We start from the raw sequence: 72,089 nt of genomic DNA on the forward strand, positions 1-72,089 counted from the left end.
GTACAAATTTATGTTGATGATATTATTTTTGGAGCAACTCATGAGGATTTGTGTAATGAATTTGCTAAGTTTATGCAAAAAGAATTTGAGATGAGCATGATGGGACAGTTAAATTACTCTCTAGGGTTACAAATCAAACAAGCAAAAAATGGAACCTTCATAAATCAAACTAAGTATATTAAAGACACATTAAAGAAGTTTGATATGGAAGAAAGTAAACCTATAGGAACTCCCATGACCACATCAGCTAGTCTCGACAAAGATGAAAAAGGAAAACAAGTAGATACCAAGCACTACCGAGGCATGATAGGAAGCTTACTTTACTTAACAGCAAGTAGATAAGATATTACGTTTAGTATATGTATGTGTGCTAGGTTCCAATCGGCTCCTAAGGAATCACACCAAATAGCAGTTAAACGAATCTTTAGATATCTACTAGGCACACTTGAACTAGGCTTATGGTATCCAAAGGGAACTGAATTTGAAATGATAAGCTATTCCGATGCAGACTTTGTTGGATGCAAGATAGATAAAAAAAGCACTAGTGGAACTTCTCATTTTCTAGCACACTCTTTAGTCTCCTGGTCTTCAAAGAAACAAAACTCTGTGGCATTATCCATAAAAAAAGCAGAATACATAGCAACAGTGAGTTGCTATGCCCAAACATTATATATGAAACAACAACTAAAAGATTTCAAAATTCAATATCAAACTATTCCAATAAAATGTGACAACACAAGTGTCATAAATATTTCAAAAAATCTGGTATCTCACTCAAGAACAAAACATAATGACATAAGACTTACTTCTTGAGAGATCATAGGCAAAACGAAGACATAATGCTAGAATTTGTAAATACAAATGACCAATTAGCAGACATATTCACAAAACCACTCTCTGAAGAGTGGTTCATATTCATTAGATGAGAACTAGGAATGATGCATATACAAGAAGCAACCTAAATAGGTTTTTTGCTTGGTAAGCGACTGTCATGCTACTGACTTTATATTTTCTTGTTTGACAGACACCTGCCTTCTCCTAGCAGGTGACTGCCTCGTGACGAGTAGGGTTTTAAACCCTATTATATTTCTTTTTAACTTCCTTCAGGCACCTACCACTTCTCATCTCTCTTCAAAAATCCTCATTCCTACTCTTTTCCCAACCTATTTCTCTTCCAAATCAGCCTGAAACCTTGAATCAAACCTAACCTCTACATCATTTCGCGTAAAAACCTAAGGTTTATCAACTTCCCTCTTCAAAACAAACATGCCACGGATCAAATCGGTTGGTAACAAGGGTTCCTTCTCTTCCACAAGGATCAACAATGATGAAGTAGAGAAGTGGTTAATAACTCCTTATGCTAAAACTCTATATAGGAATCAAATAGCTTCAGCCGAACCAATCTTAGGTAACATACTTGATGTTACGTTCTTCAATTCTGATTTTCCTGAAATCATGGAATTTTTTAAGGAAATTGGGTGGGAATGGTTTATCACGTATCAAGAAAAAGGGTACTATCCAAACGTGGTTCGGATTTTCTAATATGGAGAATTTTGAAAATAGGATAAAAACAAATCTTCTAGGACAAAGTATTCATCTTACTCCCATATCTTTGGGAAAAATTCTTCGAGTCAAGCCAGGTGATTTTGAGGTTTAAATTGCTGAGAAAAAATGGATAATGACCCAAGGATTTACTCCAGATGAATTTTTACCCCTAGTCATAATTGATACACCTATCTCCTTTGGGCATCCACCACTTTACAAACATCTCAATCTCCAAGCTTTAATCTTGCACAAACTTATTAGATATAATATCCTACCACGCTCCGATTCTCATGATCATATTTCCCTCTTAGATTGTTTTTTTATGTGGTGTATTCTCAAAGGAAAAGCTAGATCTTCCAAGTTTACTTCTCAAATGGATCAATATGAAAGTTGATGCCCCTCGTGTCATTCTAGCATATGCTGGGATCTTAAATATGGTATTTTCCCATTTCAATGTTCTCACACCATCGTTCAACTTCACTAGCAAAACCCATTACAATATCTTTTCTAATACTATTCTTAAGCGTATGGGATATAAGCAAACTTCTCAAGGATGGTTTCACAAGGGACATTGTCACATCTCATATGCACCACCTCCTCAGCCTTCCATGTCAGCCCCTTCAGTCCAGCTTGACCCAGAAACTCCCTCTTGGTTCGTTCCAGTTTACAATCACTATATGACCTTCAGTGATGGAATGCAATCTGGACTTGGTACACTTCGAGAGAAGGTTTCCACTGTGGAAACTCATTGTTCAAGCCTTGTTCAGCATGTTGACAAGATTGAGAAACATTTGACTCTCTTCCAAAGGCAAATCTCATATTGATATTAGCTCTACTCCATCTAGTGATGATGAATCTACTGAAAAATCTAGTGAATAAGAAGAAAAGGAAGATGAAAGTGGGTCTATGGAAGCCTTCGATTGATTTGCTTCCTCTTTGTGATGTTTAAAACTTTTGCCTATGTATTAGTATTTCTGAGTACTTCACCGGATAGCATTTCCTTTGTGTTTGTAAGATCTACAAGTCCTATGTATTACAGCTTTTCACTATAGTTGTTTTGTATCACTCCCTTTTCCTTTTTGATTGATGTCCAAAGGGGAAGAGTGTTTGAGAGAAAGAAGTGCAAAAAGAAATATGCTATAAGCATATAAGAATATAAATGCATATGTAATGGAATGCTTGTTGTATGAATGCATTTTGAAAATGACATGGTTTGTATAAGTATATTTGGTATATGCTTATGTTTATCTCATGCTTGTTGAAAGGGGGAGCCATGAGCATTATTTCCTATTTTTTGCTCTAGATTTGTCATCATCAAAAAAGGGGAGATTGTTGGCCTAATAAGGCTTACAATTCTTATTTTGATGATAACAAATCATGATATGTTTAATATGGTTTGTTTCAAATGAAAGTTTTTAAGGAAGAAGGCAAAGCTTAGAGAGAGTTCAAAGCTCAAAAGGATGATAAAGCTTATGATGATAGTAATATTCAAAAAGATCAAGAAAGAAAGATGATCAGAAGCTCAAAGATGATAGAAGAACAAAGAGTCAATTGAAGTTCAAAAGAATATAGTTTTAAGAATGGTTGAATGTAAGTACTTCAAGTAAACTTCAAATATAAACTGAATTGAAGCTCTTATAAAACAAAAGAAATTTAGAAAAGTGGTGTTAGAAAATCCTAAAGAATGTTTAAAAAAAAAATCAAAGTGAATGAGGGTTCAAAAGAAGAAAATTTTTGAAATTTGATAGGCCAGGCGACTGCCAAAATAAGAAAAGCTTTTTTAAAGACACAATAGGGTGCCAGGCGACTGCCTAAGCACAGCCAGGTGCCTGGGTGGTCAAGCTAGGTGACTGTCGGTATTCTGAGTTTTGAATTTCCTATATGGCAAGCGACTGCTACTTGAACAATTTTTAAAATACTCGAACGGGAAGATTTTTTAAATGAATTTCTTGGGCACTATGACACAGTTCCTATAAGATGTGACAATACTAGTGCAATAAACATCTCAAAGAATCTTATATCACATTCACGAACTAAATGCATAGAAATTAAACATCATTTTCTTCGGGATCATGTGCAAAAAGGAGATGTGACACTTGAATTTGTATGCACAGATGAACAATGGGCAAACATATTCATGAAACCACTTACGGATGATAGGTTTATCCAAATTAGACGTGAACTAGGTCTGATGTATAGTCGAGAAGTTGCTTATAATTACATTAGACTACATAATTAAAGGGGAGCAACGTACATTAAAATTAATATTTGGTTAAATATTTCACATTTGGCAAAATTTTTCTTACATTTGATATTGAATTTAAAGCAAGGTTATTGCATGTTTAATTTTTTTTTTTTATACATTACAAATGTTGATGTCAAAATATACAATAGAAAGGGGGAGAACTAAATTACGTAACATGGGTAAATATATTTTTGATTGCAAAGATGAGATATATATTTATGTTAGAACATTTTTTTATATACCTTTTTGTTGATGTCAAAAAGGGGGAGAAATTAGTAAGCAAAAATGATAAAATGGTTTTTTGGGAGAAGTTAGTGATTTTATGGGAGTACAGTATAGACATATATACTACCAAAAATATTGCCTATTCTACGTTGTATATGAACTTTATTGTGTGTATTTTATATTGTTGAATTCTAAATTATGCATTAACTTAGGGGGAGCCTTGTTAGGCGTAACCCATTTTTGCTCGTGTATTTGTCATCATCAAAAAGGGGGAAATTGTTGACTCTATGAGTCCATGCCAGTTTTGATAATGAAAAATCACTTGGTATTTGACTTGTGCAATTGAGTTTGCGAATAGAGTCATGATTCAGAATGCACAAATGGTGAACTTGTATGGAAGCCAGGAGGAACCTAAAGTACATATTACTTGGCATAATCCATGGAACTAGAGGGATGAAAGGATGATGAAGCAAACTTCATATTCAAGATCTTTAACGGAATGGATATTTAGAATTGAATGTACTTACATATGTCATATGATATAACTCGAAACTCAAATATACCCTAGATAGACCTTAGGACTTATGCATTTCATGAAAAGTACATTTACATTAGCTCTAAGTTGAAAGAATTTTTTTGAGGCAAATTTTAGAGGCCTCATCGATGAACCCAATGGCCTCTTCGATGAATGTATGAAGGCCACTCGGCAATCAAGAGTGTTGTCTCATCGACGAAAAAATACCGAGAGCCCAAAAAGTTCAAACAATGCTCTCGTCAACAAACTCATGGCCTTGTCGACAAACAAGTGTTATACACTCGTTGACGAACTTACCCATTCACCGATGAAGGTCAGGATGCTGATTCATGTTTCAAAGCAGACACAGATTAAAACTCTTATTTTTAAATGATCCAACGTCCAGGATTTAATATAGGGCCGAGAACACTTATAAAAACAATTTCTAAACCCTAGAGCACCACTTTTTTGCATATCTCTTGAGAGCCTTGAACATATTGCATCAATCTTGGGCATATTTTTGAGAAGCCTTGAACATATTGAAAGACTCTTGCCTATACACCAAAGCATATTCATCAAGTTTGGGCATTGGTTACGTTAGTCAAAAGGCATTCACGCTAATATTTTGCAAGCATCGTTGGTATTGAGGTTTGAGTATTTTAAGCATTCAAATCTTATTTCTGTTTTCCCATACTCATTATGTTTAATATATTTCTTGGGAACAAAAATCATAATCTGTGTATTTTATATTCATTGATTGAATAAAATACTTGAGAAAAGTTTTCTAAAACCAAAATCTTTGAGATATTCAAAACTATGTTTTCATTTAAAGATTTGGTATTTAGTTATTGCAAAAATATTTGATTGAAAAAATCTAAAGATCTCCTAGATACATATTCTTGAGTAATAGTTTTCTAAAATATTATTTAAATCTTTATGATGTTCAAAGTCATATTTTTTATTCAAGGATTTAATCTTACAAGCTATTTATAAGAAATTATTTTTGAGAGAAATTCATTAAAGAGTAAATTTGTGATACCCTATGGATGAAAGACTTAAAAGGATTAGATGTTACTACCCATATCAATAAAGTGCACATTTCTTTTCGGGAGCTTTCCCATAAGAACTTCATAGTTAAGCGTGCTTGGCTTGAAGCAATCTTAGGATGGGTGACCTCTTGGGAAGTTTTCTCAGGAAGTGTGTGAGTGAAGATGAAACACACTGAAAAGAACACGTGTTGGTTTATGGGGCCAATCATTAGTCCGATAAGGTTCGCCACCCTTGTTGTCTAGTTCAGGTGGAGGAGGAGAGACACAGTGCTCCCTAACTGACCCAGATTGGGGCGTTACAAATGGTATTAGAGCCAACACCCAACCGGAAATGTGATGAGATTCACATTGCTTGGATTTAGAAATGTGAGTTCGCAATGAGGACGTTGCGTTCTATAAGTGGGGGAGAATGTGATACCCATATCAACAAGGTGCACCTTTCTTTTCAGGAGCTTTCTTATAAGAACTCCATAGTTAAGCGTGCTTGTTTTTGAGCAATCTTGGGATGGGTGACCTCTTGGGAAGTTTTCTTGAGTGAGGACAAAACACACTGAAAATAACACGTGTTGGTTTGTGGGGCCAGTCATTAGTCCGATAAGGCTCGCCCCCCTGTTGTCTGGTCCAGGTGGAGAAGGAGAGACACAGTACTCCCTAGCTGACCCAGGTTAGGGCGTTACAAAATTTGTCTGGTCCAGGTGGAGAAGGAGAGACGCAATGCTCCCTAGCTGACCCAGGTTAGGGCGTTACAAAATTTGTGACGCATATCATTATTCATATAACGATTTTTTTCGTTACATACATATTGAACTTCAAATTTTATCGTATGAGTATGTATTAGGTTTCTATTGTACTCACTAGCTTTGTGTACAAGCATTTGAGTTTTTGAAAAAATTGTAATTTTTTATGGTATTCATGGCTTGGGCTGTGAACCAGGGTTGAGGAGGAAGCTACACCTCTTGTAAGCAGAAGATTGTAAGGGAAGCTCTGTCCTAGTTAAAGGAGCGGATTTTAGTGGAATCCTTGAGTGGGTTGCCCAAGGCGAAGACATAGGCTAGGGTAGGCCGAACCTCATAAAATTTGTGTTTGTCTTCTCTTTTTCCTTAACTCCTTTTAATTCCGCTTGTATTTAAATTATCTGTTATTGTGTATGAATTAAGCATTTGATAAGGTTGTGAGTAATTAGGTAAAATTCTATGCTTGACAAAGACACACATTAAATTGATTAATCGTGAAACATTGAGTTAGTTATTAAATAGATTGCAAGTTTGAAATTGATAGTTTTCAAAATTAGAACTTGGAGGACTTAATTTTTTAAAATACCCAATTCATCCCCCCTCTTGGGATAACACCAGAATTCACAAGGCCTAAATTTGTTTTCCTAATGATTGTTTGACACAAAATATCGTTATGGAAGCATGCTAGTAGGAAGGTGAGGGAGCAACAGGGTAACAATCCTAGTCGCTTGCACTTCATTTGCCTTAAAAGTACTCTCCTAAGTATAACAAGGCAAATAATGCCACTATCTACATGAAGGAAAGTTATGAGTCGAATAAAGCCTAACACTTTGTGGCAATAAGAAACTAATGCAAAATAACACATTTTTCGCCTGAAACATAGGAAAAGTGCATAACCAAATTGCCCATAGGCTTAACCTTAAAAGTAATCCACTATGGCATTTATGAGAAGAAAAAAATGAGCTAAAGTCAACTAAAATAAAGTGCATGATTAAAGGAGGTCATGCTTATACTAAGAATGTCAATGAATTTAAAGAAAAAATAAAAATTGTCGTGTTTTGGGCATAATTTAGGGAACATTTTTAGCTCCTAGTTTGACTTAGAATAGGAGTAAATAGATGTGCAACCTTTGTTGTAAGGGCTTTCTATCCAATTTAACATTTCAACAATAGCCTAGTGCTTAACAGACCCAATGCTTCCTTATCCTTCTCTCTCTCACTCTCTCTTTCTTCTCTTTTTTATCTATGTTGATGCATCTTAAATGAGATTAGCCTGAACCACCTCAACTTAGATGGCGAACCAAAGGAGTGTCGATTGAGATTATAGGTTTTTATGTTCAATGAAGTCATCGCTAACATATTATTTCCTAGGTTTCATTAATTCACCTAGGTACTACAAATTCTTTGTCTCTAAGGTAAACTTAGGTCAAAGAAACTATAGTTTTGGTCTACTTAACCAGAATGGGGTTTAGGAGTATGATTTTATAAAAGAAAGGTATCAACAACCCCTACAAACATGTCCTAGTGAATGGTACTTGATTATCCTATGATTACGTCCTTTAGCACTTAATTTATCAAGACTTGTAATTTTTTCATGTTTATTTAAGTATTGACCATCTAATATTGAATAGTCTCTCCAAGGACCAATGTGATGGAGTGCCTAAACATTCTCCCCCTAGATAGTTAGGAAAAATGACATTTTCTCATCTCCAATCTGCATTTTCCAATCTGAGGGGTATTACATGCACGTATACACATGCACATGTAGGAAGAATAAGTCATGCAAGGCACACAAAATTCAAAAAGTTTAACCTCATACCCTTTTTTAATCTCTTTGCAAAGATGTTTTGAACATTTTTGTGGGATTTTTTTAACAAAAATGGTACATAGCGACAACAAATATTTATTTTTGGATTTTCAAAATAGTAATAGCGACAACAATATTTATAACAATTGTTCACACACTTAAAACACGTATGCTAACACCACAATGCACATATATATCTACACATATATACATGCATAATCATGTATATATATACATCTCATATGCATTCATGCAAACTCATAAATATACCTGCCAGCAAAATAATATATCCTCATATGCTTTTGCATATATTCCACACACATATACACAAAATCATGCATACATACATGTCTAGTCATGTCTAAAGGACACATGCACATTAGTTCATTATTTCATCTTCGCACATTAGTTCATTATTTCATCTTCGCATTTGCACATTTTATTCATACACTACTCATGCATACTCACATAATACATGCATACACATACATGCCCTTATTCTTATGACATTCCTATGTACACACAAATACCTATACACATGCTTTCCTTTATATGCATGGTCACATGTTTACATACTTCTATATAAACTCCTACAAATTATCTCACATGTATAACACATAAAAATTTATATTTATTTATTTTACTTATATCCATGCACCCAATATGTTTTCCATTTACACATACAAATGCACAACTCATTTGCATGTCCTACCATTACCATCTACTTATGCATGCATCAGATGAATACCCATGCACATGTATCTACTACCAAACACTCCCATTCATACCTCTATACCCATTGCCTCATGCATTAATACATTCATATTCATATGAATAAACTCACCTTCATGTTCACCATGCATTCATGGCCAAACATGCATATATATATATATATATATATATATATATATATATATATATATCCTTACATATGCATACGTCCACATACATGCACATCTATATTCTACATTCATGCACATGCATTTATATTCAGTAACCCATCAATCATGTATACACACATGTGCTAAACATCATGCTTATACTCATTTGTTATCGGCCTATTCATGTAAAGCAATATACATATGTTTATGCTCTCATATATCCATAGATACATCCACAACAATGCACATATTCACGACTCCATATATGCATGTAATCACTCATTGACATGCATACACACATATACTAAAAATCATGCTTATTATATGCCCATACATGTATACAAATACACATATGTCTATGCTCTCATATATGCAAAGATGCATCCACTTTAATACACATATTCACAACTCTATATATGCATGCACTCACCCATTGACATGCATACACACATTTACATCATGGACATGAAAAATATGGCATGCATACTCCTTCTTATGCACATACATACACCTTCATGCCTATCCATACATATCATGTTATTTTCTTTATGCATAGTTTCATGTTCATTAAATCCATGCCCACATGCACATACTATCACTACATTATATGCACACAAACTAGTACATAAGAACTCCTCATAAAGTCACTGCTATACATCAATAACATTGAACTTACATTGTGGTCACAAAATGCACTCATGCATATACATGTAGATAGATATATAGATAAAGACACACAACCACAGAGAGAGAGAGAGAGAGAGAGAGAGAGAGAGAGAGAGAGAGAGAGAGAGAGAGAGAGAGAGTGATTACAAAAATATTACAAAAATAAGGTTGACGGAGGTTTAGCTGGTTATTGGGGTTGCATGGATAGGATAGGGACTTCAAAGGGAAAGAAAGGAGTTGCTAGAGAGATTGAAAGGGAGAGAGGGTGACCAAAGAATACACAACAAAGGTGGGAGGAATTTTTTTTTTTTGTGTTCCTTTCGTGTGTTTTTACTCTCTCCATTCAAATAGGAAAAGAAGGGGCTTAAATATAGGGAATGGAGGTGGTTGTTGACTATATAGTACAATTAAGGGGAAGGATTTAGGCAATGGCCATGGTCATGGTCAACAGGCTAGAAATTTGCACAAGAATGGGGGCTTCTGAAGGGGAAGAGAGAAGAAAGAAAGGATCAGACATTATTTCTTATGCTTCTAGCATGGTAGAGGGGTGCAAAAAGGCTCAAATGGGGATTTTTCGCTAGTTTTCATGGCAATTGATGCCTTGTCCATCATCAAGTGCGTGCAGGAGTGAGCCCAAGAAAAAGAAGAAGAAGAATGGGGGCTTGAAATGATGTCATTTTGGCCCTCTTCCCTTTATATTTTTTTAATATACTCCTAACTAAAACGACACTGCTTTGTGTAGACATCCTAATTTTAACCGGGCCTTTTTTTAAAGAGGGGGCCTCACCAAAATACACCAACATTCGGAAAAAAAAAGTGATCAAAGAAAAAGAGAGAATTGCAAGGTAGTGTGTAGTATAGGAATTTTGAGAGGAGTTCACACAAAGGAGCATGGTTTAGAGGCAAGTTCCCCCATACCAACAAAGAGGAGCTACTTAGAAAGCAATTCAAACACACACAAGAAGATAGGCACCAGCATTCAAAAGTCACAACAATGATCTAGAAGGACAAGCCAAGACCGAATAGAAGAGGATTCAAAGTTGGCAGAGTTAAAGATCAAAGGTAAATTCTTGATCAGTTTCCATGTGCTTAAATCGATAAGCTGGATGCAGGATTTGATCCAAACCATCTAGTAACTCGACCTATTTTCTCCAACCTGTGACCAACCCATTGACCTAGACCTATTGACCAACCCGTGGATCTAACCTAGGACCTAAGGTCCACTCGGACCTAGGTTCATGAACCCAGTTTGCTTTTAAAACAAAGGGGGGCCTGGCCCGTTTTTAAAACAGAAAGCCTGGGCCACCAATGTTAAAACAACCTAGGCCCAAATCTTTTTAAAAACCCGAGGCCTTGATTTTCAAAAAACTATAGGCCCAAATATTAAAAAATAAAAAATATGAAATAAAAAAACCTGGGCCTTGATTTTCAAAACACTCTGGCCCTAATTTTTAAAACCCAAACCCAATTTTTTTTTTTTTTTCACTATTTATCCCCAAGCCCCATTTTTTTTAAATCACTAGGCCTAATTTTTTTTAACCCTAGGGCCCAATCATTTTTAAACTCAGTCCCAAATTTCAAAATAGGCCTAGGGCTTAAAATCTTTTATCCAATAAACTAAAAAGGGCCCAGACCCAAAATTTTTTCCCGGGGCCCAAAATTTTAAATTTCATTTTTTTTACCCAAAAAATACCTGGGCCTAACTCCCCAATTCAAGAAGCCTAAGCCCAACAGTATGCTAAATCCAACTCCTTAATCCAAGAAGCCTAAACCCAACAGTAGGCTGAGCCCAACTCCCCAATCCAAGAAGCCTAAGCCCAACCATAAGCTATGCCCAAACCCCCAAACCAACCAAGCTTAAGATCAAACAGCCCATGCACAAGTTGAGCCCAAGCCATGGCTTGGCGGGTTGGCTCACTCATGAGTCAACCAGGCCCTACTCAATGGTTTGACTCACCTCTGAGTCAAACCAAACTCCAACCCGGCAGGTGACTCACTCCGAGTCAGATAGAAATCCCAACCATGGTCAAGCTCGACCTCTCGTTTGGCTCCTGAGAAAATCTTGAGGAAAATCCCAAGAAAACCCCATTAGAAAAAGCAAAAACACGCATGGAATTGCCAAAAAACGAGAGCATGAACCACTACATTAAGGAAGATGGGGACTTATCTTTTATCGAAATCATTCATATCTCCAAAAAACTCCATTTTCATTGCTAACCTGCAAGAAAGAGAAAGGAGACGTCATATCCATAAAATAGAAAGAGAAATAGATAGTGAGAAAGGGAATCGGGAGAGAAGTAGAGGGAGAAGAGGAGAGAGAAAGGTTAGAGTAGATCACAGAAGAGAGCGAAGGAGAGAGGGAAAAAAATAAGGAGAAGAAGCATTAAAGATCTCCAAGGGAGATTGCAGATCTAAGAGTGAGGAAAGGAGAGAGAGAGAGAGAGAGAGAGAGAGAGAGAGAGAGAGAGAGAGAGAGAGAGAGAGACAGAGAGAGAGAGAGAGAAGAAGAAGAAGAAGAAGAAGAAGAAGAAGAAGAAGAAGAGTGAAAAATCAAAAAAAGGTAAAAAAAAAAAAAAAGTTGACTTTTATATGTTGGGATAGTGGGTCACATTTCACCACAGTTGGGTGACACATGGCATATTCTAGTCCGTGTAATTTAAGGGCAACGTGGCCATCTCTGGATCGTCCGATTTGTGTTTTCTCTAGGCAGTCTAGATCATGTCACGTAAGCGATCCTAGCTCATTAGTTAGGGCCACCCAAAGGGGGATACGTGGCTGATGTCACCCCTTTTGTCACAAAATAATATATATACGACCATGTGTCCTTATCCTAAGTTGAAACGTGGGCCTGCTACAACCCGCCCCCCTCCCTGAACTAGTTGATCAACCTGATTTAGACTGGTCAAACTGGTTAACTATTTTATTGTTTATTTATATTTATTTATGTTATTTATTTAATTTTTAAATTTAGAAAAATAAAAAAATAACAAAAAAAATCCAAAAAAAATTGGGGAAACTCAAGAAAATATTTTGAAGGTAAGGAAAAAATAAAAATTAAAAATTAAAAATTGGGTCATTTTCATCTAGAAATATAAGAAAAAATTATTTATAAATCCTAGGAAATTTTGGAAAATATTTAAAAATTCTAGAAAAATTTTTATAAAATATGGGAATATTTTTTATTAATATTTTGACGATTTTATTGATTTTGGGAGGGGGGGGGGTGTGTCACTATGATTTAAAAAAGAGCAATGGGGTATTTTTAGACCTCATCTGTATCGGCTTTGAGGGGGATTTTTCTAACAAGATAACATTTTTGGAGGTCTTATTAGACATTCTTAAGTTACACCCAATTTTTCTTATATCCTATTAATTTTGTACATTAATTCATTTATTTATTAGTTTTTTTAAAGGAGTAAATTAAAGGTTATTAAATTTAATTTGGGGATAACTCTTAATTAATTAGGTACCGTTCGTAAAACGGGTGTGTAGAGGAGTGTGAATACCTTCCCCTCGCATAACCAAACTCCCAATCTCAATCTTGGTATACGCAGACTGAGACTACAAGGCCCTTGACTTGAGTTTAGTTTACAGACAATTAAATGAGAAGTAATTAATTGTTCTAACCGCACCAAGGAAAAATAGGTTAGTGACGACTCCAAATTCAAAATTTTCAAAAATCAAATTTCATTCCCTTGCCTCCCAGGGCACCCCACTCTCGAGACGTCGCGATACTTTGGACACCCACGTTATTTTTTAAACTAGGCACTTAACAAAACAATGTCATTTTGGCTAGGCTTGTGGGCAGGCATGCACACCTGCGCATAAGAAGCCATGCGCGAGCACTTGAGCCAACTCACTAAGGATTTTTTTTTTTTTTTTAAATTTGTCATTTTTGGTTGAAATTTATTCTTTTTTCCTCTCTTGGACAAAATGGGGTGCCAACAATCATTCCTTCTCCATCCATTCCTCCTCCTAAATTTTATTTCCATTCAACTCCTTCTTGTCTCCCTCTTTCTACAATTTTTACAACTCTTCATTCCTTATCTCACAAGGTGCCCTTTGTAAGCTAGGCATTTATCCTAAAACTTTTTATGGAAGTTGGCAACAAGTCCACTTCACCCAATTCACCATTTCTTCTTCTCAATCTCTTTCATTTTACAAGGTGTTTGATCATTTATCAAATATCTTTTTGGCACACTCATGTGAGACCCTATTATGCCACTAGTTACTAGGGGTTCTTTATATTATTATTTGTATCACATGCAGTAAAAATTTCAAGCATCATTAACTTGTCAAATTCAAGATTTATTTGAATGAGCTACATCATTGAAGTGCTAGGCATAGGCTTGTAGTTGAATTCACATACAGAATTAGTAAAATAACAAACAATGGAAAAGATAAAGAAGGTGACTTCACGAGGCAAATATAATATTATTTTTACATACGGACGGATCTTTGGATATGAGTTTATCCCATTGCCAATATCTTATCCCATAAGTGGTAATATTAATACTATTAATCTCACAAGTGGTAAAATTTTTTGACATCATTTATCTAAGGGCAATGCATCGAATTGCATCTTACAATCACTACTTAGAGTAGGCTTATAGTTGTTCAAACAAAAAAAAAAAATTATAATAGTTAATAGCATAAAAGATGGGATGGAATTCTTGGCACAATCTTTTTTATGAATAGAAAATAGTTGATATCTCATATGGACTTATTTCAATTGGAAATTACAATAATGTTTATCTCAATTTTCATACTTTTTTCTTTAGATAGAGTAAGAAGTTGGGCCAATTTGAGGAAGCAAATGCTTTGATCAATTCACAAAGTGAAAAAAAAAAATGACAATACATTTATTTACACTTCTACTTTTTTGTTTCTACTAGTTTTTAGCTATTTTCAAAAGAAACTAAAAACTAAATGTATGGTTTTTATTTATTTTAGCACTTGTTAAAATATTTTAATATTCAAAATTAACTTTATAGATTAAATCATTCAATCTATACATAATTTTATTTAATTCAAATGAAATTAAATGACCTAGTCAATTTAAAATACAATTGAAATAAAAAATAGCCATAAATTTTCTAAAAATTTGAAAAAAAAAAATAATAATAATTTAAAATTTATTTTTAGTATTTTTTCAATTTTCATGTATAATAATATTTTTTTCTTGTAGAAATAAAAAGTGACTTATGAAATATTATGTTAATGTTATAATGAAAAAAAAAGAAAAAGAATATGTACAATCTCTATATATTTTACAAATAAGTAAAATGTCCTCTGATTGAATCTCCTTAAAAGTAAATCCGCTGATTTGAGGGCTCAAGATTATTCTTAAACGAGTTGATGGTAGAACTTCCGAGCAATCAATTTGATGATCTATGTAAATTGAGTTTATTTGATCTTTTTTTTTTATCTTTAATAGACTTGTCGATTGAGGACATGATGTGGATCTTCAGAATGATCAATTTAATGATATACAAAAGCCAGATTTGTTTAATCATCTATCTATTTGATGAGATCCGCCAATATAAGGGTTTAAAAGAGCATATTCTTCATCAAACTAATGATAGATCTCTCAGACGATGAAGCTGCTGATTCGTTGAAAAATGAAATCGTAACCAATTTCCATGAGTGTGGACTTAATCGCGAGCAGTCGATACTTGGAAGAAGATTCAATCAACCATATTGATTGTGTTGTGCCAAGCACCCCACTTGTGTCAAACACCAATATTACAATTGTTGATTAAGGTGTAATCCTAAGAGGGGGGGGGTTAATTGGATATTAAAAAAAAATAATCCACTTAATTTCCTTTTACACACTTCTTATAAGTTTACCAACTACTTCTAGTTGCTCAATTATGTGTAAGTGTGGCAATCCTATCTATACATGCAATATACTCAATTTAAATATAGCGCGGAGAGGTTCAGCCGACTTGGCCTACGTCTTCGCCTTGAGCAACCACTCAAGGATTCACTAAAAAACCCTGCTTCTTAAAGTGGGACGGAGCTTCCCTTACAAACCACTGCTTACAAAAGGTACAGCTCCCTCCTTATCCACTGCTCACAAGAGGTACATCTTCCTCCTCACACCCGGTTCATAACCCGAGCCGTGTTTACAATGAAATCTGAAAATAACACTCAAAACAATGCTTCTAACAAAAGCTTGTGAGTACAATTCAATTTCCTAGTACATTAACATATGATATAACTTGAAGCTCAAGAATGTATGAAAAACGATACAATCGTTTGATGTATGACATGTGTCAACACACAACTTCATATTTAATCAAAACTCCCAAGTGAAAATATATTTGGAATGTTTTGGAGTGCACTAGGGTTCTTGATTCACTTTGTAAAGATGCACAAGTATATTTGAAGTGAGCTATTTAACAAAAATTTGACTTGAATACTACTGAATAAAAAATCACAAAGTTTTCCTTCAAGTTCCAATATTTTAATCAAAGTAGGTTTTTCAATAAGAAGCCCAATGAACAATATATATATATGAATATGTGTTTATGTACTTCTTGAATCGCAAATCAATCAACCAAGCTAACAAGTTTTTCTCAAAACATGATCTTTTCGAAAATCAGTTTTTATATGTGAATACACACTCAAGATCAAAACCTCTTTCTAATGATAAACACATAAAGAGATGAGAGGTTCTTGAAAAGTAATAACTTGACAGATCAAACCTTAATACTGGATTAAAGTTTAGTTGGATGAATGAATGCCTTTTTTATTTCAATAGAGATTTTCTCAACGAAGATGGAAGAAGATTGAAGTGCAGAAAATTGGCTCTAGGGTTCAAGTCTTGCAATGAGATGTATATCTTTCTTGTTGTGTCTCTTAGCTTGTGTTATAGGGTTTAGATATTCATAATATATATTATATTACCCTTAGAATTAATCTCAGCCATTGGATCAATAAGATACTTCGTGTGTCTTTTTAATAAAGAACTGATTTTTAGGCTTTCCCGCAAGTTTAGGCAACCGAACTCGACTTTAGGCTCCTGAAGTGTCAACTTCAGGCACCTGAGGTTCCAAGGTCAGGCAACCGAAGAGCCTTGGCCAGGTTTTGTCTTCTCCATTTAATTCTTCAGGCGACTAAACTTAATCTTCAGGCAACCGAAGAAATTCTTCAGGCTATTGAGGTTTGAGTTCAGGCGACCGAAGTCCCCATTTTCTCAAATTTTCATTTCTAACTAAAAAATCTACTTGACTCCTTTTCTTGGGTCTTTCATAAAATATATTTTTCATGATTTTGAAAACATTTCAAGGTCCATGAGAGTTTTCTAATGATGTACATGAAATGCATGAATCATAAAACCATTCTAAGTTATAATGAGCCTCAAATTAAATCATATGAAAATGTTAATACATGAGTTCTAAATACCTTTTCCCAAGATATTCTTGAACTCTGCCGCTTGCATCTTGATTCCCGTACTCTTTGAGTTCCATGGATCTTGCCAAGATTTGTTAACTTTCCGTGCATGCTTAGTGTAAGTCTTGTTCACAAACTCAATGCACAGATCAAATATCAAGTAATTTATCATTATCAAAACAAGATTGGACTCGTAAAGTCAACAACAATTAATGCTATTGAATATATAAAAAACTAAAGTAATGTAGAAACTAATAATAAAAGATAGTAAAAAACCAAGAAAAAAATTTAATGAGGTTCGGTACAAAATTACTTACGTCCTTGGGCGCCGACGATCATCCACTAATTCTTGACAAAGTATAACTTTGAGGTGTGTTTTACAAATGGAGAGTTAAGAACTTTATATAGCTTCAACCTCAAGTCCAAAAAACACTTCTCAAAAATGTGGGCCAAACAAAGAAAGAATTCAAAAAAACTTTTCTACCAATATGGGACAAAAAATAACAAATCTTCATCTTGACAATAAATTCAACAAATTTTTCGATCACCAACATTCTCTGAAGTTCCAAATCATCGGCGCCTTCTAAAAATATTCAGACTTGCAGGATATTGATCAAGTCCAAACAATATTTGAACTTGATTGTTGTCACAATCTTGATTAACATATCTGTGGGATTTTTCAACTATAGTAATCTTCTAAAGAAGTATCTTACCTCCATAAATAATATCCCGCATAAAATGAAACCAAATATTGATGTGCTTCATTCGTGCATGGTAGACTTGATTCTTTCCCAAATGAATAGCACTATGGCTATCACAGAACACAACAATGTGCTTCTGAACAACTCCCAAATTCTCAAGTAAACCCTGCAACCAAATAACTTCCTTAACAACCTTTCAAGCTGCCATGTACTCTAGGTAATGGTAGACTGTAAGGTAGACCTCCAACTCACTGAACCATTAGCAAATGTAAAAACATATCCAGTCATTGATCGACATATCCAGATCTCCTGCAAAATCAGAATCCACATATATCCAACAACCCGTTGATCAATACTATTATTTTTCTCAAATACTATACCAACATCAATCGTATTCATAATATATCTTAAAATCCATTTAACATCTTGCCAATGTCCTTTACCCAAATTATGCATATACCTGCTCACCATACTAATAACTTGTGAAATATCAAGTGTTGTATAAACTATTGCATACATCAGACTTCCAACAGCACTTGCATAAGGAACCTGTGACATATACTTACATTCCTCGACTGATTTAGGAGACAAAACTACATTAAGTTTGATATGAGGAGCAAGAGGAGTGTTTACTGGTTTTGCCTATTCATACATGCCAAAACTCTGTACTACCTTCTTCAAATACTATTTATGAGACAAACTAACTCTTCCTCTCATTATGTCTCTACGAATCTCTATGCCAAGTATCTTCTTTGCTTCACCAAGATCTTTCATCTCAAACTCTTGATTTGACTGAATTTTCAACTTGTTGATTTCTTCCCTATTCTTTGAAGCTATTGACATATCATCAACATACAAGAGTAAATATATAAAAGATCCATTTTTGTAGCACGCGAAAATAAACACAATGATCATGTTTATTTGTGATGTACTTGTGACCCATCATAAACTGATGAAATCATTTGTACCACTGTCTTGGAGTCTGTTTTAAATCATACAATGATTTCCCAGGTTTACATACCCAATTTTCTTTTCCAGCAACTTGAAATCTATTTGGTTGAGTCATATACATTTCCTCTTCCAAATCACCATGTAAAAATGTGGTTTTTGCATCGACCTGAACTAGTTCAAGATAAAATTATGCTACCAAAACTAACAAAATTTGAATGGAAGAATATTTAACAACTGGAGAAAATACCTCATTATAATCAATGCCTTCCTTTTATGCATAGCTCTTAGCTACCAATCTAGCTTTGAAGCGAACATTATTTGAATACGAAAATCCTTCTTTCTTTACATAAACTCATTTACAACCTATTAGTTTCTTACCTTTGGGCAGCTGGGCTAGCTCCCAAGTCTAATTCTAATGAAGAGACTGCATTTTTTCATCCATCGCTCTTTTCAACTTGTCTGATTCAAAGTTCCTCATTGCTTCTTTGAAAGTGCAATGAACATTATCATTCACAACTAGAAGTGCATAGGCCACCATATCATATACTGAGCAGGTTTTCGAATTTCTCGTCTTGGCCTCTACGAAACAATTTATTCTTGTTGCTGTGAAGATTCTCAAATTAAAATCTCTTCTTCTTGTACACTATTCCCCACCGTAACTGGAGAGTTACCTTGTGTAGTCTCATTTCTCACTAGGTTTCCCAAAATTGTCTCAACCTTTGCCCGTTGTTGAGTACCACAGGTCTTTTTTTCAATTGGTGACTCCTTGCGTATTGTTTTCTTCATCATCGCAAGTTCATCAAAAGTCACATCCCTACTTATAGTCATTTTTTTTTTGTCTCTAGACACCAAATACGGTATCATTTTACTCCTACACTAATTCCCATGAATATTTCTTTCTTGGCTCTTGGATCCAACATAGATTCTTTAACATGATAATAAGTCATATAGTACCAAATACATTTAAAGAATCATAATCACTAGCAGGCTTTCCAAATCATACCTCATAGGGTACTTTTCCCCCTACTGCAGATGATGGTAGAAGGTTGATGAGATGACACGCATATCTAATAGTTTCATCCAAAAACCTTAAGTCTAACCCAACATTAGACAACATACATCAAACTTTCTCCAGCAAAGTCTGATTCATGCGCTCTGCCACCCCATTCTGTCGTGGTGTATCTCTAACCATGAAGTTTCAAGAAAAACCTTCATCCTAACATACCTTCATAAAAGGGACATTCTTATATTTACCACCATTATCTGATCTGAGTCATTCAATCTTTCTGCCAATTTGAGTTTCAACTAACTTTTTTCACTTAAGGAAAATATCTCACACTTCATTTTTATGCTTCATAGAATACACCCAAACCTTTCTGTGAAAATCATCTACAAAAGTGACAAAATAATGCATACCACCCAATGAAGTCGTTGTTGACCTTATAGGTCACACCTAATTTTGATAATGAAAAATACTTGTTATATTTGACGTCTATCTACGGATGTGTACATGTATATAATTGGAAAATCAAAATAATGGCACATGAAGTAGAGCTTGAAGACCCTAAAGACCATATTTGTGTTGTACTTTAAATTCATTTTATGTAATGCAGGTCTGTAATAGTAAATAAGAGAAAAATGGTATGTAATAATCAAATGCATTAAATGCATGATATGATAGGTAAGCTCAACAAGACCTAGAATGACCTTAGGACCCACATGCATGCATAAACATGTGTGCTTATATGAAAATGGTGAATGTATAAGGGGATTAGAACCAAAATGCATTAAAAAGGAATGTTTGGTTGACCAAAACATTCAGTCGACCGAACCAGTCAGAGGTCAACATTTTGACCATAGCTCAGTCGAATCTACCGTGCCAAGTTCATACAACTTGGTTGACCGAACTCCCACGTGAGTCAATGTTTTGACTCCTCGGTCAATCGACCAGATTTATACAGGCAATTCTCTGGTCTACCGAACCCCCACGTGGGAGAATCCAACTACCCGGTCAACCGAACTACCTAGTTCAAAATCATTTGGTCAACCGAACCACGCAGAATTGGAAAAATCGCCCTTGAGACCCTTAGTCCGGTCTACCGAACTCTCAGTTCATTTTTTGCATGGTCGACCGAATTTTGTCACTTGGTCAACTGAACCTCAAGTTTGGTCGATTGGTGCTCTCGGGTTGGAAAATTATTTTACCACGATTAAATTTTTAAACAGGGTTAATTGTGCAAAAACGTTTTAAAACAATCCTAATAATACACTATGTGTCCTGGACATTTATAATTATGGGGTAGTCTATATATACCCCCTCATTTGAAAAGATTAGCACAAAATTAGCAATCTTGATTAGGAAAATTCTTTGAAATTTAAAAATCTCGTATACGCATTTTGAAGCCTCCTACACTCACTCTTGCTAGTTCTTATTGCTAAAATCCCATTATAAGTGTGTGCTTGAGTGTTCTTATCATTAAGCTATTGCTCTGCCTTGTTTGGTTGATTGAGATTTTTTCTTTAAGAGCAAAGCTTAAATTTTTTCCTAGGAGACTATTGATAAGTCTTCCTTAGGAAAACTTTATTTGAGCTTGTGAGTATTGCATTCTCATTGCAATATCTCAAGGAGTTCACATTACTTTTTGATTACTAAAAATATTTTCAAATATCTTGTGTGATTTACTTTGAAAAATATTTGTTGAGATATTTGCTTATGTGCTAAAAGATCTTTGTAGTAGTATCCTTTGATTGTTTTTATCATTTTGAATACAAAGATCAAATTGTTTTTATAAACTAAATTTGAATATCCCTTAAGGTGTATATTTTGAGAAAAATATTTGTTGAGATATTTAAAGTGTGCTAAGGATATTTGTTTATGCATTGTGATTGAAATAATTATTTTGACACAAAGATCATATCACTTACACTCTCACGCATTGATTGCAATATTTGCATAAATATTTGAGAGTAGACATTTAGACCACATTGAGCTTACTTCATCATATCATTAGGTGGTGTATTGATTAGATTGGTACATAATCTGCTTAGATAAGAGCATTCTTGTTGTACAAATATTTTTTTAAGAAATCTGCTGTATTCCAGGTGTGGTTTGAGGGGGCAGTAATTCGGCCTGGTAAGGATTGTTTGTAAAGGTTGAGGTCAACCTTGTGCTAATTGACCTAGTTGTTTAGGTGCCGCTCCACCCGTTAAGTGAGACTTATAGTGGTAATCATTGTGCTTGTTAGCCAAGGCAGGGACGTATGTACTTTGTCGAACCTCAATAACATTTCTGGGTGTGATCTCTTATTTACCGCTTTCTAGTGCATGCTTAGTTAATTTTATTGTGCAATTTTATTTCCACTACATATTTAAATTAATTGAATTTATCTGCATTAGTTTGACCATAAGGTTTTGTAATACTGCTGTTAGGGGATTTACCTAGGGCATCAATTTTGAAAATACCAATTCACCCCCCCCCCTCTTGGGTTAACGATAAAGCTAACAACCGTTTTTGTGAGCCTCCATACATTTGTATGGATATAGTCTAAAATACCTTCAGTCTGGTGGATTGCAGTACCAAATTTCACTCTAGTATGTTTTCCCAGAATGCAATGCTCACAAAATTCAAGTTTGCACGACTTTGCACCCTTCAACAAACCTCGCTTAGCTAATTGTTGCAAAGATTTTTCTCTTGCATGTGTCAATCGCATATATCATAACTTGGTTGTATTTGAACCTACATTTTTCTCAGAAACAACAGCTACTGAGCCAATAATTGTACTACCTTATAAATAATACAAGTTATTTTTCTTTATTCCTTTCATCACCACTAGCGCACCTGATTTAATCTTTAAGGTTTCATCTTTCAAAGTGATAATGAACCCTTTAGATTCCGAGGTACCCAATGAAATCAGATTTTTTTTTTAAGCTTGGAACAACCTAACATTAGTCAAGGTTTTAATAGTTCAATCTTGACATTTCAACTATATTGATCATATTCTAGTTATTTTACAGGTATTATCATTTCCCATAAAAGCAACTCCACCATCTAATTCTTCAAAATTAGAAAATCATTCCCTATTGGGACACATGTGATAGGAACAACCAGAATCCAAAATCCACTTACCAAAAAAATGTGACGAAGATGTTCCAACAAGAGAAAAATTTGACTTACTTCCATCATCATTGGCTATATTGGCATTAGAATGTGCTTTGCCCTTATTCTTTTGCTGTAATTTAGGGCAATCTTCCATCCAATACCCTCTCTCATGACAAAAGGTGCATTCATCTTTAGCAAGTCTCACATGAGATTTACTCCTGCTTCCAGGCATACGACTCTAAGAACGTCCCCTTATTGTTAGTGCTTCTGCTCTTTTCTTATGGACACTTTGATCCTTCTTTCTGCATTTAGTACTAATCAATGCAGTACAAACAGCATCAAAAGTAACTTTATTTTTTCCATACAATAAAGTGGTTGTTATATGTTCACAATCATTAGGGAGAGAGTTCAGTAACAATATGGCTTTATCCTCATCTTTCACCTTTTCTTCCAAATTTAACAAATCGGCCAAAATTTTATTAAAAGCATTTATGTGGTCATTAATTGAAATACGTGGTTGATACTAGAAGCTAAATAATTTCTTTTTCAAATAGAGCCAATTTTCTAGACTCTTGGTCATAAATGTATCTTCCAATGTCTTCCACAATGTTGGCCTTACAAGGCTTAAAATCTTGTTTTAATGATAACAAACAATAGGAACTTAACATATTTGATTAAGTGATGACATTTCAGGACTTAACTATGAGAAAGCAAGGACAAGTGTTCACAAGGATCCATTGAAAGCTTATACTTCAAAGAAGGATGATCAAATGAAGCTTAAGACATGGATTCCAAGACGATCTATAAAAGCTTGAAGAATATGAGAGCATGGATTTTAAAGAGAAAGCTCAAAGTATACTAAAGATTGAAGACAAGATGGAGCCAAAGAAAGCATGAAGACTTAAATGCTTAGAATGTCAAAGTCATATGAAGTCTTTATGTAAGTACTTCATATTTAAATATCTTATGAAATACTTTGAAGCTCTTTAAGATGCAATTAAGACTTAGAGACAAGTTTTTGAAACTCTAGAAAGTGATTTTGAAAAAGTCAATTGAGTTTTTCAAGTAACAAGGGTTTAAAATCTTTAAAAAAAATGAAAATTTTTTAAAAGATGAACTACTCAGCCGACTGACCAAAACAAGCTTTATTTGCTCAGCCAACTGACCAGATTGCACTATGGCTCCTCAGCCGACTAACCTTTAATAAACCTTTGAAATCTTTAAACTAGTCTGTCTAGCCAACTGACAAAATTCACTTAAGTTTGGTCAGCCAACTGACAAAGGGACTATCCAGCCAACTGACCTTTTTCAACAATGTTCAGTCAGTTGACTGACATTTAAATAAATTAATTTCTAGATAGAGAGAATGGAGTTGGCCGACTGTCCAGCCGACTGACCCTGTACAAAAATGACCCGGTCGAGTGGCCCAGCCGACTGACCTTGTGGGAATTTTAAATTTTGAACTTCAATAGGAAAATTCAAGAAAAGGGTAAATATGTAGAAAATTTTGAAATAAATGATCTTAAGAAGAAAAATGAGGATCAAGCCAAAATCATTTATAATTTTACTAGAGGAAAAGAAAATTTTGACAAAATGATTGGATCTCAAAGAATGTCTATAAATAAAAAAAGGCATAGGGTTTAATGGAGTGGAGAATACAAGGAGAAAGAACCCTATATGGGGTACTTCACAAAAGCATCCAAAGATTATGCTAGAACTTCCTCTAATGCCCATGCTCACACTATATGCTAACTATGTAAGAAGAAGGGACACATAAAGTTTAAATGTCCATTAAAAAGAAAGGGTGTGAAAACTAAATAAGTTTGGAGAGTAAAAGAATGTTCTCTTGTTAAACAGTCCAGACCCAAGAAAATATGGGTACCAAGATCTCAAAGATGAGTTTTTGACAAATGAAAATAATATTGTTGGCCTCAATCAATGAATGAATCATACAAGGCTTAACATAGAAAGTATTAAAGATGAATTTTAGGAATTTATATGAAGTCAAAAGTAAGAAAATATGAGCTTATTGCATGAATTTTTAACTAAGAAAAGATATTTGAGAATAAGAAATACTTGAGCAAAATTGTAATACAATGCAAATGACAATGATGCTCCCTGCTTATGTGCTATGTTGATTTGCTACATGCTTAAATGCTAATATCTTGATAATGTCAAAGACATGAAAATGATTTGACTTATATTAATGATTTATGGCTCACTATATATTGAAAATTTGAGCATGACAACATAATTATATCCATGAGCATGTTATGATATTGATAATATTGACATGATATTGGTATTATTCTTGATATTAGTATCCATGAGCACATACATGATATAAATCAATATTTGAAGCATGAGATGATAAACTTAAAAGGATAATTGGTATCAAATCTAAATGCATTAAATTCAGGGGGAGTGTTATGACTTATTGCTTGGATTATGATTTTCCCTAATTTTCAATTGGTATCATAAAATAAACAAATTGGTATCATGAATTAATGTCAAAGAGGGAAAGAATGTTGAAAGCAAAGATGAACTATAAATGACATATATGAATATGCATGATGAATTTTAGCTAACATATATGTTGTGCAACATGTGCTTGATTGTGAACTTGAAGATGTTACAACACATGCAATATGAATTACAAATATGAAATATGCATGACTATTTGACTATTGAAGCACACTACATTGCAGCATATTGGGAAATGTGTTTTCATGTGATATACTTGTTCATATGTTCATATGCTCAAAATGTGATTTTATTTGAACTTAATCATTTTCGATATCTAACTCTTTTTAATTGATGTCAAAAGGGGGAGAAGTTTTGAGCAAAAATTGAGCTTGATAATTTTAAGATTGGAGAGAAGTATTTGAACTTGAATGTTGATATTGATCTTGAATGATGTAATTTTGATACATGAGCATAATACTGAAATTAATATTGAAATTGACCTTGATATTACAAATATTGTTAAGATGGTGCTTATTGTAAAGGGGAGTCTTTTTAATGCTCACTCAAATTTTTGCTCTTATTTCTTATCATCAAAAAGGGGGACATTGTTGGCTTTACAAGGTTTAAAATTTTGTTTTGATGATAACAAACAAGAGGAACTTAACATATTTGGTTAAGTGACAAGATTTCAGGACTCAACTATTAGAAGGCAAGGTCAAGTGTTCACAAGGATCCATTGAAAGCTTATACTTCAAAGAAGGATGATCAAATAAAGCTTAAGGCATGGATTCCAAGAGGTTCTATTAAAGTTTAAAGAATATAAGAGCATGGATATTAAAGAGAAAGCTTAAAGTATATTAAAGCTTGAACACAAGATGGAGCCAAAGAAAGCATGAAGACTTAAATGTTTAGAATGTCAAAGTCTTATGAAGTCTTTATGTAATTACTTCATGTTTAAATATCTTATGAAATACTTTGAAGCTTTTTAGGATACAATTAAGACTTAGACACTAGTTTTTGAAAACTCTAGAAAATGATTTTGAAAAAGTCAAAATTAAGTTTTTCAAATAACAAGGGTTTAAAATCTTAAAAATGAATGTTTTTGAAAAGGTGAACTACTCACCGACTGACCTAAACAAGCTTTATTTGCTCAGCCGACTGAACAGATTGCACTATGGTTCCTCAGTCGACTGACCTTCCGTAAACCTTTGAAATCTTTAAATTGGTCTGTCTAGCCGACTCACAGAATTCACTTGAGTTCAATCAGCCAATTGACAAAGGGACTGTCCAGCCTACTGACCTTTTTGAACGGTGTTCAATCAGTCGACTGATATATAATGAATTAATTTCTAGACAGAGAGTGACCCAGTTGATTGATCCTGCGGAAATTTTAAATTTTGAACTTCAACAGGAAAATTCTAAAAATTATGTTTTCAAATCTAAATGTTATAAAAACTTGGGGGACACTCCAAGTAACTTGGGAAACAAGGAAACTCACCCTAAAAAGTCCATAAATACTTCTTTAACCCCAGGAATCAAACAACCAAGCAAAAATCAACAATCAAGCATCCTACTTTCAATCTCTCACAAAGCCCACTTTTGCTCACACTCTTGTTGAGAGAATTCTACTGAATTTATGTTGATCAAAAGCCACGAATCTAACTTGCTACTAAGTTTTTCAAATCCTAAGAAAGAACCTCCGGTGATATCTTATCTTGAGCTTCAATTCTATTTCATCTTGACATTTAAATTTTGAAGTACATAGTGTTGAATTTGTACTAACCTACTCTGTTTGAGAGTGTTCTTGTACGCAGTGTTTATTTCGTATTTCTTGTAGTTCTTGGACAATTCTAGGTTATTGGATTGTTGCCCAAACGTGGGGTATCGCTTGGAGAGGTCATTACTCTAGCCTACTGAAGGAGTGCCCAAGCGTGGGGTATCGCTTGGAGAGGTGATTACTCTAGCCTACTGAAGAAGTGCGTAATGGTTTTTTTCCGCTCAAAAAGGAACTGTTATAGTGGAATCTTTAGGTGGCTTGCCTAAAGCGAGGATGTAGACTGGGAATAAGCCGAACCTCGTAAAAACCTTGGTTTCATTCTCTTTCCCTTACTTTCTATAAATTCCAACAAACATATAAACTACGTGGATGATTTAATTTCTTAATCATATATACTACGTTATTTAGAAATTAAAAAAACTGAAATTCAATTTGGTATTTAGGATTGCGGAAACCGAAAGGGAGTACGTTGATTGATTAATACTTTGCGTAAACCTCAAAGGGAGTATGTTGATTGGTTAACACCTAAAGACAAATTAACTAAGAATTTATTTAAATTCTCAGTTGCTTGAAATTTGAGTTGTGGTTTGCATTGAATCAAATTACATTCACTACAAGGCTTGAAACAATCACACACATAGGGTTATTAACAAATGTTGAAATTACCAAAGTGCTGAAAATTATATTTTCTTGAGTATCATGTTTTTGATTACTTAGATGTTGATTGGTTATGTGAATTTTTAAGTTTTTGATCACTTGTGTGTGGTAAATCAATTGGATTGGTTGATTGGTTTTAAGGATTGCTTGTTTATTTAAGTTTTTGTGGTTGTGGATTGAATAAAGAATTAAGTTTTTGCTGTGTTGTTCATAAATCATCAAGAGCTTAAGAATTCATTAAAACATTTGAATGAAATTTTAATAGCCCAATTCACCCCCCTCTTGGGACTACACCTCAACTTTCACACAATTTCTTTGCAGATGTCTCCATCATAACACAATATTTATGAATCTTAGTGAGACATAGATGAATCATACCACATGTCTGATGATTGATCTTTTCCCAATCTCCGTCACCCATATCCACTGGTTTATCATCCAAAGCAATATCTAATTCTTGCTAATACAAGATGTCCATCACGTCACATTGCCACATACCAAAATTATTGGTACCATCAAATTTCTCCACCTCAAACCGAGCATTAGCTATTGTCTTTGACAATCATGTCGTAGCCGTTGGGGTTGGAGTTTGTGTGGACAGAGTTTCTTCCATTGCAGTTTCTACCATCTTCTATATATTCAATAGCGACCAACAAAGCAAAAGGCCCAAGATGAATAGTACGTACCAACTGTGTCTACTATGTTTTATCCTATGAAATTCCACTTTGACCAGGCCGACCTGTAAGGAGCGACTAAGCCACTATGGTCCTTGAGCACTCACTTAGGCAAGGTCTTTCTTAGGCATCAAATGTGGAATCAATAACAAAGGAACACCTTCGTATCGACAATATTCAACCTAACTCTGATACCAATTGTTGCGTCGGACACCTCATTTATGGCAAACACCAATACTACAACTAATGTTATTGAATATATAAAAAAACTAAAGCAATACAGAAACTAATAATAAAAGACAGTAAAAGAAAATAAGATAAGAATTCAACGATGTTTGGTAAGGGTTTACCTTCGTCCTCGGGCGCCGACAATCAATCCACTACTTCTTAATAAAGTACAACTTTGAGGTGTGTTTTACAAATGGAGAGTTAAGCTCTTTATATAACTTCAACCTCAAGTCCAAAAAACACTTCTCACCAATGTGGGACAAACAAATAAAAAATTCAAAAAAAAAATTCTACTAATGTGGGATAAAAAAACAACAGATTGGAATTTGAGTATTCAATTACCGAGGTTGTCAAAGAATGGAAAGTTTAGTCATTGATTTTGTTATTCCTAGTCAAAATGTGATAAATATATAACTATAGGAAATATACAATTTGAAAATTTAATTGAAAGACTTCATTAATTATAGCATATACAAAATTAGTTACAATCTTTTATGTATGTTTTATTTGGAATTTGGAATCTTATATTATGATAAATATTTAAAATACTGAAGTTACAAATAAACTCAAATAAGATCCGATAAGATTAACCCTATGTTTTGAGAAGTTTTGGATTTGGATTTGAATAAGATGTTATATAAAATTACATTGAAATTTGTTTAAATTCATCCAAATTCAAATTCAAAATATGTACTTTCAAAGGCAACGTAATAATTTTTTAACAAAACCTTTTTGTTAATCATGCAAATTAAAATTAGATTTTGATTAGGAATAAAAAATTGGATTGTGAAGCCCTAATTATCTATATTATAATTATAAAATTAATGGATCCAAGCTCTTATTTCTAATTTTGTGCTTTTGAATCTTTCATAGTTACCCTCTTAAATCTAATATAATAGGATAATACTATAATTTGTATAGAGAGATTTGTGTCTCACGGCCAATTAGTTGGAGCAAATGTTATATAAGCTCAAGCTTTATTTGGAAATAAGAGAAATTTACATTGTTAAATAAACCAAGAAATAGCTTGTAGCAATATTTGCTTGTGAAAGAGAAACACAAAAAAGAAAGTATATATATATATAAAAGGTAGAAAAGGGAGAGCCCGCCAACATATATAATCTATTCTTTATAAAGGGGTGACCTATAGGTTATGATTGAGTTTATCCCTTCCAATATTTTTTACCTCATTAATTGTGAAATTTCCAGATGTTATTTTTCCAAGTTCAAAATTTATTTGAAGTTGAAGGACATTTCATCAAGTTGTATCATTAGAAATAGTGACTAGGTTTGTAGTTATGCCTCAAGTGCTAGTGGGGAAAAAAAAAGAGAAAAAAAAATCTTAACAAAAGAAAAGATGGGGCAGAATCAAAAGCGCAATCTTTTCTCTGAAGGGACAGATATAATGATACTTGTCTCGTAAGTGGTAAAAACATAGTACAATTATTGAAATTCAAGATTCATTTAAACTTCATAGATAACGTATCACGTGATAGTTTAAAGCATTAAGGTTTGTGGCTATATTACAAGTAGCAATATAACATAACCAAAAAAAAAAAGTGAAATAGGGAGAGAAAAAAGAGATCTCATATAATATTAAAAAATTACATATGGTGAAATTAGAATTGTTTTGAGCAACAATTCTTTTTTTATATAACCAAAACATTCTTTTAAAATTTAGGTGTTCATGAAGGAAGCTCCCTCTAAGATATGTTTCTCTACCTAGTCACCAAGAAGATAATAAAACATGATTGTAATCATCTCATTGACAAGCATCACTACTAAATTTCATTCTTGGGTGCACAAGCATCTTTCTTATGCTAGTATATTCCATCTTTCTTTTGTTCTTTTCATTATGTTATTTGCCATTTCAAGCTAGAGCAAAATTTTAAAGTAAAAAGTTTTATACTAAGTTTTGTTCAAATTCACACAAAATCCAAATCCCAAGTTCAAGCTTTTCTTGGAAAGGTAATGACTTCGAATCAGATATATAGTTGTGAGGGAGCTTGTACATGTTTGCAAACTCCCTTAATGTGTTGTCTTGGAATTAAACTCATTTTGCAGTGGAATGAGGAATAATGACTTTTAAGCTCTTATGGCTTTTCTATTGCTCAATCTTTTCTTTTGGTTTCTTGGATTCATACGTACAAGCTGAAAAGCAATAATATTTGGGCTATTAAACCTCTTCAATTGTGTTCTTGAACTTAGAGAAGCTATAATTCTTAAGGCTAGGACACGGCCCTCTTGTACTTCTTTCATTCTATTTAGAAATTGAAAGGGTACTTACGTTATGTTTGGTTTATGGGTTTAACCTACAATTTTTTGGAATCTTCATTGATTGCCGAGTATTCTCAAGTCTAATTCACATTCTATAGTTATAAATCTCATTATCAAGAAAAGTATGTATTCTTACAAAACTTGTAAACATTAGCATTTCTATTCCCATCTTAAAAGGTGGGTATCTAAATTCCAAACTTAGAAGAATCAGCAAAATAATAATAATAACAATAATAATAAATAAATAAATAATAATAATAAAAAATGAAGTGGCAAAAAAAACCAAATTATATTTTTAAAATCCAAAAATACCTTCATTTCTTTATAACCTATCTCAAGCCTGAGTTACAGCTCTCTCTCTCTCTCTCTCTCTCTCTCTCTCTCTCTCTCTCTCTCTCTCTCTCTCTCTCTCTCTCTCTCCCTTTCACTCTCCCCCACATGTATAAACTTTTTAAAATAGTGTTGATAATATTAGGATGGAAGTTGGTACTATTGAATTTTATGGATTTTAATTTTGAATTTGTAGATTCATAAAATAATGTGAAAATGTTAAAAAAAAAAAAAGAGGGGGTTTGTAGCGGGGGGAGGGGGTGGGAAAGAAAATACTTTTGCACATGATTAAACATAACTTGACATGAATATATATGAATTGCATATTATTATTTAGAAATAGGTGCTATAACGACCTGCTTAATAAACTAGTTTTTTTTTTTATACTATAATGATCTACATGCACTGATACCATACTGGGGGTAAACCCAATCATTAACTTAAGTAGCAAGAAGCATAATTCAAATGAACATAACCATATGTAAATATATATACAATACCAATACATGCAATACTAGAGTACTAACATGTTTCCCAAAATATACACATATATCTGTTCCCCAAAATACCCTTAACTATGTTGGGATATACAAAAATCCTCCACAATACTCACTTCACTGATAGGGCACTACTAAAGCCCCTCTATCTGCGAGCCTGGTCTGCTCGCCTACTTGGATCACCTGAAAAATATTTCAACACTAGAATGAGCCAACGCTCAGTAAGACGAAATATGCTATTACTAGTGTATGGCAAATGAGCTACAACATTATGAAAATCTATTTTCATATCATGTATAATTGAATATGTAAATATAGTACAAGTGATAAAATCCACCACCCTTTCCATGTTGCTTAACAGAATAGTATTGTACATTACTATTCAAAATACTTCTAGTGTATATAAGTATGTTCCATGTTGCGGTAAATCTGTACATATGTAATAGTAACTAAAATGTTCCCTGTGGATAACTATGTGTCATGATTTAACCCCTCATGGCAGGGTTGTGTGGCCCATAGGCGGGATCTACACCGGCTGGCCGACTAGGGTAAATCACTATACTCCATCGGTCTGATCTGCCCACATCAACCCATATCTGATGGGAAGCCTGTCCACGTCAAGGGCTTACGTGATCGACCTACTACCACGTATTATATAAATAGGTGGTTGCACTTATAACATAACATAATATCTATAACGACGGTATCGTACTCTGTAACAGCATAGTCCAACAGGGTCTGATATTATATAATATATCTCTAGACACCACTATCTGATTTACCATGATTCTGAAATAATTGTAATAACCATGATGCTGCATAAACTGTAACCGTAATTCATACGTCACCAAGAAATGTATAATCATAACATTGATAACTGCGTAATCATAGTACTGAAATTCGTGTAATCATGGTACTAGAATTCGTTTAATCATGGTATTGAAATTCATAAAATCATGATATTGAAATTCATAAAACATATCTCCATACTATATTCATATTCTCAAGCCACACCATACTTTAATACATAATTTTCATAACTTAATAAACTGTATAATATTTTAAAACACCTAGCATAGCATATTTCCCTTACTTGACTACTAAAAAGCCCCTATGGTATACTTGCCTAATACCCGCAAGGCCTCCTATGTAACACCCTGAAAACAACTGTTGCCATAACAAAATATCAGTATTTCTTTGTCTACATTATTTCCTATAACTGTCAAAAGGCCAAAAATGGACTAAAGACCTTACCGTGAATTTGGGATGAAATCCAACTCAACTTTTCCAACAATCAGCTCTGGCGGACTTGCAAAGAACTTCGCCGGGAGCGTCATGGTAGCCTTAGATCTTCGATCCTGTGAGTACTGAGCCCAGAAACGAAGAGAGAAGTGAGAGAGGGACGTAGAGAGAGAGAGAGAGGAGCGTTGACAGTGAATAAAAATTCGATTTTTCACTATTTATAGGACTAGATTCGTCAACGAGACACACCATCATGTCGACGAGTCCTTTAGTAAATTCGTCGATGAACCCCTATATTCGTTGACGAAATTCAGAGCAGCCTAAAACTTTCACTCGGTATTTTCTCATCGACGAGACATAACTTTGTCGACGAATTTCCTTATGCGCTTGTCGACGAACCACTGTATTCATTGACGAGTTTCCTAATGTGCACGTCGACGAACCCCTGTATTCGTCGATGAGTCCTGGGAATTCCTTGAAATTATTATTATTATTATTATCTCCAAAATGTGATGTTGTCAACGAACGCGGAGCATTCATCGATGAAGTCTACTGCCTCCTTCTGTTCCTATTTCCATTTTCCTCCCTTTTTATTATTAAAATAATATTATTTTTCGAGTCACTACATTCTCCCCTCCTTATAAAGTTTTGTCCTCGAAATTTACTATCTGTATCTATATCCATACTCTCCATCATTCAGTAAAGGAAAAGGGTCTACTTATTTTATTACCTGCCCTCACTTATGGCGAAGGAATACCGTGGTTACATGGGTAGTTCTGGGAGAACACAACCATAAAAGAAAATTTCCCCCAAAACCAAAATACTACCTAACCTATACTCTACATTACAATTACACTAGACTTAATAAAATAAAATTACCATCTTAGCATATACATCAATACTAAAATTCATCGAATAAATGGGAATACTTCCGTCTGATTTCATCTTCAAGCTCCCATGAGGCTTCTTCAATTGCGTGGTTTCTCCATAGAACTTTCACTAGTGGTATCCTTTTGCTGCGTAATTATTGTTCTTTCCTATCTAAGATCTGTACTAGAACTTCTTCATATGCTAAAGCCTCACTGACTTCCAATTTTGCATGACTGATAATATGGGAAGGATCTTGGACGTATTTCCTTAGCATAGAAACATGAAATACGTCATGAACTCGAAATAGAGATGGTGGTAAAGCTAGCCGATAGACTACTAACCCAATCTTCTCAAGTATCTCAAATGGGCCAATAAACCTAGGATTTAACTTACCTTTTTTCCCAAATCTCAAGATCCCCTTCAGCGGAGTTATTCTCAGAAATACATGATTACCCACTTCAAATTCCAGTTCTCGGTGGCGAGTATCCGCGTAGCTCTTCTCCCGACTCTGCGCTGCACTGATTCTGTCTCAAATAAGTTGGACTTTATCACATGCTTGCTGAATTATCTCTGGACCCAAAAATCGCCTTTCACCTACCTCATCCCAAAAAAGAGGAGATCGACATCTCCTACGATATAATGCCTCGTAGGGTGCCATGTCGATGCTAGTCTGATAATTGTTATTATAAGCAAATTCAACTAGCGGTAAAAACTGAAACCAGCTACCCCCGAAGTCTAGCACACAAGCACGAAGCATATCTTCTAACACCTGGATTGTTCTCTCAATCTGACCATCGGTCTCAGGGTGGAAAGTCGTGCTGAATGCTAGCTGAGTCCCTAGTGCCTCCTGTAAACTCCTCTAGAACCGTGATGTAAAATGTGGATCACGGTCCGAAACTATGGATACCGGCACTCCATGGGATCGAATAATCTCCTGTATATATATCTTTGCTAACTGGTTCATAGGGTAGATGACCTTAATAGGTAGAAAATACGCTGTTTTTGTTAACCTATCAACTATTACCCAGATGGCATTCTGACCATGCAATGCTGGCGACAGCCCAGTAACAAAATCCATGGATACGTGGTCCCACTTCCACTCGGGAATGAAAAGTGGCTGCAACTAACCAGCCAGCCTCTAGTGCTCAGCCTTAACCTGCTGGCACGTCAAACACTGCAGCACAAATTTTGCTATCTCCCTCTTTATGCCACTCCACCAGAAATAATCTCGTAGATCCCTATACATTTTCATACTTCCAGGATGAACGATGTATTGAGATCTGGGTGCCTCCTCTTAAAATCATCCTCCTGATGCTATCATCTGCAGGCACACACAATCTGGTGTGGAATCTCAAAGCCCCATCATCAGAAATACTGAACTCTTCCCGCTGACCATCCTGTACTCTGGCTATCACCTACACTAATTCTGGGTCATCTCTCTGAGCAACTTTAATCTTTTCATACAATGTGGGTTGTACAACCAAACTGGAAATAAGCGTCTGGGGATCATCTTCCACTAATTCCACACCGAGTCTTTCTAAGTTCATCAGAATCAGATGCTGAACTACCGCTGCTAACTATGCTGTGTCTCTTGATTTACGGCTCAATGCATCGGCTACCACATTTGCTTTACTTGGGTGGTAACTAATGGTACAATCGTAATCCTTGATAAGTTCCAACCACCTCCTCTGTCGCATATTCAACTCTTTTTGTGTGAAGAAGTACTTTAGGCTCTTGTTATCAGAAAATATCTCACACCTCTCACCATATAAATAATGTCTCCAGATCTTAAGTGCATGTAAAACCACAGCCAATTCTAGATCGTGAGTAGAGTAGTCCAACAGGGTCTGATATTATATAATATATCTCTATATATCACTATCTGATTTACCATGATTCTGAAATAACTATAATAACCATGATGCTGCATAAACTGTGACCGTAATTCATATGTAATAATACTAAGAACTGTATAATCATAACACTGATAACTGCATAATCATAGTACTAAAATTCGTGTAATCATGGTACTAAGATTCGTATAATTATGGTACTAGAATTCGTATAATCATGGTACTGAAATTCATAAAATCATGATATTGAAATTCGTAAAACGTATCTCTGTACTATATTCATATTCTCAAGCCACACCAGACTTTAATACCTAATTTTCATAACTTAATAAACTGTATAATATTTTAAAATACCTAGCATAGCGTATTTCCCTTACCTGACTACTAAAAAGCCCCTATGGTATACTGGCCTAACACCCGCAGGGCCTTATACATAACACCCTGAAAACAACGGTTTCCAGAACAAAATATCAATATTTCTTCGCCTACATTATTTCCTATAACTGTCAAAAGGCCAAAAATGGACTAAAAGACCTTACCCTGAATTTGGGATGAAATTCAACTCAACTTTTCCAACAATCAGCTCCGGCACACTTGTAAAGAACTTTGCCAGGAGCATCGTGGTAGCCTCAGATCTTCGATCCAGTGAGTAACGGGCCCAGAAACGAAGAGAGAAGTGAGAGAGGGACATAGAGAGAGAAAGAGAGAGAGAGAGAGAGAGAGAGAGAGAGGAGCGTTGAAAGTGAATAAAAATCCAATTTTTCACTATTTATAGGGCCAAATTCGTCGATGAAACACGTCACCTCGTCGACGAGTCTTTCAGTAAATTCATCGACGAACCCCTATATTTGTCGACGAAACTCAAAGCAGTCCAAAACCTTTGCTCGGTATTTTCTCGTCGATGAGACGTAGCTTCGTCGACGAATTTCCTTGTGCGCTCGTCAACAAACCTCTGTATTCGTCGACGAGTTTCCTGCTGTCGACAAACCCCTATATTCGTCGATGAGTCCTGGAAATTCCTTGAAATTATTATTATTATTATTATTATTATTATTATTATTATTATTATTATTATTATTATTATTATTATTATTATTATTACTATTATCTCCAAAATGTGATGTCGTCGACGAATGCAGAGCGTTCGTCAACGAAGTCTATTGCCTCCTTCTATTCCTGTTTCCATTTTCCTCCCTCTTTATTATTAAAATAATATTATTCATCGGGTCACTACAAGTGTACTATTAGTTAGCTATAAGTTATGTAAAAATTTGTAACCTTATTTTCATTATTGTTTTTTATATTGTGCTTTCCATGAGTTGGATAATTTTAAGTTTTAGTATTTTATCTTATTCATTGAATTTTGTGTTAAACTACTATGTAAAAGTGTTTTTTTTTGTGAAAAATTCTTTGTCCAACTTACGAATATTTTGAAAAATAAAAAATTATTTTATTATCATTCACCGAATTAAACTAAACATTGAAATATTGCATGCCCTAGGAATCTAACAACTTAGTGTTGTATCTAGTTTGTACTCTTTTACAATCCCAGCCAAATAATTACTACAAATGAGTTAATTGACTGCAGCTAATGAGCACTCTAATCCATAATTTTATCTAGTGTTTTGAGTTATTTAAAAAAAAAAAAGACTCATGTGCAATAGATATCTCGTCCATTTAAATTGTATCACATAAACTATTTGACTCCACACAAGCATGCTTAACTTGGTTTTAATGGAAAGGACACAATTATTCTTGCGGCACCAAAATTTTCGTAAGTTTCTATATTCATTAATCATCATCATCATCATTATCATCATCATCATCATCATCATCATCTCTCTCTCTCTCTCTCTCTCTCTCTCTCTCTCTCTCTCTCTGCCATGTTGATATATATGTCTGCAATGCCCACCTCCCACGAGTTGATTGACACAGTTATCTGACATATGGCTCAGATGAGGTCAAAGTGGTAGACCACAATGGTACTATAAAGACAAAAGACGTTCCCCTCCGAGAAGATAGAAGACTTCCCCCACGGTAGGTGAGCGATGGCTACCAATGTGAACGGCAGCCGTGGTTTGTGAATGACAGCCACCAATGTCAACGATGGCTATGGTACGTAAACCACCACCACCTACCATGGTAGGTGAGAAGCCACCACCTACCGTGGTAGGTGAGCCGCCCATGTGTTTCTTCCATGGACCAAAGGCTATAAATTAGACCCCCCCCCACTCGAGCAAAATACGCGTCCCGATTGCAAGTTGTGTCCTCTTCTATTTTTCTATTTGTTATCCTTTCACCTTTGAAGCTCATCTAGTGAGTGCATGGTTGGATAGATTGTTGTAATAAAACATTTTGTGTTATCCCTTCAATCATTTTTTTCAAAGCAGATCTTGGTGTTGTTATTTTACATCCCCCCCCCCCCTTGGTATGATGCTATTTGATTATATATAGTGTTGACTTTATTTAATTATTTTGCCCTGTACAATTATGAATTCTCAAATCAAAACTTAAGAATTAGAATGATATAGACTTTTATGTAACTACACATATTGCAGAAGTGCTTTTTAGAAAGAAAAAAAAAAAGTGTTGAGTTTAATAACTACTGATAATAAGTGTTGAATTGGAAAAGTATTGAAAGCTATAAGTGATATTTGGTTGTGTTTAAAATAAGTAGTATTTGGAGACATAATTTTATTTGATTTTTTTTTTATATTTAACAAACTTATCGATTAAGGGCATGATGTGGATCTTTCAAATGATCAATTTAATGACAGAAGCTAGATTTGTTTAATCTTTGATATATTTGATGATATTTGCCAATTTGAGGGTTGAAAAGATTATATTTTTCATCAAACTTGTCGCGACGTCCTAGACCCGCCAAACACGAGCAAGGGTGTGGCTGCGAACTGGGAAAAATGGTGTGAATTTTGAAAAAGAATATTTTTGTGGAAAAACATGGTGTATGGAGTCGCCACTAACCTTTTGAAGTATGGTTAGAACACTTGATTACTACCCAATTAAAGGTAGAATCGGTCTGTGTTACCAAAGTCAGGCTTGGGAGTTCAATTGAGTGAGGGGAAGAAATTTGCACCCCCTACATGCCCATTCTTTATGAACAATACCAGATTAATCGAAAATTATTCTTTAAACAAAACTTAATAAGCCTATAAGATTACTCCTTTCCAAAAATAAAAATAAAAAATGAAAATACTATATAAGTATTCCCTAAGAACCGGGGCATATCGTACTCCAAAGAGTTCATGCATCCCTTTGAAATCATCGGACTGGAAAATCAAAAAAATAGGGTACAAAGTACGCTCCAGGGGTTTTTGAAATTTTTAAGTATGAAAATAATATTCTGGGAGGTTTTCGAACTCCTTCGGGATGGCACGGACCTCAAAAATATTTTTGTGGTTTTCCTAAGACTTCTCTGGATTTTTTTTGTGATTTATTCAAGTGCAAAAACATTTTCGGAACTTTTTGATTTTTTTGTGATTTTTAATTTTTTTCCCGAAGTAATTAAATAACAAAAAGGGAATTAAGGAAAAATCTGTGACAATTGAAAAAAATATGGAAAATAAAATGGAAGGCTAAACTAGTTTCACACCGGTTCAGAAGACCCAAACTGGCTCAGGAATGAGGGTCGACCAGTTTTAGGCCCAGTATAGGCCAAAGAGTTTAAGTTATGGGTGTGGACATATGCATGGATACTGAGTGCATTGGCATGTGTGCATGTGCATATGTTGTCTATGTGTATGAATGTGCATGCATGTGCATGAGTGTTGAATGCATAGGTGTGTACATAAGTGAATTTTTATGTGTGTGGGTGTGCATACATTTGCATGTACATAGAGCGCATGGGTGCACACATACATGGATGTGTGAGTATGTGGGTGTGCATGCATTTGCATGTACATAGAGCGCATAGGTGCGCACATACATGGATGTGTGAGTATGTGGGTGTGCATGCATGTGCATGAGCATTAGAATGCATGAGTGTGGATATGCATGAATGAAAGTGTACGTGTGTGGGTGTGTAAATGCATATTCATGCATGCATGCATGTGTGTGTGTGTGTGTGTGTGTGTAAGTGTTAAAATGACTTAGAATATTTTTTAGGATTTTTCTCTTATTTTTCTAGATTTTTTGGTATTTTTCCTGAATTTTATTAGTTTTTTATGGATTATTTGAAACTTTAAAAGAAATTATTTAGAATAAAATAAAATAAAATAAAATAAAAATTGGTTCCTATCGATTTCGGTAGGTGGTAGGATCGGTCCAACATCGACCAGTCCATGAGTGACTGGTTTAGGCCGGTCAAGGCTAGTGCACCACGTAGCGTGACACGAGTGGATAGACAAAATGGGTGAGGATAGATGATATGGCCACATCTTGCCGTTGAAGGGAAAAGAAGATCAAGTGGATAGGAATGGGCTATGCGAAACATCTGTGCACATGGAAGAGGGGATGCCACGTGTCATTGATCGGGTGATAGAAATAGGTGTTGAAAGGACTTTTGATACAGCTAAATTGTGGCCATTGACGAAGGAAAAGATCCAATGGCTATGGAAGGACTCTCCCTATCATTAATGGCGCGGTGGATTAGTGCGCCACGCATCGCCTAGAGGAGCGGGCTACCATTAACGTTTCTAACACAGTTTGTCTAGTTCGTTGATGACGTGCTAGATCCAACGGCTGAGAGACGAAGTGCATTCCAGCACTGATTGCTTAGGCCACGTGTCACGTGATGGATGGGGCATGCAAGCACAATGATGGTTCCTGCTATGGGGCAATCTCATCCATCAGTGCATATCATAGAACAAATGGTTATGGAAGGATCTGACACGCGGCTTGATCGAACGGGCAACAAGGTGACACGTGGAGAAATCTTACAGTCTCGAGGCAAAGTATACTCAAACCAACTTTTTTTGCTTTTCTCATTTTCATCTCTCTTCCCTCGAGACCCTTTCCCCTTCTCTTCCCACTTCTCTCTTTCCCTCTGCTTCTCTTCGAACTGAACCCAAAAACCCTAGGATCTCTATGGCATCCTTCTCCCTTCTCTACAACTCTCTTTTCTCTCCTCTCAATCTTTCTCAGTTCCTCTCTACTCTCTTCTCTCTCACCCTCTTCTCCCTTTCTCCCAATCCCTCTATTCCTTTTTGCTCTCTTCTCTCTCACCCTCTCTATAACTCTCTTTCTCTCAATCCTTCTGTTCCTCTCTTTCTCTTGATCCTCTATTTTCTCCTCAGGTGGCCCAAAAGAGATAGGTGGCTCGGACATTGCCAATAACCACCCATGCTCTGTCAAAATCAAAAGAACCTGATCCCTGGTTCATTAGTTCGCCCCTTCGAGGAAGGTCGGCTTGAATCACTATTGTGACGACCTGCTTATTTTCCCCACATATATTTTTTTCTCAAAATATAATAAAATCAATATCATAATTCTTAACTCAGCAGATCATAATCCACCTGAACCGTGGGTACCAGGGATACATCAGAACACATAATAGAAGCCTAAACAGTAGGAAACAAACATTCATATACATCTTATTATACCATACATCACAATACCAGAGTTACTACAATCACTGTATATATATATATATATACAACACTCAACCTAAAAAGATGTCTTAGGGCTATTTCCAAAAAATACATCCAACCCTATCAAAATACTTACCCTTCTGGAAGGGCAGACCAACCGTACTATATCAGCGGGGCTTTACTTGCTCTCCTATCAGGGGCTCCTAAAATGTTTATGAAATTTAGGGGTGAGACATCTCTCAGTAAGGGAAATAAACTAATACTAGTGTGTGACATCATGAGTATTCTGTGTTAAACATATACCATACAGAACATATTCAGTAACTGTTTGTCAAATCTGGGAAACATATATCATCAAAACATGGTAGAATATACTGCATTTTCATGAACATATCTCATCACATATAATAATAATAACACAAAAACATTCCTGGTAGATTAGCTGACTGTTGTCATGTACCCCCACGTGACTGGGTTTTGTGGCCCGAAGGCGGGACCTGACAATGGTTGGTTGACTACTGTCAAGTCAAAAGTATAGTTTGTAAGTCTGATGGGTCTGACAGACCTGGTCCATACACCAGGGGCGCTCACACACTTCTTAAAAACCACATTGATCATCCAATCTCACACCACTCCGTACAGTGGCGTTAACACAAATATCATGATCATGATGACCATGGACACATAGCAACGGTACCATGCAAGTGTTAGCCTAGACCAAGCCAACCAGGTTTTAATATCATAAAACATATACTGAAATTGTGATACATTGATATTTCATATCATTAATTACCACATCAATCATATCATTTTGCATATATATACGTATATCATGAAAATCATCGACCCGTACGCCGGTATTTCACATTTTACCATAGCTCGACCCATATGCCGGCAAATTATAGCACAGCCCATACGCTGGCAAATTATTTCCATAGTTTGGCCTGTACACCGGTAAACATATCCATAGCTCAACTCATACGCTGGCAAATCATACACATAGCTCAACCCATACGCCGGCAAATCATACACATAACTCGGCCCGTACGTCGACAAATATATCAAAATCTCGGCCCATACGCCCATTTTCCATCATAAAAATCCATATCATTCACATTCCCAGAAAACAATATTTCATATTAATTTCTACTTATGCCACACTAAATCATAAATAAGTATATTTATTTTCTGAAATTGAATGCTATAACAATATACATATTTTCATAAAATACTAGCTTAGTTTATCCCCTTACCTGATTCTTGAAAAGCCCTTAATAAAATTTGTCCCACACCCGCAGGGTTCCTCGCTTAACACCCTGGAAACAACATTTCCCAAAACTAAAGTTCAATATTTCTACACGTATAACACTTTTTATAATTGTCAAAAATCCAAATACTGAGTAGAAAGCCTTACCCTGGATTTGGGATGGTTTCCACCTCAGCCCTACCGATGATCCACTCTGGCAGACTTGCAGAGAACTTTCCCAGGAGCGTCATGGCGGCTTCAGATTGTTGAACTGGTGGAAATCCAGCCCGAAATCGAAGAAAGAAGGAGGAAGGGCTGAAGGGTAGGAGAGAGAGAAGCTTTGCGCAAAAAATTTGTCCAAAAATGAACTTTAGGCCTATTTAAACTGTGGCCTTCGTCGACGAGCCACGTCACCTTGTCAACAAGGTCAATACAAAATTCGTCGACGAACTCTCCCCTTCATCAACGAAATTCAGAAACCCCAAAATCATCCCCTCAGTATTTCCTCGTCGACGAGCCCAATTATATTTTTGTTGACGAATCCCCTATATTCGTCAACGAGGAGCTGAAAGATTCCTAGGATTTTTCCTTTCCAAAATGCAATGTCGTTGATGAAAGCTTTGCGTTCATTGATGAAGTTGACTGCCTCCTTTTGTTTTCGGTTTCCATTTCCCTTTTTTTTATTATTTAAATACCATTACTTTTCGGGTCATTACAGTTATTGCTAAGAAATTCAATTTTGGGCTCAAGATAAGTATCTCTTTCACACTTTTATTTTTTCTTGGTTGGTTGGTGAGATTTAGTTTTACTAGTGATCGATGATGTCAGCTGTTTGTTCACATTTGGGTGTCTGTGTGTGAGTCTGTTCAGATTAGGGTTTAAGGTGGGTTAGTGGAGTTGAAGACGAGTCAACCCATCTTCGACTCGGTGAGTGAATGTTAGGGTTCACTCACGTGAGTCAACCTGTGAGTGTGTGAGTCAAACCACGAGTCAACTCGGGTGAGTTTCAGTGAACCTAACCGGGTGAGGTCCACACGTGTCTGGGTCATGTGTAGGCCTTTGGGGGTGTTTTATTTCAAGTGGGCTTATTCAAAAGTGGGCCTCGAGTTTCGTTTTTAGTTTTAATTGGGCTTGTTTAAAAATATTGGAAATGGGCTCTTTTTGAACACAAGGTGAGTGGGTTTATTAAAAAAAATGGGTATGGGCTCGGTTTAAAAACAGTTGGTGGGCTTGGGTCAATAGGTTCAGTGGGCTCAAGTTTAAAAGAATTGTCAGGGGGCTTGGGTTAATGGGCTCAGTAAGCTCAGTTTTAAAAGAATTGTTAGGGGGCCTCGATTAATGGGCTCAGTTTAAAAAACCGCGGGCTGGGTTTTTACTAATAAGGTTGGACTGGATCATTTTTAAAAAACAGGTTCGAGCTTTATTTTTAAAATGGGCTAGGGATTTATTTTTAAAATGGACTAGGGGTTTATTTAAAACCGAGATGGGCTTTGAACCCGAACCCTAGTTCGAGTCAAGTGGTTCAGATTACATGGTCATCGGCTCAGACCCAAGTATGGGTTTAGACTTGGGTTCAGATCAGAGGATTCAAATCTTAGTGAAATTCAGAAAGAGCTTCAAGTTCGAAATTAAACCCAAAGCTTAGGGAATGAGCACCTACAATCACACACAATCTCAATATGGATTAAATGGAATTAAGCTAGTTAAATGTCACCTCTTCTCTTCTCTTCTCTCCTCCTTTCTTCTTTTACAAACTCTGGGTTTGTTTGGCTTAAGGCATCTGACTTAGCACTTCTGCAACCCTCCTCAGTCTCCTCCCTCTATAGGACTCTTCTCTATTCTCTGCACGTTCTAATGCAGACTTGGTTCTGCAATTTGGGTAGAACTTTTCCTCTCTAACTTTCTCTCTCTCCCAATTCTAGTAGGATTTCTGTATGTTTTTTCTCTCTCAATTTTTGCAGAGTAATTATGTACTCCCTCTAGTCCCCTACTATAGTTCTGGGACTCCCTATTTATAGGGAGTCTGGGGTGGCCTTTAGCGCCAACTTCCTCAGCATTTCCCCACCAACGACTGGTGTCAGGGAATAATTCCCTGCACGTGTGATTCCTTTTTCTTGATTTTGTAAATTGCTAATCAATTCTCCTTCTTTTCTGCGCAGGAGAATTGGAGCCCAAGTGGCAGATGAGGAATGGAGGGCTTTCGGGCGCTCCAAGGTGGCAGCCCGGGAGTGGAGTACTCGGCATCTATTTTTTGTTTTTTTGTTTTTTTTTTTTTTGCTTTTTGAATTTCTGTGTTCTTATTTGTTTTTATTTTTGGATTTCATCTGCTAATAGAATGATTTTGCCTTGTACGCAGGTAAGCTAGGGAGGTCCAGTTGGCAGCCCTAGAGTGGATGGCATTGAACTGTCTGTTTTTTTCTCTTTTTGAATTTTCTTCTCTTTGTAATTTTTGTATAAATGTATGTACCCCTGTTTTTCCCCTATACTGCAACATTAATGTGTACACTAGTGACATTTGTATATTATAACCTTTTGCATGTAACCCATATGTAACATTCCATTGTGTGTATTTTATTTTTACTTCCTCTATCTAGTATACTTTTGCAACTTTCCCATTTATATGCCTCAATGCCTACGCATGCATGTGTACACACGTGCCCTCTGTGTTGAACAACTAATGTACCCCTTCCTAAGTCACTATTCTCAGCATTGACAAATCTTGACCAAATATATTGACCAATTTTGACCAGACCAGTTGACCCATTTTGAATGTACCTATTGAACAATTTTGACTGAACTAATTAACCAATTTTGGCCAATGTCAACCAAACAAATGTGATCGTCAGGATATAACTTTAATACCTAAACACCAACTAATTTTGAAATTAAGACCCAATTTCAAACGATCTAAGATTTTGAAAGCTCGATTCCAAGTTTGGGAACTCTTGAACTCATGGACACTTAAGAGACTCGATTAACTAAGACTAATCCCTAGGTTTTGAAATTAAATCTTACAATGATTTTGGAACTAAAGGTCCATACTTGATCCATTATGAGGACTCTAAAAAGATCTTTTTGAATTTTGAAATCCTAGGCTTATTATAAGGAAAAATGAACTCTAAACTAACTTTTTGGATTTTGAGAATTAAGTTGAACTTGGATAATAAGACCTAAGCCTATCATGGAGAATGATAAATCCAAATTTTAAAGGATCACTTTCGATCAGAATGAGTACCCTAAACTAATTTTGGGTTTTTTTAAAGTACAACCAAACTTAGAGAATTGGACTTCAACTCAGAAATTGAAGGGCAATGAAGCCTAGCCTATAATGACTTCAAGAACTATAGGACTCCAAAAATGGCTCAACTTTTTTGTTGAAAATCATGGGTACTCAGGGTCTTAATTTTAAATCCCCAGGTCCTTTAGATCTCAAAGCTAACTCTTGCTTTGCTAGGTTTGCTTGGGGTGGCCTGGTTAAAATTGGGGTGTCTACAATTGTCCCTCTTTGCAAGCTTCGTTGTTTCAATGTAACAATAGGATCTCTCCTACATTAATTGAAGTAAAGAAGTTTGCAAAGATAAAACACACTTATTTTAACTAGGCTAGAGCTTTGGACAATTAACTTCAACTGCCTTAACTTCTACATTAATATATATATTTTTCAAGTTACGATTTGCATTGGATGTGATTAAACTAGGTGGCAACAGGTACACTGACTTGAGCCAAAATTCTTCAAAATGGCTTGCTACAGATGTGATAATCTGACCTATGGCAGGTTCGATGACCCAAGCCAAAAATTTCCTCAAATGGCTTGCTACAGATGTGATAATCTGAGCCATGGTGGGTTCGATGACCCGAGCCAAAACTTTCCACGAATGGCTTGCTATGGATGCGATAATCTAATCCATGGCGGGTTCGATGACCCGAGCAAAAACTTTCCTTGAATGGCTTGCTACGGATGTGAAAATCCAAGCCATGATGGGTTTGATGACTCGAGCCAAAAATTTCCTCGAATGGCTTGCTACAAATGTGATAATCTAAGCCATGGTGGGTTCGATGACCCAAGCCAAAAATTTCCCCAAATGGCTTCCTACGAATGTGATAATCTGAGCCATGACGGGTACGATGACTCGAGCCAAAACTTTCCTTAGATGGCTTGCTACGGATGTGATAATCTGAGCCATGGTGGGTTCGATGACCCGATCCAAAACTTTCCCCAGATGGCTTGCTATGAATGTGATAATCCGAGCCATAACAGGTTCGATGACCTGAGCCAAAAATTTCCTCAAATGGCTTGCTACGAATGTGATAATTCGAGCCATTGCGGGTTCGATGACCTGAGCCAAAAATTTGGGTATTTAGGTAGGAAAAACGGTTACTTTGAGACTCTTTGAAAAATGAATTTTTAGGTTTGAAACATAATTGACCTACCGGGGATGATCAATCAGGATCGAAATCCCAAGATCTTTTGGGAAAGTCGGTATTTTGGAAAATGGTTACCCTACTAAGGGTGATCGATCGGGTGCGAGACCCCGAGATTCTTTTGGAAAATGTCCTCAAGATTAGGGCTCAGATTTACTCCACTTGGGATGATCAATCGGGAACTAATTCTCGAGATTATTTGGTTGTTTTTAGATTACCCAATTTAAAGTTGAAAAACCAATGCCTCAATTGGTTCTTAGGGTCAGCTGCCCCAGTTTCAGACATCGAACAGACAAGAACGGTTCAATTAAGGTTGCCAAAGGATTATTCACAAGCTTATTTTACAAAACAAGTATGAATGCATGGTTTCTTGTTGCTATATGAATGCATGTTGCTAACTTGTGATGCTAGAATGCAGGGATATGTTGCTATATGTACATATGCATGATAATGCATGTTACATGATGTGTATGCATGCTGCTACTTATAATGCGAATTCCTTTCCTTATTTTGTTTTCTATGTAATGCATGAAATGCAAGAGGATGCAAGACCTTTCTTTTACCAATGTGCCTATAATCAACTACCCAATCCCTAATCTTGGCCGTGCTTTTAAATTCCAGTCTGATATGAAGGCACCTGACTTTGCTATAATGGAACACGAAAACTGCCCCAATTTCATTCATCGGCCACTGATCTTTGCTATGTTCTCAATTCCTATTCTGACATAAAGGCACTTCAATTAGTTCCAATAGGATTGCCCCAGTTACATTCATCGGCCACTGACCTTTGTTATGTGCTCAATTCGTATTCTGACGGGAAAGCTCTTGAATTGGCTCCAACAGGACTGCCCCAGTTACATTCATCGGCCATATTTTCAAATTCCACTTGAGTAAGAAAATTTTTGAATTGGCTCTCCTCAAACTTGACATGAAATCTACCCCAGTTGATGCATTTGTGACGGGTCCTGTTCATCCTGTATTTGTCAAACGAGGGCTTTCTTTGGATTACGTCCTTAATGTTTGGAAATTAATTTTAAATTTAAATGAATAAACATGCAATCATAAAACTCAATCTCATTAGGGATATAAATGAAATGCTCAAGCTTGCTTTATTTTTTGTGCTTGTTTAACAGAAAGCAACTTTACCAGTGTCTTGTAGCTTTGCTATTGGCTTAGGAAATCATATTAATGAGCAAACCCCCTTTTATTATTATTATTATTATTATTATTGACACCCTAACCAGATATCCTTTCTTGCTCATATCAACTTTATGTCTAAGGTTTTATTGAGTAATCTAATTAATACTCCAACCTCAAGGTGGACTTTAAGACATGGGATGAAATGTAGGTTAGGGATTTCGGTTTTAACAAGAATAAGGAAACTAAGGCTCAAAAATCCCATACCATAACAAAAAATTTTACCTCAGTTTGGGACGCATTTGCAAAGTATTGACCGAACTTGTCACTTGAACAAGCTGCCTACGTACCTTTTCAGGATCAGATCATTACATAATTCAAACTCAACTTTGAGTCTGACAATCATTTTAGACAATAACATGTACCAATCAGGTCAAGACTTTTTCTATGACCGTAATGTAGGCTGGGGGTATCGGTTGAAGAAAAAAATAGATGTATAAGGCTCAAGATTTTTAAACTTTTCAAAGGACAAATTGGTCAAAGATCACATATGAAGTATGTCTCATTCTTTTCTTTCTATTTTCTTCTTATTCCCTTTTTTCTATGCTTTCTTCTTTCACTGAACATGAAACCCATGCTTTTTCCTTTCATGAGGGGACATTGACTTTGTTTCATTTGAACCCCTTTTGGGATGAAACCTTTATGAAATTGTCCCAGTGTGAGGTGTGATCCTTTGACAGGTTAACCAAGAAGATTGAAAATTTTAGGCTCAATGGGACTAGCAAAGGGTATTTTCTTTTCTTGATTTTCTAGGTAGCGAAAAGAATGGCTTGCCGTCACTTTGGCAGCTAATTGTTGTCTCACATGATTTGATAAACCATTGAAAAATATTAGCCCAGCTCAATTTTTGGGAGATGACTTCTTTGAAGATAATGATTTAATACTTAGGCTCGAAGAGTTTAACAAATGATAAATGAGCGTTTGGTTCTTTTTAGGGGAAAGCTGGTTGGCCAAGAATGGCCACCCTTCTTTTGATTGGAATATAATCATCATATTTTTAAGACATTAATCTCACAATGGGGTTGCTAGTAAACTTTAGCTTTGAGGCTTTCACTTGTCATCTTTTCTTCTCCTCTTTTCTTTTTCTTTTTGTTTTTCATTTTTAATTTTTGTTGCTAACTCGAAGTGGGACTGTTCAGGTAAACATGCTTCCTGTGTCAGTGCGAAAAATGTAAGTAAAAGTGGACAACATTTGGAACAAATGGGATGAGACTGAAATGCATTTCATTTAAGTCAAATTTCAAAATGTTCAAAGAAAAAAGACAACATTCTCCTATTTCATGATCCCTCTTTCTCATTTTTCTAATTGGCCATTCAATCCATCAGTATTAACTATGCCCTACGCCATGGTTAGGTAGCGAATTCTCTATGTATACCAGTCACTTTGTCATCGAATTCCAAACATCCAGCATCTCTGAGTGACTGTACCTTGTGCTTAAAGGCCCAGCAGCGGTCAATGGCGTGACCAAGGGTGTTGGAGTGATATGCGCACCGGGCCTCCAGATTGTACCACAGCGAGAGGGGATGCCGTTCAACTATTCCGGAGATGACCAAGATTAGCTTTCTTTTGAGCAATAAAGGGAACAGTTCTAAATAGGCCATGGGAATTGGTTCCACTCTATTAGGACTGATTACGCGCCGAAACTGCGTAATTGGACGCTTAACCCGGGCTTTACCGTTTATATTTTTAATTAAATGTCCAAATTTATTCAATATTTTAATAAAGTGTCAAAATCATCATTCTTGAATTTTATTGCACTATTTATGAGAATTTGGTAATTTTTTGTCACAGGAAAATTCCCGGGAATCAAAACCGACACCTGTTCGTATTTTGTACATAATTTTTTCCATCCAAGCTCCGATTGAGACGATTAAAATTTCTAGAGAAAGACGAAAGGATTATCTACAACTTTCATGTTCTGAGTTTTGTAAGATACAGGCTCTAGAAGAGCATAATTTGCAATGAACAGAGAATGAAAAAAATGAAAAAAATATAGCAATTCGGGTTTCCTATTCGGGTCTAGGGCTTTCCCCCCTATCCTATTTAACCCTTCTCTTTCTCTTTCTGCATAGGCAGCCCCCATGGCTCCCCATTCTCCTCTTCTCCTTCTTCTTCTTCTTCTTCTTCTTCTTCTTCTTCTTCTTCTTCTTCTTCTTTAGTTTGTTTTTTTTTGTTCTTTTCAATTCTACTTCTCTTCCCTTGTCTCTCTTCCTTCCCTTTGTCTTTCCTCCCTCACTCTCCCCCTTTCCTCTGTTTTTCTTGGCATCCTCTGCCCTCTTGCAGTATGGCCAGCCTCCTCCACCATCTTTAGCAGTCCCCAAGCACAGCAGAACACTAGCCGACTCCATAGCAGGACCACCAAAGCACAGCAGCAACTTCTCCAGCACAGCAGCAACTTCACAGCTTCGTGGATTTGTTTCTCTCTCTCTCTTTTCCTTTCTTTCTTTCTTTTATTTACTTTTCTTTGAATCGTGGAATATTGAAGAAAGTTTAGTTTTTTTTTAATGTTATTGGAGTTTTCTTTCTTTTTGTTTAAGTTGAGTAATGTTGGGTATTTCATTATTGTTAAATTAATCTCTTTGTTTATCTAATTGATAGTTATTTTAATTTAGCATTTTTAATTAAATTCAGATATTTTTTTTGTCGAAATTCGATTTAGTTAGGGTCTATGATTAGTAAAGGTTGTGTTTTTATTGTGTTCCGTTATTGTTTACGTTTTATTAAATTTCCATTGAATTCATGTTTGCATTTAAATTGTGAGTCTTGAGTTGATCTCTTAATTGTGCTAAAGGTTCGATTTTTAGTAGGTTCGGTTTTTTTTTAGTATGTGTCTAGTTTAGTTTCCATTGTGTGTTTTTAATTCCATGTTCTAGGTTGCCATTTTTAATTAACGCGTGTCCCAGTGTTTCCTTAAGTAGACTAGGGTTTTCATTATTGTTATTTTAATTCCATGTTTAAAGTTTCCATTTTTAGTTAGTATGATCTAGTGTTTCCTTAAGTAGACTAGGGTTTTCATTATTGTTATTTAATTCCGTGCGTGATAGTTTTAGGACTTTAATTTGTGTTTTCATTTAAGTCTCCACAATCTTGAAAACCCGAATCTGAATTGAGTTCAGTACCTTTTTAATTTCGATTGGAAGAAAGTAAAATCTGAGATTAAAACGCATTCCCTGAGGAGACGATCTAGCCCTTGGGCTTAATATTACACGATAGAACTCTTATACTTGGGATAGCTTTTGAGCTGCTCATTTTTCGAGTGAGTCAAGTTTTTGGCGCCGTTGCCGAGGAATGTTGTTCTTAGTCTCAAATTTGCGTTTTTCCCGTCATCTTTATTAGTTTTAAGAAAAAAAAAAATCAGAAAACAAAAAAAGAAAAAAAATTTCGAGTTTTGAAAAATTGGGCAGCCTGCACCGCGCACGATAATGGATTTTATGCAGCTTGAATATGCCACTGAATCCTCTTCTACTATTTTGCCTTATGATGAGCTTAATTTCATGATGCAGCGCGGGAGGACGTCACTGCTACCCGAGTTCTATGGGACGAAATCTGAGTGCCCATATCAGCACTTAGCAGAGTTTGAATTAACCTGCAACATGTTTTTCTCTCATGCTAGAGCTGACGAATCTACTAGACTAAATTTATTTCTTGCTACTTTGCAGGATAGGGCACTGATTTGATTTCATTCCTTGAGACCTCACTCTATCACTAATTGGACTGATATGGAGCGTGAATTTCTACATGCATTTTGTCCCTCACAGAAAACTCAATTTTTACAGGAACAGATTCTTAATTTTGTGCAGCAGGATGACGAGACATTTAGGGCTTGCTGGGAGCGATTCAAGGATCTACTAAGCACTTGTCCACATCACGGGTTTGACTCATGGAGGTTAGCTGATTATTTTTTTACTACTTTTACCCCTGATTGCAAGTGTTTTGTCCAGACTATGTCTAATGGAGAGCCCGTCAGCGAGGATCCAGATCAGGTATTATCATTCTTTGATTACTTAGCTGACAATGTCCCACAGTGCAATACACGATACACTCAGGCACCCATGACTGCACACCCTATCAACACAATTAGTGGTGATGATGCATATGAACCACCGGAATACCCAGATATTCCTCCACCTCATTACCAGCCACAACAGATCCCTCAGAGTTGTATGCCATTAGAATTTTTGGAGGATAGCATAACACAGATGGCGAACATGCTCCAACAATTCATGCAAACTCAAGTCGATCATAATAATGAATTGCGGGATACCATTAAAGCGATAAGCACACAGTTGGACATCTTAGAAAATGAGGAAACACTCGCAGAACTTCAGCCTAGTTTTCAAGAGTACCAGCAACCGCAACAACAAATACATGATATTTCTCTTGAGACAGCAGAGGCCACCATCACCTTCAATAGCGAGAAAGACGACCCCCAATCTGAAATGCTCATCATCGGACAAATAGTTGTCCCAGCACCGGAAGTTACAGCTGAAATAGATGAATTCAAAGAAAAATTAGAGGAAACAAGCCCAAAAGCGGAGCAGTTAGTTGATGAGAAGACTAATACTTATACGAAGTACCAACCTGTGGTACCTCATACTCCAAGCTCAGAAATCGTGAAACTGTCACTCCCGCCTGAATCAGATGTTAAGGAGCCTAATGTGGAGGCAGACTCTTGCAGTGGTATGATGATATGTACACCCAATAAAGAGGGTGACCAGTCTGGTGAGCATATAATTTTCAAAGAACCAGGTAAAACCTTTAATGTTAATGCTTCTGAAGAACTACAGGTAATTATTCTGATCATTTTCTCTCAACCATTAGTTCGTAAAGAAGCACATTTCCTGGACACAATGTTGAATAAAGACCCTTTCTTGTGCACACACGAGGGTCGACCTGCACACAAATTGTTTGGTATTTTGACACGCATTAATTCATTTAAGGTTGATTTTCGTGCAGGTATGACGACTGATCGATTGTGGCGGCTCAAATTTGGAGAACCGCCGATGCAATTTATAGACCTGCGGCCACTAGACGAAATTCCTCCAGAGCCTCCGCCAAGACAATTGTCATGTTTTTCTTTCTCTTATTTTCCTTTTATTTTATCTTATTTTATTTTTAGTTAGTTTTCAGGTCTATTTTCTCGTAGTTCGATCTTTGTTTTCCATTATTTCGCCACTCAGGTACGCCTTACTTTTCCCGTACACAGTATTTTCTATTTCCCCTATGCTTTCACATTGAGGACAATGTTCCACTTTAGTTGGGGGGGATGAGCATTCGCATGTGACACTGTGCACATACACGTACTGGGTTTTAAAAAAAAAACAAAAAAAACAAAAAAATCAAAATCAAAAAGAGAGAGAAAGAAAGGAGGAGTACTGAAGGATTACATTGCATTACGCCATGCTTAACACTGACTCATACCTTTCACATACTTGCATATAACTTATGAATGACACACTTAAGTCAATCATGCATAGTTTTCTCTTTATATGATCTTATGACTCCATGAAGAATCGATTGGTAGTACATTTATGTTAATTTGACTATATAATTTCTTGTATTTATACGGCATCTCAGGAGGCTGAATAAACACATTCACGTGATTCATTGCACTTAGGGTTTCCTGTGAGCACTGAGAGAGCACCTGTGGTGACTATGACACCTTTGTGAGATATTCTTGAGCTATTTATCGTCCTTTTGAGCGTTAATATCAAATCAGAATTCATAGAACTCAATTCTCTTTTTCTGGATGATTCCTTGTACACTAGTCTTTATTTTTTATTTGCTAGCCTAGAGGTGACACCTAGTGGGGAGATAGAAACCTAGGTCTTGTAGCCTACTCAAAATGTGATGGCTGAGCCACCCCTAGAGATAAACTTAATTCATGGACCCCTATTCGAGCTCAATTCCCATTGATGGTATGAAGATTACAAAAGAAGTGTTATAATGTCCTTATTGATCAAAAAAAGACAGAAAATGAAGAATGAGCAGAAAAAAAGAATAAGCAACACATATGCGCATGAAATGAAATGTCAATGCCGGCCCAAATACATATCACAAAAAGTCAAGGACGACACATATTTTCCACGTATGAAGATTCTTCAACCGGTTAATGCCTCAGATGTATTCACGAAAAGTTTGTGAATGAGTTGATCTGGGGTGGTCTCAGTTGGATATGGCGAGTAGGTGAGAAGATGCTAGGGTGAAGGACCCGACACCTCATAGATAGGTTAGATCCTTTCAAGACTAGTTCACTCCATATACCTAGCATTTGTTCCTTTTTAATATGTGGGATGTTTGATCGCGACATTCTTCCTCACATATGATGAGTGAACCCATTTTCTTTGAGTGTTCTTGAGGGTATACCAGTTAGGCCGAGTCAAAGCGACCGTTCTGTAGGTGTCCACTGGCATCCTAGGTGTACTGAGTCACACACATTACACACACCTCAAGAGTTTACCTATTTATACTCGAACTTATATGATTGCATTAACTCTGAATGTGCCACTGATTAACTTCATGTGAGTATAATGCTCTTAAATGACATATAAACGATGAAACTTGCATGGGTGACGTGTTTTGGAGTCGTGTGCATTGAATATGAACGAGCTTGTGTGAAATTCGGTTATGTTCTTGTATATGAAGTGGTATAGTTATGTTACATATGCATTGATTTCATGATCACTGGAGTTTATAGTTGTAGATACCACCCTAACATTCATTCACGTCATTTGCTAGAGACTAGAAAAACGTTAGTTGGGGGGTGTGATTACGCGCCGAAACTGCGTAATTGGACGCTTAACCTGGGCTTTACCGTTTATATTTTTAATTAAATGTCCAAATTTATTCAATATTTTAATAAAGTGTCAAAATCATCATTCTTGAATTTTATTGCACTATTTATGAGAATTTGATAATTTTTTGTCGCAGGAAAATTCCCGGGAATCAAAACCGACACCTGTTCGTATTTTGTACATAAATTTTCCATCCAAGCTCCGATTGAGACGATTCAAATTTCTAGAGAAAGAGGAAAGGATTATCTACAACTTTAGTGTTCTGAGTTTTGTAAGATACGGGCTCTAGAAGAGCAGCATTTGCAATGAACAGAGAATAAAAAAAATAAAAAAATATAGCAATTCGGGTTTCCTATTCGGGTCTAGGGCTTTCCCCCCTATCCTATTTAACCCTTCTCTTTCTCTTCCTCCATAGGCAGCCCCCATGGCTCCCCATTCTCCTCTTCTCCTTCTTCTTCTTCTTCTTCTTCTTCTTTAGTTTGTTTTTTTTTTGTTCTTTTCAATTCTACTTCTCTTCCCTTGTCTCTCTTCCTTCCCTTTGTCTTTCCTCCCTCACTCTCCCCCTTTCCTCTGTTTTTCTTGGCATCCTCTGCCCTCTTGCAGTACGGCCAGCCTCCTCCACCATCTTTAGCAATCCCCAAGCACAGCAGAACACTAGCCGACTCCATAGTAGGACCACCAAAGCGCAGCAGCAACTTCTCCAACACAACAGCAACTTCACAGCTTCGTGGATTTGTTTCTCTCTCTCTCTTTTCCTTTCTTTCTTTCTTTTATTTACTTTTCTTTGAATCTTGGAATATTGAAGAAAGTTTAGTTTTTTTTTAATGTTATTGGAGTTTTCTTTCTTTTTGTTTAAGTTGAGTAATGTTGGGTATTTCATTATTGTTAAATTAATCTCTTTGTTTATCTAATTGATAGTTATTTTAATTTAGCATTTTTAATTAAATTCAGATATTTTTTTTGTCGAAATTCGATTTAGTTAGGGTTTATGATTAGTAAAGGTTGTGTTTTTATTGTGTTCCGTTATTGTTTACGTTTTATTAAATTTCCATTGAATTCATGTTTGCATTTAAATTGTGAGTCTTGAGTTGATCTCTTAGTTGTGCTAAAGGTTCGATTTTTAGTAGGTTCGGTTTTTTTTTAGTATGTGTCTAGTTTAGTTTCCATTGTGTGTTTTTAATTCCATGTTCTAGGTTGCCATTTTTAATTAACGCGTGTCCCAGTGTTTCCTTAAGTAGACTAGGGTTTTCATTATTGTTATTTTAATTCCATGTTTAAAGTTTCCATTTTTAGTTAGTATGATCTAGTGTTTCCTTAAGTAGACTAGGGTTTTCATTATTGTTATTTAATTCCGTGCGTGATAGTTTTAGGACTTTAATTTGTGTTTTCATTTAAGTCTCCACAATCTTGAAAACCCGAATCTGAACTGAGTTCAGTACCTTTTTAATTTCGATTGGAAGAAAGTAAAATCTGAGATTAAAACGCATTCCCTGAGGAGACGATCTAGCCCTTGGGCTTAATATTACACGATAGAACTCTTATACTTGGGATAGCTTTCGAGCTGCTCATTTTTCGAGTGAGTCAAGGACCCCCTCCACGTTTCTAAAAGTCCGGGGGGTGGATAAGGGCTCACAAGAAATGATCCAGGGTTTCATGCCAATATGTGTGGTCTAGTCGATGGTGGACCCCTGTCCGCTATGCTCTTTTGTGTCAAGTACCAACCATCCGACATCTCTCAGTGACTGCACATTGTGCTTAAAAGGCCAAAATTTTTCGATCGAATGACCTATTGCCCCAGTGTGGTACTCGCATTGAGCACTTGGGTCATACCACTTTAGGAAAGGGGGTGTGACAGGAACCCCTAAAATAGTTGAGATTAACCTTTTTGCCAACAGCAAAGGGAATAACTCAAAATACTTCATCGGGATAGGGTCTATTTTCTAGACTTTCCTCTGGACATCTCTATCCTATGTCTGAATATTTGGCTGGGCAGGTACATGCGCGGAAGAAACAATTAGAGGTTTTGTGCATGCCAATGCTGTTTGGTCAGCGTTAGGTTTGAAGATAACATTGTTTCTAGGCATACTCCCCTGATGGTATAACCCCTCTATCCTCTGAGCCTCCTTACCTTTCTTTCTTTCGTCCTTTCTTGGAGGGCTCTATTCTGACTTGGTGCATTTTGTTTGCCTAGTATTGATTGCCCCTTCAATTCTTCCTTTGGTGACTGCCCAATCGGGACCATTCCGGGGGGTGCCCCTGGGGAAACGGAAAACACATGTCCTTTTGATAGGGTCGTTACATGGATGAACTACCTTCCCTTTTTCAGTCAAAGGGTGACCCCATGCTATCGTTTCTTTTCTTTGATGAGAGTACTCGCTCGTCCTCTCCTCCATGCTCTTTGTAGTTAAAGTTGCAGCATGGTTGTATTGAGCAATAAAAGTTCGAGTCAAATTCTTCCAAGTGCAAACTTTTACTTGGCTACACCATGCTAGAGCCTCCCTTGTCAAACTATTTTGGAAGCAGTAGGCGAGCAAATCATTGTTGTCAACATGTGCCGCTATTTTTTGGATATACATCCCTAGATGAGCTAAGGGGATTTCAGACCCACTAAACTTCCCAAAGTCTGGGATTTCAAACTTCTAAGGTAAAATTCAATTTGGCACTAAATCGACATTAAAGGGCTCATTCGAATCGAGATGGATTGCTTCCTCTATAGCCTGTAACTGTTCTCCCACTATTCTGTTATTGTAGTTCATTTCCAAGCTAGGGGTTTGTTCTTCATCCATTTCTTCAGTCAGTTCCATTTATTGAGCATCAGGGATGATGACTGGCAGTGTCTGGTCACCTCTATCTGGTTGGAAACATGGGTTCTAGGTCATTAGAATGAATGTGGGCAGGGGTTTTTGAAATTTCTAACTATGAAAATAATATTCCGGGAGGCTTTTGGACTCCTTCGGGATGATATAGACCCCAAAAATATTTTTATGCTTTTCCTAAGACTTTTCTGGATTTTTTGTGATTTTTCATGTGCAACGAAATTTTTTATTTTTTGTGATTTTTTAATATTTTTCCAAAAGTAATTAAATAAAAATAGGGAAATTAAGGCAAAATCCGTGAAAATTGAAAAAAAAAATATGGAAAATAAAATGGAAAGCTAAACCGGTTTCACACCAGTTTAGAGGACCTAAACCGGCTCGGAATGAACCAGTTAAAGGGGGTCGACCAGTTTTAGGCCCGATCAAGGCCAAAGGGTTTAAGGTATGGGTGTGAACATATGCATGGACACTGAGTGCATCGGCGTGTGTGCATGTGGAAGTGTTGTCTACGTGTATAAATGTGTGTGCATGTGCATCAGTGTTGAATGCATAGGTGTATACATACGTGAATGTGTATGTGTGTGGGTGTGCATGCATGTGCATGTACATAAAGTGCATGGGTGTGCACATATGTGGATGTATGAGAATATGGGTGTGCATGCATGTGCATGAGTGTTAGAATGCATGAGTTGGATATGCATGAATGAAAGTGTATGCGTGTGGGTGTGTACATGCATGTGCATGCATGCATGTGTGTGTGTAAGTGTTAGAATGACTTAGAATTTTTTTTTGGGATTTTTCTCTTATTTTTCTAGTTTTTTTGGCATATTTCCTTAATCTTATTAGTTTTTTATGGATTATTTGAAACTTTAAAATAAATTATTTAGAATAAAATAAAATAAAATAAAAACTGGTTGCAACCGGTTTGGGTAGGGGGCACGACCGGTTCATGAGTGACTAGTTTAAGGCTAGTCAACGCCAGTGCACCACGTGGCATGACGCGAGTGGACGAAAAAAATAAGTTAGTATAGCTTATGTGACCACATCTCGCCCGTTGCAGGGAAAAGAAGATCAAGCGGATAGGAATGGGCCACGTGAAACATCTGTGCGCACGGAAGAGGGGACACCACGTGTCATCGATCGGGTGACAGGAACGGGTGTTGAAAAGACTTCTGATATGGCTTGATCGTGGTCGTTGACGAAGGAAAAATCCAAAAGCTATGGAAGGACTCTTTCTGTCACTAATGGCGCGGTGGATTAGTGCGCCACGCGTCACCTAGAGGAGCGGACTACCATTAATGTTTCTAACATGGGAGATCTCGTCCGTTGATGAGGTGTTGGATCCAATGGCTAAGAGACGAAGCACATTCTAGCATTGATTGTGCGGGCCATGTGTCGCGTGACGGATAGGGAAGGTAGGCGTAAGGATGGTTCCTATTACGGGGCGATCTCGTCCGTTGGTGCATATCAGAAATCCAATGGTTATGAAAGGACCTAACACGCGGCTCGATGGAACGGGCAACAAGGCGACACATGGAGAAATCCTACGGTCCCAAGGCAAAGTATACTTAAACTAATTTTTTTTGTTTTTCCCATTTTTGTCTCCCTTCCCTCGAGACCCTTTCCCCTTCTCTCCCTTCTTTTCTCTTTCCCTTCGCTTCTCTTCGAACTGAACCCAAAAACACTAGGGTTTCTATGGCATCCTTCTCCCTTCTCTACAACTCTCTTTTCTCTCCTCTCAATCTTTCTTCATTCTTCTCAACTCTCTTCTCTCTTACCCTCTCTGCAACTCACTTTCTCTCAATCCCTCTATTCCTCTCTTTCTCTCGACCCTCTGTTTTCTCCTCTGGTGGCTCAGAAGAGAAACGTGGCTTGGACATTGCCACTAACCACCCTTGCTTTGTCAAAATTTGAAGAATCCAAACCTTGGTTCACTGGTTCGCCCTTTCAAGGAAGGTCGACTTGAACTACAACTATAGAGAAATTCAATTTTGGGCTTAAGATAAGTATCTCTTTCCCACTTTTATTTTTTCTTGGTTGGTTGGTGTTGTTATTTTACATGCTCCCCCCTCCTGGTATTATGCTATTTGATTATATATAGCGTCAACTCTATTCAATTCTTTTCCCCTATGCAATTATGAATTCTCAAATCCAAACTCAAGAATAAGAATGATATGGACTTTTATGTAACTACACATACTGTAGAAGTATCTTTCAAAAAGGAAAAAAAAAAAAGTATTGAGATTAATAACTACTGATAATAAGCGTTGAATTGGAAAAGTGCTGAAAGTTATAAGTGATATTTGGTTGTGTTTAAAATAAGTAGTATTTGGATACATAATTTTGTTTAATTTGTTTTTATCTTAAACAGACTTGTCAATTGAGGGCATGGTGTGGATCTTTCAAATGATCAATTTAATGATATACAAAAGCTGGATTTGTTTTATCTTTGATCGGTTTAATGATATTTTCTAATTTGAGGGTTCAAAAGATCATATTCTTCATCATAATAATGATAGATCTCCCAGACGATGAAGTTTATGATTCGTTGAAAAATGAAATGGTAACCAATTTCCACGTGTGGACTTAATTGTGAGGAGTGGATACTTGGAAAAAGAATCAATTAGCCATATTGATTGGAATTTGAGTATTCAATTACTGAGGTTGTCAAAGAATGAAAGTTTAGTCCTTGATTTTGTTTTTGCCTCTTCCCTTTCTCCAAGTCAAGTCCCTTTCCTTTTTCTTTGCTTATGGGGATCCCCTTCTTGAGAAGCCAACCAATATTTTTATAAGCCAAGATAAGGGTTGGTTTGAATCTCAAGAGTTCCCATGTCTTACCATGTGTGCTTGTGTATGGAGTTTAGGCTAATGGGTCACTTCACCATATTTTAATTGGTTAAGCACATATCCCTCTTTTGAGTCTACCATTCATGAGGTCCAGTGTAATTTTTTTATTAATTTGAGCTCATTAGCATAATTAACCAATTGTTTATGTATTTTAATTTGAGTAATTAAGCTTTTTTTTTAAAAAAAAAATTGCATCGCAAAGTTTTTTTATGTTTACAATAATAACTCATTGTGCATATGATAATAGTGTGGTAATATTATATATATGCATATAAGGTAAAGTGCATTATTTTATCATTTAATGAACATAATTACCAAAAAAAATATGTAATTAATAATGCAATATATTTTAATAAAATTTAATATTATATTTTTATTACATAATAATCTTTTTCCTTATGTTTAGTGCTTTATAGTTTATATTATAATAGCATTTTAATATAAATATCATAATATAAGACGACAATACTATAATTTGTGTAGAGGGATTTGTCTCACGGCCAATTAGTTGGAGCAAATGCTATCTAAGCTCAAGCTTTATTTGGAAATAAGAGAAATTTACATTCTTTAATCTACCAAGAAATACCTTGTAGCAACATTAATAAAAAAGTGTATATATAATATTATAAAAAGGTAGAAAAGGGAGAGCCCACCAACATATATAATCTATTCTTCACGAAGGGGTGAACTATAGGATATGATTGAGTTTATCCCTTCCGAAGGATATTTCATCAAATTGTATCATTAGAAATAGTGACTAGTTTTGTAGTTATGCCTCAAGTGGAAGTGGAAGAAAAAAAAAACATAACAATAGAAAAGATGGGGTAGAATCATAAGCACAATCTTTTCTCAAAAGGGGCGGATATAATAATACTTGTCTCGTAAGTGGTAAAAACTTAGTACAATTATTGAAATTCAAGATTCATTTAAACTTCATACATAACGTATCATGTAATAGTTTAAATCATTAAGGTTTGTGGTTATATTACAAGTAGCAATAGAATATAACAAAAAATAAAGAAAAGCGAAATAGGGAGAGGAAAAAGAGATCGCCTATAATATTAAATAACTACATATGGCGAAATTATAATTGTTTTAATCTACAATTCTTTTTTATATAACCAAAAAATTCTTTTGAAAATTAGGTGTTCATGAAGGAAGCTCCCTCTAAGATATGTTTCTCTACCTAGTCACCAAGAAGATAATAAAACATGATTGTAATCATCTCATTGACAAGTATCACTACTAAATTTCATTCTTTAATGCACAAGCATCTTTCTTATGTTAGTAGATTTCATCTTTCTTTTTCACTTTTCATTATATTATTTGTCGTTTCAAGTTAGAGTAAAATTTTAAAGTAAAAAGTTTTATACTAAGTTTTGTTCAAATTCACACAAATCCAAATCCGAAACTCAAATACAATCCCATCAAAAAGAGAGTAAGTCTCTTTTTCTTGGAAAGGTAATGACTTGGACTCAAATAATTGCGAGGGAGCTTGTGCATGTTTGCAAACTCCCTCAATGCATTGTATTGGAATTAAACTCATTTCGTAATGGAATGAGAAATAATGGCTTTTAAGCTGTTATGGTTTTTCTATTGCTCAATCTTTTCTTTTGGTTTCTTGGATTCATATGTACAAGCTAAAATGCAATAATATTTAGGCTATTAAACCTCTTCCATTGTCTTCATGAACTTAGAGAAGCTAGAATTCTTAAGGTTAGGACAAGGCCCTCTTGTACTTCTTTCATTCTGTTGGAAAATCAAAAGGGTACTTACGTTATGCTTGGTTTAAGGGTTTAACCTACAATTTTTTGGTATCTTCATTGACTACCGAGTATTCTCAAGTTTGATTCAGATTCTATAGTTACAAATCTCATTATCGAGAATGGTATATATTCTTACAAATTTTGTCAACATTAGCATTTCTATTTCTATTTTAGAAAGTGGGTATCTAAATTCCAAACTTAGGAGAATAATAATAATAATAATAATAATAATAATAATAATAATAATAATAATAATAATAATAATAATAAATGAAGTGGCAAAAAAGATCAAATTATATTTTTAAAATCCAAAAATACCTTCATTTCTTTATAACCTATCTCAAGCCTAAGTTACAACTCTCTCTCTCTCTCTCTCTCTCTCTCTCCCCGACATGTATGAACTTTTTAAAACAGTGTTGATAATATTGGGATGAAAGTTGGTACAATTGAATTATATGGATTTTAACTTTGAACTTGTAGATTCAAAAAATAATGTGAAAATGTTAAAAAAAAAAGGGGGGGGAGGGTTGTAGGGGTGGGAATGAACTTTTGCACATGATTAAACATAACTTGACATGAATATATATGAATTGCATATTATTATTTAGAAATAGGTGCACTATTAGTTAGCTCTTTGTAAAAACTTGTAACCCTATTTTCATTATTGTTTTTGATATTGTGTTTTCAATAAGTTGGATAATTTTAATTTTTAGTATTTTATTTTATTCATTGAATTTTGTGTTAAAATATTATGTAAAAGTATTTTTTTTGTGAAACAATATATGTCTAACTTAAGAATATTTTGAAAAAATAAAAATTTATTTTATTATCATTCACGAAATAAACTAAACATTGAAATATTGCATACCCTAGGAATCTATCAACTTAGTGTTGTATCTAGCTTGTACTCGTTTACAATGCCAACCAAATAATTACTACAAATGAGTCAATTGACAACTCCTCAAAGTAAAATGAAATCTTTTAACCCTAATTTGGTTAGATGTTCGTGTAGCTTTCACTTGTTCCCACTTCATGCTTGCAAGGACTCAAAGAGTAGAAGAGAAGATTGAGCTGCAACTTGCTAAGTGCACTCTCATGTCAACTAGAATTTGTAACAATTTGGCAATTATTAGTGGACAATGCTGAGCTCAAGAACACTATAATCCACAATTTGATCTAGTGTTTTGAGTTATTTAGAAAAAGACTTACATGCAACAGGTATCTCCTCCATTGAAATTATATCATATAAACAATTTGACTCCACACAAGCATGTTTGACTTGGTTTTAATGGAAAGGACACTAGTATTCTCGTGGGACCTAAATTTTCGTAAGTTTCTATATTCATCGATTAGCATCATCATTATCATCTCTCTCTCTCTCTCCCACTCCCCCTCCCCTTCCCCTTCCCCTTCCCCCTACCCCTATTATGCTATTTGATTAAAGTATCGACTCAATTCAATTCTTTTTCCCTATACAACTATGAATGCTCAAATCAAGAATAAGAAAGATATAGACTTTTGTGTAACTAAAAATATTGCATTAGTGATTTTTTTTTTTAAAAAGAAAGTGTTGAATTTAATAAGTACTGATAATAAGTGTTGAATTGAAAAAGTGTTGAAAGTTATAAATGATATTTGATTGTGTTTAAAATAAGTAGTATTTTTATACATAATTTTATTATAGGGTACCAATACATGATTCTTTTTAAACATGTTTTAAATTACAAATATTGATATTTTTTAATTAACAATTCATTAATAATTATTTTTATTATTTAAAAATTTAAATATTTTCTTTTAAAAAAATAACATATGATTAGTATTTTTAATTAATAATAATATTTTTATTAATGTATATTTATAACATATTACTATCATACAAAATTATGATAAAAATAATCTTATTTGTCGTAACGTCCTAGAGAAGGGTTTGGAATGGCGAGGGATAATAATATTGAGAGTTTAGTGGAGCCGCCACTAACCTATGATTTACCTACACTACAATAAATAAGCTTATTAGTGACGATTTGAAATAGCCACTAATAATTAAAAAACAGTCATTAATAGTATTAGTCACGGTTTTATCAGTATTAGTGATGGTTTTAAATTAGTCACTGTATCCACCTTGACAAATACTTATTAGTGACGAATTATACAAATCGCCAGTTATAGTGGAGTATTAGTGATGGAGAAAATCTGTCACTGTCACTATAAAATCAACATATTCTCGATTCAAATTCATCACTAAAACCCAAGTATTAGTGACGGTTTTCATAACCGTTACACTTTTAGTGACGGTTACTAAAATCGTCACCAATAATATGCTATTAGTAACGATTATTGAACCGTGACTAATATTTGACCTTTAGTCATGAAATTGAGCCTAGACAAAATATTGATTATATAGTGACGGTTTTAGTCCTTTAGTGACGATTTAGAAACTGTGATTAAATACTTAATCCTGTCATTGTTAGCGACGTTTTGAAAACTGTCACTAATACTTTGAAATTTTTTTTTTTTTTTTTTTGAAAATTCCTATAAAAACATGTAATTACATTTTAGCATACATAAAATTAAACCAGAATTACTAAAAAATTCATAAATTATTAAAATTAAAAACACAAATTGTTCAAAATTAAAATACATATAATTACAAATTCAAATTAAAATATATAAATTACATTAAGTTCAGATAACAAGAAATACAACAAAATTCAAAAGTTGCGCACATCCAACTCGACTGTAGTGGTTGGCATCATCGTAGTGTTCTAGCAGCCGCAAACCCTTCAAAATAATAATTATAAAAGAAATAAGCTAGTATACAATGTTTAAACATATATGTATATACTATAATTCAAAATGATTTGATAGCAAAATGATCGGACATTAGGACATAGTGTAAAAAAATGATACAATTGAAACTAACTAGGTTTGATCAGTTGGAATTTACCCCACTCGATTTGGACCTTGTATGCCCGAATTGTAAGCTAAGTGCTTAAAATGAACTAAGTTTACTAAGTTTGTTTGTATTACAAATTTACTTCTAAGTAGGAAAAAAGCTCCCAGGGAGAATTTTTTAAGTACCGTCAGCTCTAGCACGTCCAGGTAAATGTGACGAATATGTCACGACTAACCTCATTCATTTTTGACCTCGTATACCCGAATTGGACACCTAAATGCTTAAAATGAACGAAGTTTACTATGTTTGCATTCTAACTTTACTTCTAAGTGGGGAAAAATCTCTCGGGAGGAATTTTTGGGCACCGTCAGCTCCAGAATGTCAGGTCAATGTGATCGATGTGTCAGGACTGACCCCACTCAGTTTGGACCTCGTATGCCTGAACTGGATACTTGCCTGTAAGCATATAATTTTCAATTGGGCATGAGTTTTTGGGCACCGTTAGCTCCGACACATTCAGCTCAATCTGATGGATGTGTTGAGACTGACCCCACTCGGTTGGGACCTCATATGCTTTATATGGACACTTGAGTGCTTAAAATGAACTAAATTTACTAAATTTGTTTATATTCTAACCTTACTTCTAAGTAAGGAAAAAGCTCCCGGGGAGGAGTTTTGGGGCATCGTCAGCTCTGGCACGTCTAGGTCAATGTGACGGGCGTATCGGGACTGACCCTATTCAGTTTAGACCTCATATGCCCGAATTGGACACTTGAGTGGTTAAATTCAACTAAGTGTACTATGTTCGTTTCTAAGCGCATAATTTTCAATTGGCATAGAATTTTTGGGTACCGTTAGCTCGATCTGGTACGTCCATCTCAATGTAACGGATGTGTCGAGATTGATCCAACTTGGTTTGGACCTTGTATGCCCAAATTGGACAACTAAGTTCTTAAAATGAACTAAGGTAACTATGTTTGTATTCTAACTTTGTTTCTAAGTGGGAAAAAGGCTCCTAGAGATGAGTTTTTTGGCACCGTCAGCTCCGAAACGTCCAGGTCAATGTGACAGACATGTCGGGACTGACCCCACTCAGTTTGGACCTCGTATGCCCAAATTCGACACTTGGGTGGTTAAATTCAACTAAGTGTACTAAGTTTGCCTCTAAGCGCATAATTTTTAATTGCCATTGTTGACCCTATGGGTCATACCCTGTTTTGATTATGACAAATACTCGGGTATTTAATGTCTACCGAGTTGATGTGTAGGTTTATCTTGGCGATATCATATGATGGCACTCAGAGACCCAGAGGAAAATGAAGACCCTGAAGAACCTAGTTATAATTTAATTGTTCTAATTTCTATTCGGGTCTGTAATATTTAATCAAGAAAAGGTCTATAATAATATGCCTTTCATACATGTAGGAACTACAAGCTCAAACTGAATCATAAATAAAACTGAACTTAGAAAAGACCCTAGGACACTCACACACTCACTTGTATGTGTCATTCTTTTGAATTTGCATGAAATAGGACCGAATTGCAAAAAATGTGCACCTTCGGTCGACCGACCATTTATGTTCATTTGGCCCTCGATCGACCGAACCTGGTCCGGGTCAAATCGGTTGACCACATCCCGGTCGACTAAACTCTTGTAGTTCAAATGGCTTTGGTCAACCGAACCTCCCTGAAGTCAATATTTTAACTTCCTAGTCAACCGAGAGAAAATTGTATACGACCAACCTGGTTGACCGAGTTCCCACATGTGGGAACTCAACGGTCTAGTCGACCGACATGCGTAGTTCAAAATCAGTCTAGTCGACCGAACCTCAGAAATATTGAAAAATTGCCTCGAACATACTTGTCCGATCGACCGAATGGGCAGATCATTTTTGGCCCGATTGACCAAACTCCAAGAACTTGGGTCAACCGAACTTGTCTTGGTCGACCGGTGCTCTCAGGTTGGACTTATTTTTTACCGTGGTTAACTCTGTTAAATAGGATTAAAATAATTAAAAATCATTAAATTTTTTCTAATTATTTCAACCATGTCCTTAACGGTTATATTTCTAGGGAAGTTTATAAATACCCCCTCATTTGGGATAATTAGCATGAGATTAAATCTTGATTAGGAGAAATTCTCTGAAATTCCCAAAATCCATAATACTCATTTTTGAGCCTCCAATACTTATTCTTACCAGATCTTACTACTCAAATATCTTTTATAAGTGTGATTTAAGTATTGTTGTTCCATAAGGATTGCTCTCTCACGATTGTGTGTGTTTGTGAAATTATTTTATTTGAGAGCACATCCTCAAGTGTTCTTAGGAGGCTTTATCAATAAGTCTTTCCTAAGAAGACTTTGTTGGAGCTTCTGAGTATTGCATCATCATTACAATATCTTGAGAAGTTTCTATTTGATTTTGGTTGCAAAAGTTCTTTTCAAATCACTTCCAATTATCTAGTGTGTTTCATCTTGATAAATCTTTGAAAAGATATTTGTTTGTGTGATAAAAATATTTGTTGCAATATTCATTGATTTATATCATTTGTTAAATACAAAGATTAAACTCTTTTTTGCAAACCAAACATATACATTACTTGAGCATCGTACGATTGAGAAAATCTATTGATTGAAATATATATATATATATATATATATATATATATATATTGTTTGCCTAATATCTTTGTTTGAGCACTTAGATTAAATACGTCTTGTGATAGAAATATTATAGTCATTGCACTTTCACGCACTGATTACATCGATTGCAAATATATTTGATAGTTGATATATTAAACCACATTGAGCTTACTCATTATATATTGTTGATGGTGTATGTGATTGCACGTAACTAGGTACACATCTGCTTTACTTGAAAGCATAATCATTGTACAATGTCATTGATTGTGAACATACAGTTGTATTTTCCGAAACGGGCCTGAAGAGGGAGACTAGCCCTTTCAAATAGTCCTGAATTGGCTTAGACCCGATTAGGAAAGTTAGATGCACCATCCTGTTAAGGTGAAGGTTAAATTCAACCCCACTAATTGACCTGGTTGTAAAGGTTGAGGTCAGCCCTATGCTAATTGACCTGATTGTAATTGGTGCCGCCCCACCCGTTAAGTGAGCCTTTAGTGGAATTCTCGGACTTGCAAACTAGAGGGGGGGTACGTAGGCACAATTGGCTGAACCCCAATAACATATTGTGTGCCTTGTTTATATTTCTACACTTTATATTTACCGCACATATATGTTATGGTATGAATGATGCGCTTGATTTAAATTTCTGCACATTATATTATTAGCACATTTGGAATTGCATAGAAAGACCCTAGGTTGTATTATACAGGTATTTCATTTAACCTAGGAGATAAATTTTAAAATTCCAATTCACCCCCCTCCCCTCTTGGGAATACACTAATTCTAACAATTGATATCAGAGCCTCGTTGCACTAGACTTGAACGTTTTTGAAAAAAGATCAAATGACTTAATTGGGTGTATCCTCATTCGAAGAGAGACAATCACCTTTCAGTCCTCCTATATTTTGCGGTGTCGATTGCACCACGTGAAAAATTAAAATAAGCATTTTTATAAAATCAATGAACTGGAGGGCCTAACAGGTGATTGTAAATAGAATTTGTATGCCTATAGAAAATGATATTAATTCGATGCATGCAAATTCATATGTCATGGATTTATTATATTGTGCTTTAAACTCTCATATTTTTCATGAGTTTATGGCATGTAGAAATGGATCTGGGTTGAGCTGGAAAAGAGATATAGAGAGACCCAGGAAAAGGAAACCATCACTCCAGAGATGTCATGTTTAGATGATTATGAAGTGGTAAGTAATAGGGATAGTGCATCTAATTCTCACTCTAACTCGTTTGAGGATTCATGTGTTGAATGTTGTGCTGCTACATATGCTGAATCATCTATTGAATACCATGATAATTCTGTTGATGATGCGTGCAATGATTTTTATACTGAATGCTATGTCGTGTCATATGATGAATCATCTAATATTCCCTATGATAATACTATTGAGATTGCATGCAATGATTCATATAATAACTATGACATATCTTATGATGAATCATGTGCTCAATTGATAAATCAAAGCATGCCTTCGTATGAAAAGCTAGATAAAACTTTATTGAAAATGAATAAATTCCTAGCAAAGTTATCTAAGCAGAAATCCATTTTGAAAAATGAAAACAAAAGCATGGAAAAGCAATTAAGAAAAATGAAAGATTATTATGTCATCTTAGAAAAGAGAAAGATTAAGAACCATCACTAATATAAGCATATTAGTGACGATATTTCTCCTAAAGCAATCTACTTACTAGGACATGGGTTGCTCGCTCTATTTTATCTTCAACTCATCCAGATTCTCATTTGTGATGTCAAGCACACTAGCGATGTTAGCCATGGCATCACCAGATATATATATATATATATATATATATATATATATATCTGGTTTTGCTTCCTAGATAATATCAGGAGTTGTTTTTATCTATCCACTACTATATATATATATATATATATATATATATATATATATATATATATCTGGTTTTGCTTCCTAGATAATATCAGGAGTTGTTTTTATCTATCCACTACTATGGAGATAGTCTCATAAAAACCCTACTATTATGTAATCATGTTCACGAGCAACCCACCCATGCACGCAAACAAAGAAAGAACGAATGAGGGCGGGAGGATGGAGGGATAGAAGGGGGGAGGAAGAAGATTGGGGGAAAAGATGAGAAATCAGTGTGGATTTTAGGGTTTTACAAAGTTTGAGTATTACTGACAGTTTTGTGATTTTTTGTGTAATCCCAAGAGGGGGGATGAATTGGATATTTTTAAAATTACTAGGTCAAGTGTTCTATTTTTATGTCCACAATCAATATAGCACAACTTAAGGTCTATCTAATCCAATATTAATCTAGCAGATATAAGACTAATTTATACAAGTATCGCAGTTCAAGTATTTCCCAGTCAAACACAAATTAAAATTTTAAATGCATAAGCAGTAATATCAACGGATAAATATAAGCACGCAAGTGTAGGAATGTAAAGAGTATAGGGAAAGAATGACATAGATTTTTATTGAGGTTCGGCCAATACTACTTACATCCCCGCCTCAAGCCAACCCACTTGAGGATTCACTAAATGCTCACTTAACAAGGTGGAGAGCAACGTTATTTACAATACTCCTTACGAGGCGCAGTCTCCTCGGCTTACTTACGAGCGAAGCCAAACCTTGAAACCTTATAGGTCGGTGCCTACCTAACTAAATTATCCAGGCTGAGTCAAACTCGTACACCTTATAAGACGGTGACCTCCTCTTCCGACGATACCATACTGCCGAGAATACAACAATATGAAAGTTTGGTGTACAAATGTAGTGCTTCTACAATAAGCAGACGATGTACAAATTTAAGCTTATATGCATTCTTGTATGATGGGAGTTTAAGCTCAATAGATAATATAGGATATCTCTCAAAAATGTATTTATGAAATATTGTGAGAGATAATGATAAATATGATCTTTGTTTCAAATATATACTATTTGCTAAGTGTATAACAAAGATCTTTAAACACTCAAGTAATATTTCCAAAAATATTTTTCAATAATAAAGTGTAGGAGATATTGGGAGCTTAGCCTATAAAAATATTTTTGCAATAAACACAATGTAAGCTTTTGAATCTTGCAATGAGTATAAAAAAAGATTCACAAGCTAAGCGGAGTTTTTTCCCAACAATATTTATCAATAAGAAATAATATGGGAAAATCTCAAAGCTAACTCTTAAGAATGATTTTCAAAAACAAATGTGTTGGCCTAACAAGTCTGACGAATCTTATTTTGATGATAACAAATCAAGGGAATTTAACATGTTTTGTTTAAAGTGATGATGTTTCAGGAATCAAGCATTAGAGTTCAAGATCAAGTGATCACAAGAGTTATTGAAAGCTTACTTTCCAAAGACAAGTGATCAAAAGAAAGCTCAAAAGATCAAAGATTGACAAATCTTATGAAAGCTTAAAGAATAATGACGCTCAAGGTCAAGATGGACTCAAAGAAAGACATATGTGAAGACTTTACATTTAAAACGATTAAGTCTTAAGAAAGTCTTATGTAAGTACTTCAATTGAAAGTCAATACGGATGATTTGAAGCTCTTTAGGAAAGATTATAGACTTAGAGACCCATTTTTAAAACCTTGGAAAATAAATTGTTTTCAAATTTCAAATCAAAAATTCCAAGATTAAAAGTTAAAAGAGTTTTTAGAAACAAAATCTTAAAAATAGAAAACTGAATGCTCAGGCACCTGACTAAGTTTTATCAAGCAACTGACCTTTTATATGTTTTTAAGAAATGCAAACAGAACCGTAACAGGCGCCTCACAGATCCATATCAGGCGACCGACATGTTTTTGAAGTTGAGTTAGTCAACAGACTAAACACTCTCAGATGCCCAACACAGCACTGACTTTTGAAATACGCTGATTTTTAAAGGGACAGATGACTAACACCTTTTTGACAGGCGAATGACGTTCGTAAAATTTAAAATAAAGCAACGTGGGAAACTTTCCAAAAATGTTTGCTTGGGCTCCAAATTTTGTATAAACTTGGGAAATACTCCAAGTAAACTTGGGTAACACAAAATTACTTTTAGAACTCTATAAATACATGGAAAACCAAAGGATTTTTACACAACAACGACATACAATCAGCAATCAAGTTCTATAATTCTCAAACTTTTCTAAAGTTCTCTTACTCACACACCCTTGCTAAAGTTTTACTGAGTTTTTGCTGATACAATCACACGGTTCTTGTGTTCTTGCTGATATTT

Source organism: Malania oleifera, chromosome 3 (genome assembly GCF_029873635.1).
Source record: "Malania oleifera isolate guangnan ecotype guangnan chromosome 3, ASM2987363v1, whole genome shotgun sequence".
Taxonomy (NCBI): Eukaryota; Viridiplantae; Streptophyta; class Magnoliopsida; order Santalales; family Ximeniaceae; genus Malania; species Malania oleifera.